General features: G+C 37.7%; 1 protein-coding gene and 1 long non-coding RNA gene across 4 annotated transcripts; both read right to left on the bottom strand.

Annotated features, from left to right (window-relative positions):
• Positions 1-851: 851 nt before the first annotated feature.
• Positions 852-10,341, bottom strand: LOC143850254 (uncharacterized). Its single transcript, XM_077359519.1, has 5 exons — positions 9,972-10,341; positions 2,455-2,519; positions 2,310-2,365; positions 2,136-2,222; positions 852-2,043 (listed from the first exon to the last, which is right to left on the bottom strand). Exons 1-5 carry the CDS (start codon positions 10,129-10,131, stop codon positions 852-854), a joined length of 1,560 nt encoding a protein of 519 aa, XP_077215634.1. The 5' UTR covers positions 10,132-10,341.
• A 24,462-nt stretch (positions 10,342-34,803) lies between these two features.
• On the bottom strand, positions 34,804-44,257 carry LOC143851771 (uncharacterized). 3 transcript variants are annotated; one of them, XR_013236501.1, is made up of 5 exons: positions 42,356-44,257; positions 41,586-42,277; positions 41,185-41,259; positions 40,810-40,854; positions 34,804-35,707 (listed from the first exon to the last, which is right to left on the bottom strand). It is a non-coding gene; the product is annotated as an uncharacterized LOC143851771 (long non-coding RNA). The 3 variants fall into 3 exon arrangements; XR_013236502.1 differs by lacking the exons at positions 41,586-42,277; positions 42,356-44,257 and having other exon boundaries at positions 34,804-34,999; positions 35,149-35,707; positions 41,185-41,466; XR_013236500.1 differs by lacking the exons at positions 41,586-42,277; positions 42,356-44,257 and having other exon boundaries at positions 41,185-41,468.
• Positions 44,258-72,089: the final 27,832 nt, after the last annotated feature.

Here is a 72,089-nt window from a genome sequence, read left to right as displayed (position 1 = left end):
TAATGTATACTTGCATATAAAAGATGTGCAAGAAAGAACATGTGCTGTATGATAAATAACAACTAAATATGTAATATTTGACTAAGCCGCTCTTGAACTGAAACAAGAAATTATCTTAAGATGCAGTGTTCACAAGCTGTTGACTGAGAAATGCATGCAGGTAGAAGTGACGAATGGATCACTTAATATATTAATAAAGGTTGCAAAGATCAGATAACAAAGAAAAGGGATTTAAATAGAACATTTAGAAATAGGATTATGTCAGATAATAACAGAGGAAAGAAGCTCTAAACTCCACCACTTGATTTCTCAAGCTTAAAGCAAGAAGATCTGGTGCTCTAAATTCTAAACACTACCATGTGATTTGTAATGCATCATAATAAATGGTTTTTGTTGCTTAGAGCTAGAAAAACAAATTATTAATATTCAAAAGAGAGAGAGAGAGAGCTACAGATATATTATGTCACATACATTCATACCTAAGGTTTCAATGATCATATGACAAAGAAAAAGGATTTATAAAGAACATTTAGAACGTAGGATCATGTAAGATAATAAGAGAGGAATGACGCTCTAAACACCAACAGTTGATTTCTCAAGCTTAAAGGCAGAAGGATCTGATGCTCTAAACACTATGAATCAATCATTACAACTGCTCTAAAAATTCCTACAATGGTTCAGTGAGACCTATCCAACTAAAGTTCCCTACTTCCGAAGAAAACAGGATAACCTTCACTCCTATAATTAAGCACTTAGACTCGTACAATTAAACATGACAGACTTCACTAGATAGACTCCTATCCAGCTAAAGTTTACCCCACTCTACTTCCAAAGAAAGCAGTCCCCTACTTCTACCAAACGTCCTTCCACTTGGGTTTCTTCACCCCACTAAAAGGCAATGGAGTAGCTAATTTTGGATTATGAAGGCTTTGAATGGGTTTCTTCATCCTAGTGAAAGGCAAACGATCCCGGTCAATTCCCTTTTCAGTTTTCACCACTCCATTCTTTGTCAATGGAGTAGTTACTTTTGGATTCTCAAGGATTTGAATGGGTTTCTTCGTCCCACTGAAAGGCAAACGAACCTGGCCAATTGCCTTTTCAGTTTTCACCACTCTATTTTTTGGCAATGGAGCAGCTACTTTTGGATTATCAAGGCTTTGAAGGGGTCTCTTCATCCCACTGAAAGGCAAACGAACCTGGCCAATTGCCTTTTCAGTTTTCACCACTCCATTGTTTGGCAATGGAGCAGCTACTTTTGGATTCTCACAGATCTGAATGGGTTTCTTCATCCCACTGAAAGGCAAACGAACCTGGCCAATTGCCTTTTCAGTTTTCACTACTCCATTCTTTGGCAATCGAGCAGCTACTTTTGGATTCTCACGGATTTGAATGGGTCTCTTCATCCCACTGAAAGGTAAACGAACATGTCCAATTGCCTTTTCAGTTTTCACCACTCCATTCTTTGGCAATGGAGCAGCTACTTTTTGATTCTCAAGGCTCTGAATGGGTCTCTTCATCCCACTGAAAGGCAAACGAACCTGGCCAATTGCCTTTTCAGTTTTCACCACTCCATTCTTTAGCAATGGAGAAGCTACTATTGGATTCACAAGGCTTTGAATGGGTTTGTTCATCTCACTGAAAGGCAAACGATTCTGGCCAATTGCCTTTCCAGTTTTCACCACTCCATTCCTTGGCAATGGAGCAGCTACTTTTGGATTCACAAGGCTTTGAATGGGTTTCTTCATCCCACTGAAAGGCAAACAATTCTGGACAATTGCCTTTTTACTTTTCACTACTCCATTCTTTGGTAATGGAGTAGCTACTTTTGGATTGGGTTCCAGATTTGGTGACACTATTTTGTACCTTGGAGTTGTCAATGCCTTAGGATCAGTAGATGCTTTCTTTGTCTTCCTGACTTTTGGATTGGGTTCCAGATTTGGTGACACTATTTTGTACCTTGGAGCTGTCAATGCCTTAGGAGCAGTTATAATATCCTTGGCAGATTTCGCAGGTGCAGGAAGTGGACGACATCTCATAGTTGCACTGAAAGTAAAGGAGATTTTGTCATTGAATTGCTTTTGGGAAATTGAAGAAAAACTGGATTGGGTTCCAGATTTGGGGTCATTATTTTGTACCTTGGAGTTTTCAATGCCTTAGGAGCAGTTATACTATCCTTAGCAGATTTCGCAGGTGCAGGAAGTGGACGACATCTCATAGTTGCACTGAAAGTAAAGGAGATTTTGTCATTGAATTGTCTTTGGGAAATTGAAGAAATAATAATAATTCAATGTTTAAAGAACTTAAAATACCGTGATGTTTGTCCCTTTATTGATTTTTGATGTCTTAGGCTCCTTGCTGCCATGACCTGCACGATTTAAGACTCACGAAGTCATGAAGTTAACTGAACAACAATATCATCCATTCAAGTAGGACAAAGAGTGATGCATAACATACCCGAAGTTCAAATTTTCTATGGAGAATATCAGGATCATCTTCTTCATCATGCTTTTGGTTGCATCCTGTAACACAATACCCCAGAAAGCACATCCATAAATTTCATATTTATAATTCAAGAGAAAGCATAAAACTCAAATAAAATCATTCAAACATTTTAAAATCAGAGGGAGAATTTGAATGGTAGTTACAAAGTAATGGGGAAGAGCGTTAGTAAACATATGCAATCAGTTGAATTTAAGATTAAATCAGAAACTAACTGCATATGGCATCAGTGCAACAGAGTCTCAAGATTCTCTCCAAAGAGATGAGAAGGATTGCTCATGCATAAGGAATTACTATGCAGAAAAAGGTAAAAAGGGAAAAGATCCGGGAGAATTCAAAGATTATGTAATAGCTTAGATTATGTAATAGATTATAGAGTTGAGGATTCAAATTTTGTCTGTGAACATGATGCCAAAGAGGATGAGTCTCTTGTGAACTATGATGAGACAAACGTCTGTTGCGAGAAGGCTCAAGAAGCTGAAAGGAAGAGAAACAAGAACCAATCAAGCTGTCAAGGAAGAAGTTGAATGTGAAGATCAAGGAGAAATTTGGATTGATCAAGAAGAAATTAATTGCAAAGATCACGACCAAGTTGAAGAGGTGAAAGTATGTGGTGAATCAGCTCAAAGGGAAAATGAAGATACCAAAACAAAATTTGAATCTGACGAATGTGAAGCAGCTGCCCATATAGAGTCTAACAAAGCCTAAAAACAAGAAAATGAGGAAATGAGCGCAGCTATGTGTGCTTGAAATGTCCAAGTTCAATAAAATGAGGAATTAAGCAATGGCCCAAGTTAAACCAGCAGGGAAGGAATATGTAGATGATAGTACAGTGGCGATTGAAGATAATGCTGAGATTGAAATGTCCTGCACGGAAAGTCTAAGGAAATGGAAGGATTTGGGAGTGGAGAACTTTAACATATGAAGCTCTAGCAGCTGCTGAAAATTCTGCAACAGCTTCTCCTTTTAAGCTTGAGATGGGTCTAGATAACCAAGACTTTGAGGATTGCAGAGAACTTTCCAGGTTGAAAGCAATTGCTAGAAAATTAGTGCGTTGGCATATCAAGTTTCTATCCTAAAATGTATTGCACATCCCCCATACAAGTGGATCGTTTCAGTGGATAAGCATGAAGAAGGAGAAAGTAAGGGAGAAAAGTCTTTTAACATAGAATCTAAGGAGTTCTGCAACTTGGATACTAATTTGTTTTCAGGGCACGATGTAGAAGAGGAAGTGGAAAATTTGGTTTACAAAAATATAGTAGTTGCTGGCTTAACAATCGTAGATGTGTCACTTGTTGAGAGTCATCGCGGACTTTCCACAGTGAAGGAGGGGACGGGTCGGCGCGGACGCGGTCCGAGGTGGGCCCACATGGATCTTTCCTATTCTAAACTAGGACTTGTCAATTTGGTAGTTAGAGTTTATTCTAAATTGGGTTTTGGAAACTGGTAGCTTTAGGATGTTGGATTGTTTTAGGAAACATAATTAGTTACTAATTTTGTTTTGGAAAAAGGTAGTATATAGAAATAGGGAATTGGTTTAATAGGTTAGTTTCTTATTAGTGTCATGTAAAATTTCATGAACGTGAAGAAGATCTTTCATGCAATATCACAACTTGATGAAGAGTCCAAGATTTCAGATAAGCGGATGCGGAGGATTATAATCCGGCGATTGAACCCCGAGTACAGTGGAACGGTAAGATAGCGGAGTATCTTGCTACATTCGAAGGATTGGACTATAATAGGTTTGTGAACTTTAGAAATGAACTTACCACGACTCGCAGAGAGTCACCACTGAAGGGGAGTGATGAAATTCATCGATGACTCTCCATGGCGCTGGAGGGGATGGGTCAGTGCGGACAGGGCGCGGGCGGACGTGGGCCCACATGGATCTTTCATAATCTAAACTAGGATTTGTCAATTTGGTAGTTAGAGTTAGATTCTAATTTGGGTTTTGGAAAGTGGTAGACTTAGGAGGTTGGATTGTTTTAGGAAACATAACTAGTTACTAATTGTGTTTTGGAAAAGGGTAGTATATAGAAATAGGGAAGTGGTTTAATAGGTTAGTTTCTAATTAGTGTTTCAGATAGTGTTTTTTTGGAAAGTAGAGGGGATTGTAGAGCATGGGTAGTTTCTATATATGTTTGAGTGTCTTTGTTTTCTACGGAGCATAAAGAAAGTGGAAATGTTGAGGTTACGGAATGTTTAAAGAACTGGCAATTGCAAATTCAAATATAGACCAGTTCCTCGCATTTGTTGATCCAGCGTAGTATCAAAATGAACACAAAAAGAATTTGATTTCTAATTTAAATAGTTTGAAGACTACTAAAATACTAGAATGATACAAAATAGAAGAAGGTGATGCATGTAGGTTGTTGAGAAGATTTCTCGCAATCAAAGAAGCCCGGGTTGACAAAGTAAAATTCAGAACTCATTGGAAATTGTAATTTGGAAGATACAAGTGGAGGTGATCAGCAGTGGGTTCAATGAAATGTCCATTTCCACAGTAAAAGCTGAGAAAAGGCCAGCAGAATTGAAAACAAGCCACTAAGACCAATCAAGAGTTTGAAACATTTTTTCTCATAGGTTGAGAGCTTGAAATATTGGCCGATAGTGACTTCATAAAATCCACAGTAAAAGCTGAGAAAAGGCTAGCAGAGTTGAAAACAAGCCACTAAGACCAATCGAGAGTTTGAAACATTTTTTCTCATACGTTGAGAGCTTGAAATATTGGCCGATAGTGACTGACATGAAGGAGAACACTACAATTTTGAAGAGGGAGAAGTTGAGCAGTTAATCGGCGACACCCATGTTGAGAAGACAGCCCTAGACAACTTGCATAACAGTAGAAAGAGTGACGAGGTGAGGGTTCACTTATTCAACCATTGGTTGAAGGATTGAAAAGGTTTGGCAGATGGGTGCTGCACTATATTAGAACAAAGGGTTCATTATTTTGATGACATGGTGATTTCAGATGGATTTTTTTTTTCTTAAATCACTGTAAAACTGTTCATCGATATGGACAATCATTTTGTTGAAGATACAAGTGGAAGTGATTCAAGGGTCTAGCATGCATTGTCAACTTCATTTTTAAATATAGGTAACACAAAATGATTGATTTTATATTGTGGGACATGCTCCTACTTTTAATTCCATAAAGAAAAGCATCAAAATTTCTCAAAGATGTGAGGAGAATCAAAATTTCAACTCTGATCCCCCTTCTTCTTCAAGGACATTTTGGCAATCAAGTCCAAGCAAGTCGAGGGTTGATCTTGCCACTCAATTTGATGATGCTTACCAAAGAAAATGTCCAATCAAGTGAAAGCAATGAGAGGTAGAATCAACCAACACATTGCCATGTTGTGCAACAATTTTACTCTGGACAAGTTCAATTTTTGGAAATTCCAAAGAAAACTAGATGGAAATGACTTCTTCAAGCAAGATCAGTTCAAAGCAGCCATCGACGCTTACACCCAGGTGCACAATCACATACATTTTCTCTATCATTTTCCCTCTTTGTTTCTGAAATTCTTGTGTTTTTTTTCTCTCCGCTTTTGTCTTCCTTTAATATGGATTTTAGGCGATTACTCTCTGCCCAAATGTGACAGTATATTGGACAAACCGGGCACTTTTCCACCTTAAACGAAAGTAAGGGATTAAATCCTTTTGTTTTCTTTTTTCCCATTTTACCCTTCATCTGAGTTTTCTTTTTCTTGTTGGGTTTTATAGTAACTGGACTAAAGTGGAGGAGGATTGTAAGAGAGCTCTGAAGCTTGATGAGAATTCTGTCAAGGTATTATTCACTTCTTTCTTCATTTTTCTTGTCTCAACTCCACAACTTTTCCTTAGACCTAATGCAACTTTTTTCATACCCTAGTATGTCTAATGATGTACTAGATTTCCTAACTTTTTTCATACCCTAGTATGTCTGATTACTTGGTGTATGTGCTATCCTGTTTTTAATTCCTGTAAGTATTTTATACCTGATTGGTATCCTAAATAGACATGGTACTGGGCACCCATAAAGCATTTTTTTGCCCATGTTGTGATTTATGAATAATTTCACTTATCGGTGGAAATCCTGTAAAATCGCGGAAACGTAGGCAAACAATTGCAAATGATAGAATTTTAACATGAAACTTCAGGAAATGCTACAATAAACACAAATACAAACTTAGCACATAAGAAATACAGATATACATAATGTTTTAATAACATAAAATACCAAAAGACATGTGTTGTTAAGCAAGTCCGTTCAGTTTTGGTATCATTTCGATGGGGATGGAAATGGAAACATATCAGTCGTTTGTTTCAGTGGAAATTTAAAAACATGTTGCTAAGTCCAACCAAGTAAAACAATGCCAAATATAATCACCAAAGCCAACCTATGTTGTGTAAGGATTCAGCTTTAGATAAGTTTTGTGAGTAACGTGGTTCCAGAACCATCAAAATGAGTCAACTAGAGCCAGCCACGACTATTTTAACTATATAAAAAAAAGATTCAAAGCAAAGAAGCCTTTGAAAACCTTTAGGATTCAATCAATTTAAACAAAGAGAAATGTGCTTTCGGAAGCATGCATGTCAGATTTAAAACAAATGTCTATAGTCAAGAAGATGAAAAGGGCAGAAACAGAGTCGACCCAAGAAAAATTAATTGGAAGAAAAGTTTCAGATCCAAGAAAAATTAATTGGAAGAATCAATAATTGTGTTTCGATAGTGTTTTAATAGAGAGGGAAAAACAGACAAAATGGCAAAAAAACAACAACATGCAAATGAAAACAAAAATACTTACCGAGGGGTGTGGAAAAGGGTCGTATATAGAAATAGGAAAGTGGTTTAATAGGTTAGTTTCTAATTAGTGTTTCGAGAGTGTTTTTTTTTTTGGAAAGTAGAGGGGATTGTCCAGCATGGGTAGTTTCGATATGTGTTTGAGTGTCTTTGCTTATAAATATGCAGAGAGAGAACATGAATGAAATAGAGAAGTGAGGCTTAACATGAAAAGTGGAGAAAAAGAGAAGAGTGAAACGTGAACTCTTAGGTATTAAGAAGTTGTGTATGGTTTGTGCCTTCAATAGTATTCAAGAGAAATTCTCCCTCTCTCTCTCTCTCTCTCTCCCGCTCTTTCTCTTCCCTCTTCTCCTTGTGTTGTGGGTTTTGTGCTTCTGCTTGATCTTTGTTTTTGACAAGTGGTATCAAAGCTTTTGTGCTTCAATCTTGATTTTCTACATCACCAAGCAAAGGTGAAACAGCTAGAGAACTTGCACCAGTGATCATTGAACAGATTTCAGAATAGGAACATATTGGAAAAGAAAGGTTACTATTGTGTGTGGCGTATGTTCCTAAAAGGTAGCGGTCCTAACGGACATAGGTAATGGCAAGTGTCAATGGGTTTTTTAGTCTTCAAAAGTAGTTTTGATTTAGAAAGTGTAGTTTCTAATTAGTTTAAATGGGTTGGGCAAATCGAAAAGAAAACATAGTGAATTTATATTATTTTTATTTAAGGTTAGTTTTAAATGTAACGGTTGAAGGGTCTTATAGTCTTGTACATGTAACCCTAATTTGGGCATATATATATAGAGAGAGAGGAAATGAAGTATGTGCAGCTGCACAGATAAGCTATTTGTGCATGGCTGCACAAACCGTAGTGGGGGCCACATTTTTTGGGGGATCCAGCGATCAAATTCTTGGTGGTGACGATGGACTTATCTCCAATAACAGTATGTATAATATGATCTCTTGTGCACTCTATAGCCTTTCCTTGATTTTCAAAGATAAAGGATGACAAGGGTACCATGTCTCTGTCTTTTACTATACATTTCAGAGGCGGGTCTCATCAGGCTTATCGTGGTTGTATCATTCACAATTAGGACAAAATCATGAAAAAAGAAGAAGACTGAGATGAAGATATTTTGTCCCGGCATTCAAGGAAATGTTACAGATGGAAGAATGAGATGAGTTAGCAAAGATTAAGGACAATACAACAAAGGCAACATGAATTGTTTTTTTTCACAGCTCTTAACATGTCGGAATTTTGAGGATTTTAATATAAGTGACAGACTTTGTTTATGTTCTTGTTTACCCTATACTTCATTAAATGTGAAATTTGATGTACTATGGGTTTGAATATGGAATGCATTCATTTGCATATTTGATTTGTAATTGGCAATGTTGAATGTTAGAATGTTATATTATTTATGGGTTTGAATATGGAAATGGAATGCATTTGAATGTATATTTTGATTTACATTTGGTGATGTAAAATGTTAGAATATATAATCCATTCACATGTATATTTGATTTGAAATGAGCAATGTTAAGTTTTGAAATGTTACACTAAAATATAATGCACACATTTATATTCAATTTGGAATTGGGGCTCTTGAATTGTAAATTATGTATATCATATTTTTAGCTGATTTTATTGCAGTTTATCAGGAATAAATATAGAATAGAAAATCAGTCTAGGTCCAACTAATTGTCAGAAGTCTATTTGTTGGAATTTTATTATGGATTGTCTCATCGGACTTCTAGTGGAGCAAACACATTTTTAAATATAGATAACACAAAATGATTGATTTTATATCGCGGGACATGCTCCTACTTTTAATTCCACAAAGAAAAGCATCAAAATTTCTCAAAGATGTGAGGTAGTGTGCAGTTGGCATGCATAGAGAATCAAAATTTCAACTCCGATCCCCCTTCTTCTTCTAGGACATTTTGGGAATCAAGTCCAAGCAAGCCGAGGGTTGATCTTGCCACTCAATTTGATGATGCTTACCAAAGAAAATGTCCAATCAAGTGAAAGCAATGACGGGTAGAATCAACCAACACATTGCCATGTTGTGCAACAATTTTACTTTATACAAGTTCAATTTTTGGAAATTCTACTAAGCAAGGTTTTAAATTTCAGTTTCAGTTATGGTTTCGGTCATCACGGAAATGGGACCCCCATTCAGTTTCGGTTGGACATTTTGGTGGAAATCCGGTAAAATCACGGAAACGTAGGCAAACAATTGCAAATGATAGGATTTTAACATGAAACTTCAGGAAATGCTACAGTAAACACAAATACAAACTTACCACATAGGAAAACAGATATACATAATGTTTTGATAACATAAAATACAAAAAGACATGTGTTCTCACGCAAGTCCGATAATTCAATCTATACCATGTTGCAACTGTGATTCAATTAATTGAAATTGCAATATTCTATCAAATTCAAACAGAGCAAAAGAAATTTGGGTTCAATAAAGAAAGAGATAAGCATGCATGTCAGATTTAAAACAAATGTCTATAGCAAGAAGTGTCAAGAATATGAAAAGGGTAGAAACAGAGTCGACCCAAGAAAAATTAATTGGAAGAACCATTCAAGAAGTTGAATGTGAAGATGAAAAAGACAGGAAAAAGAGGGGAAAAACAGACAAAAATGGCAAAAAAAAAAAAAACATGCAAATGAAAAACAAATACTTACCGAGGCGTGTGCAAAACCATTCTTTATCGTCCTCAAAGGATCGATCTGGGTTCGTTAAGTCGACGAACATCGGTGCAGAGAAACTTTCGTAAAAGTCATCTACCTCGAATTCGTAAGTTTCATTGGGATTAAAGTGGAAGAACTCTTCATCAAACTCCATTTCTGTCTGAGAGAGACAGATAGCAAGAAAGAGAGATTACAGAGAGAAAGAGAAGAGATCGCAAGAAAGAGGGATTAGAGAGAGAAAGAGCAAGAAAGAGAGATTAGAGAGAGAGCAAGAAAAAGAGGCGCGGAGAGCTGTGAGAGAGAGAGAGAGAGAGAGCGAGAGGCAGACAGAGAGATGAGAAACAGTTTTGATTTTTCTTTTAAGGGATTTATGGCTTGATGTCAGTGGAAGTGAGCCGTTGGGGTGCGCGCTCTTTATTTCTACAGGTAAGGGTCGAATTTACTGATAATTGCACTACTGTGCTCTGATAATTGCACGAACTACGCTTGTCTTTTCTTTTTTAATCAGGTTCCTTTTGGACTGTTATAAGATGTTTCAATAATAAAACAAGATAAGTTAGATAAGTTTCTGCACTTATCAAAACATGGTAGTGCGAAAATCAATAGCCATATTAAAGCAATTAAAGAAAACGAAAGGTCGGCTAACTTTCTTTTGACGATTCACGTTTTCTCTACTACACAAAAATAAACCCTGTGATTTCTTTTTGGTAACTGGAATCAAGATCATTGATCTTGTTGATCATAATGAGCCGACCCACGTGGCACCTAGTCCTATGCAGATCGGACGTTCAATCAATGAGAAAAAAGAAAAAAGAAAAGCCCCAGATGAAATAACATATGTGACCCGGGCGACCGGACCCAATCGAGCGACCAATACCAGTAGACTGAGGAGCACCGACCAGCCGAACTGTGCTTGCTGTTCAAATAAAAAATGGACCAGCCCTTGAGGGGCGGTCGAGTGAGACCCTCCGGTCAACCGGTCTAGTTGAGAAAAACTAGTCGTTGGGCGTAACAAGCAGAGTTTAAAGTGGCTAGAAATTACAGTTTTGCCACTAACAGCTAGATTTGAGGTGTTGGGTCTATATAGACCCCCTAAACATAAACTTTAATGACTTTTGAAAAGATCTACCTGTAAGAGTTTTGTGTGGCCTTTCAACATTTTTATTTAATTTACATTTATCTTATATGAATGCTCATATTTAGCACATGTGATGATTATTATTCACTATTTGAGATATCCTTGTTTTTGCATTTATGCTCATGTTTATGTTGATGCATGTTAATTAAATAGATGGATTTAGTTAATCAATGAGATTGATTAATGATCATCAACAGGTACAGTCTGCTACTCACACGGCATAGACCGGCTCCGACATCTGGGATGTGCGGAATGAGACTAATCGCACTAACATCTGGGATGTCCGAGGAGGTGATTGGTCAACAGGATGAGGATGACTGACCTGTTTTAGAGCCAGGATGAGGCATTCCAGAGATGATTCGAATGGGCCTTACAATCATTGAGGGTTGATCCTACATGGTGTAACCGCATGGCGATATATCTAGTTCTGGATTGCTATGTGCTTTTCAGATTTACACCATGGCTTGTGCACTAGGTGTGACAAAGTGCTAGAGACCACTACCTACATGTGTATGATTAATCCCTTTTACCTAGCACCGTGTGTGAGGAGCCAGTTCCGTAGGTAACCATTGCGCCCTTAGGTACCCTTCGCTTTGCTAAGAAGTTGAAGTCTAATGCTCGCTACTTTGGCATGCTAACCTGCGGTTGTGATCGATTCGACCTACTGGAGCATTGCTGGGAATACAGTTGGACTAATACGGAATAACATATGTGGTTGGGGAAGATCTCATGATATTTACACTATGGCTGGGTTATAGCATGCATTTATTTCTCTTTATCGGTCGCGACATTTTTATTTAATTTTATCGTTCATTTTGCAAATTGTTTTCTAAATCTATTTATATAATTAGATATGTTTATTTTGGAAAATAATTTTGCAAAGCATCGGTTTACTCGAGAAATGAACAAGTGCATGATGAGGTGAATGGGGGCTCTTTGGGATTAGAGCAATTCATCTCGGTGTATATTGTGTGGGTCTAGGGCAGGCTAGATGGGATTGTCATGTTGCCGTTCTAGTCAGATGGAGATTTGGTACGGTGCTCTCATTGAGGAGACGATGGTCCCTGAGGTCTCATCTATTAGGTTTCAGTATTTGAGATCAAGTGTCGATGGTTAGAATTACTAAAGGGTTAGTTTTGTGATGTTGATTTGACTGCCTTTTGGGTTAGGCAGGTTGGTAATTATCATTATGCCTTGAGGGTATTTTGGTATTTTAGATCACTAATGGCACGTCTATAATAAATTCGAAGAGGGAGGGCTGTTTGTTTGCCCTTGAGTGTACAGATTTGGGAGGTAATTTGGGAATTACCAAGTTTCCTCTCTCTATATAAGTGAGCTTATGGCTCATTCTCTACACACACGTAACATTCTCTCCTCCCTCTTCTTCTCCCTCTAGTATCTTTTCTATCCAGCCTCGATCTTTCTTGTCCATCTTCTTCGGACTGAGATCTAACGAGTGTACAGTTACAGACTCCTTCGTGATGTACGTACAAACCCCCTCAAGGTTTCCGGTCATCTTCCATTTCATCAGATTGTGGTTTCGATTGCGTTTTTGGCGTGATTACGTGTCCGGTTAAACGATTCAAAGAGTGAAATTTTTTGAAATCTGAGCTTCCGCAGCGATCACTATCAACCCTCATCAAGCCCAACAACTACTTTGCAATCAATTTGGCTTACATTTAACTCTCCCCAAGATTTCACCTTGATTTGTCTTCATAAAGTGCTTGATTAGGCGTTGCTTGTATTCAAGAGAGAGAAAGATTTGTTGAACATTCATTGTGCATTCAAGCCCCAAGGGAGGCCAACTAATCTTTATACTTCAAGCATTCAATACCTGTAATGTGGAGAGGGCACTGTAATTAAATCCCTCAGAGGAAAACTTGTAAGGAGCCTTGAAGTCAGGTGTCGTGTGGTATTCGGATAGTGGATACCCTCAAGTACTACCTTGACAAGAGTGGAGTAGGCCTTGGGTTTGAAGGCTGAACCACTTAAAAATTGGCATGTCCCTTTCTCTTGTCTCTTCTATTTCTATTGTCTTTTGTGGTTTGTAGTTTCTTTCTTTATTTTTGAGCTAACCACTTAAGAAAGAGAAACTTAAGTGAATTTGGTCTAAACTGCTGCTATAATTGGAGCTAAGGACCTAAGTAGACTAAGTGTTAAAGAATAATAGGTTCCTTAACCACCCATGAGATGATGTTCAAAATTAAAGAACCCCAAATTGAAAATAAAATGGAAAAAGGAAAGGGTGTTGCTTTTGTATCAAATGCAGGTAAAGATGATGATGGGGAGGGAGATGGTCTTGAGGATGAAATAGCCCTAATGACAAGGAACTTATCCAAGTTTCTAAGAAGAAACATGGGAAGCACGAGCAATAGAAGAGCGGTTCCTCAAGCCAGGAAGAAAGAAGAAATTAAAACCAACAGAGGTGCTTTAGATTCAAGAAGGTGGGCCACAATAGATCTGATTGCCCACTCAACAACTCCACCTCAAATGATTGGTTCGAAAGAAGAGAAGGAAAGAAGGGAATGACCGCAACATCGGATGAAGACAACGCGGGTGAAGTTGCCCAGGAAGATGAAGATTGCATGTTTGCAAGGAATACATGCTTTATGACTTCAACTAAGCAAGACTAGGAAGTAAGTACTTAACGTTGGTTTTACATTTAATGAATTTTATGAGGCTCTTAGAACATAACTCTTAGAAAATTAACTAAGAATTGCATGCTCAACTAGAAAATTAATTAAGGAAGTACTTTAAAAAATTGCATGCTCAAGTAGAAGATCAACTAGCAAAGAACATAACTCTTAAAAATTCATTAGCTAGTGTAACTAAAGAATTTGGATGGTTCAGAAAATATCATGAATACTTAATCGAAGAAAATGAGAAGTTCAATGTTGAATTAATGAGTTGTATGATAGTATTGATAGATTGAATGTTACTAGACATGACTTATCTAATGAGAATACTAAGTTGAAATATGAAATTGGTGAACTCCAACTCAAATATGATGATTAAAAGAAATTATTTGATAGATTTGAAGATGGTTCACTTAAGTTAGATAAGTTAGTCAATATAAATCATTTAAATCATTGGTCACATGATAAAGGTTGTCTTGCCTATAAATGGGAAACTAATATAACCAACTTTAAAAGTAAGTTTGTAAAAGGATCCTCTAGTGACACCAAAAGATATTATTGTGGGCTAGAAGGGCAGTACAAGTTTGCTTGCATGTACACTAAACAAGTTAACTTAAATATGAAAATGAAAGATAAATCTAACATAATTAGGCATAGCAAATTTAGAAAGATTTGGGTATGTAAGAGGTCTAACCTATTTATTCACATGTAGGCATGCCTTAGAAGCCTAAAAAGGGACACATGGTACCTTAACAATGAATGCTTTAGACGCATGACTGGTGATCTCACACAATTTGCATCCCTCTCTCAAGAATGTGTAGACACCCAATTTTGTCAAGGTGGAAATAATGATAGGTTGTCGCGGGAAAGAGTCTCATGACGAATCCCAGAGCCATATTCCTCTCTCTCTCTCTCTCTCTCTCTCTCTCTCTCTCTCTCTCTCTCTCTCTCTCTCTCTCTCTCTCTGGTTCACGAAATAGGAAAGAGTTCTCAAAAATGAGTTTATCCCAGAGATTACAACAAAATTCCGTCTTTACACGGCACCCTCTTTTACGTCCCAATCAAAAAGCCCGTTTTCACCCGGCATTTCAACAAGAAGTTAACTTTGAGTCGAAAACGTACCTTTTTTTTATCAAAAACACTTCACACCCAAACACTAGCAAGATTAGACTCGTTGAATTCTCCTTTCAACAAGAGAAGGTTTTGATTTCTAGTTTTTACTACTTCTAGAGTTAGTTTTTCAGATAAAAAACCTCTGACTCTTTGCTTTCAAACCCCTTTTCAAAGAAAACTCTGTCCAAAAATCCTAGTTTCTATACTTGAGAGAGAGAAAGTAGAGAAATCCTTAGGTAGCTCACACTGGGCGTCAACATTCTGCTGAATTTTCGAATACTCAGAGCGACATCCTCAATCTAGGGCCATTGTTCTGCCGAATTTCCAGGGAACTCAGAGCTCCATTGTCCGAATAGCGTCGTTGTTCTGCCGAATTTCTCGGAGAACGCAAGCCTTGCCATCCAACTAGTGTCGTTACGCCGCCGATTATTTGGAAGGCGTTCTCGTTCCCTTGGTAGAATTACATTTATTTCCCCGCTTTCTGCATTTCCTTTCCAAAACCCAGTATAGGGTAGTTACGAGATGAGGTATTTAAACCTGACAGATGCATTGTTAAAAATATGAGGTAGATGGTAAAGTTCAATTCATAGGTTATAGAAATGGAAACATTTACACAGTATGGTTAGATGATCTGAGAAAAAAAATGTAACATGCCTAATTGCACTTAGTGAGGACTCCTGGCTATGGCACAGGAGGTTAGGCCATGCTGGAATGGAACTCATTTCAAACTTTTTCTCAAAAGATGTTGTTAGAAGTTTGCCTAAGTTGAAATTTAACAAAGATCGAACTTGTAGAGCCTGTTAGTTAGGTAAGAAACTAAAAAGTTCATTAGCCCCTAAGAACATGATCTCTACCTCATTCCCCTTGTAACTGATTCACATGGATCTATTTGGACCTCTGAGGACTAGTAGCTTAGGTGGTAGAAGGTATGTTATAGTTGTAGTTGAAGACTACTCTAGATTCACATAGGTCATGTTCTTAGCTTCTAAAGATGAAACATTTGAAAACTTCGTAAATTTGTGTAATCAAATCCAAAATTAAAAAGAATCTGCCATTTCAAACATTAAAAGTGACCATGGAACAGAATTTGAAAACATTCAATTTGATAAATACTGTGCTGAACATGGAATAAAACATAACTTCTCTGCACGTAGGACACCCTAACACTTGATAGTATGTCACATGATGAGGATGAGCCCATTGTACATAGGGGTGGCAAAATTGGCCGAACCGAACCGGAACCGAGCCGAAACCGAACCGAAAATTCGGTTTCGGTTTGGTTAAACCAAACCGATTCAAATTTTGGTTTGGTTTGGTTTGGGTATCAAACCGAACCGAAACCGAATATTTGCAATTATTATGAGTAAAGGGTGGCAATATTGGAGGAACCGAACCAAAACCGAACCGAAAATTCGGTTTTGGTTCGGTTTTGGTTTGGTAAAACCAAACCGATTCAAATTTCGGTTTGGTTCGGTTTGGGGGTCAAACCGAACCGAAACCGAACCATTGCCACCCCTAATTGTACATCATATGCCTAGTGTTGTAGAACTTCCCAAGGAACCAAAAAATATTGAAGAATCAAATGAGGACGTTGTAGATGTAGTTGATCCACCTAGAGATAGAAGAATACTTGTTGATCATCCAAAATCCCAAATCCTAGGTGATGCCATATTGCCAGTTAGAACTAGGTCATATGATGGAAGTGTTAGTGCTAACATGACATTCCTATCTAAACTGGAACCAAAGTCCATCAAAGAAGCTGAAAAGGATGAATTTTGGTTGATGGCTATGTAAGGAGAGTTAAGCCAGTTCGAAAGGAATAAGGTATGGAAGTTAGTGTCTAGACCTAGTGATCACTCAGTCATTGGTACAAGATGGGTGTATAGAAACAAAATGGATGAAAATGAAATTATCACTAGGAATAAGGCTAGGTTAGTAGCCCAAGGGTACCTCAGGAGGAAGGCATAGACTATGATGAGACATTTTCTCCTGTGGCCCGATTGGAAGCAATTATGTAGCTCTAGGCATTTGCATGTCATGACGGTTTCAAACTATTCCAAATGGATGTCTAGAGTGTTGTCCTCAATGGCTACATTCAAGAGGAGGTGTATGTCGAGCAGCCTCCAGGATTTGAAGACTACAAACATCCTAATCAAGTCTTCAAACTTGACAAAGCTTTATATGGATTGAAACATACTCCTAGAGCTTGGTACAAGAGGCTCCGCACCTTCCTTGTAGAGAAGGGCTTCGAGATGGGCAAGGTGGATAAGACATTATTTATTAAGAAAAATGGTGAATATATCCTAATTGTCCAGGTCTATGTAGATGACATCATCTTTGGCTCAACCAATGAAGATATGTGCAATGAATTTGCAAATCTCATGAAAACTGAATTTGAAATGAGCATGATGGGAGAGCTGAACTACTTGTTAGGGTTCCAAATCAAACAACTTGAAAAATGCATATTTGTTAATCAAGAAAAATATACTAAGGAGCTGTAGACACCCCATTTTGACCGTGCCCTAAGCCATCCAATTTTGTGCAAAATCCCATCAAACCATTGAGATAGGACCTCAAATTTCACCTTAAGCTAGGTTAAGGTCTCACCAAGGTTCCTGCTAAATTTCAGCCCAAACCGAGCAAAATTACCAAATAAGATGAGCGAAATAAGAAGCAGTCTTATCTAAGCTTCACCCTAAAATTCCATGTATTTGAGGGAAATCCAAGTTAACCTAAGTCTCTAAGTGCTCATGACCACATTTTTGAAAACCTTAGAATCTCAGGAATCTCCCTGCAAAATTTCAGAAATTTTCGCCAAGAAATTGCACTAAAAGACAGAGCAAGTTGGTGCAGTTATCAAGCAATAGGGGGGTGAAATAGCCTGTCAGAATCGCACATTTGTGCAAATATCAATCAGGAGTGCCAATATCCACATCATCCTTTACTTATAAATAGAGTTTAATCCTCATTTTTTTTTAAAAAGGGAAAAAAAAGTAGAAAATTCGCAGAGAGAGGTTTTCCCCAAATCACAAAACCCAATCCCTTCTTCCTCTCCGATCTCCTCTTCTCCGGCAAATCCATCTCCTCCGGTGAGCTTGGATTCCGGCCAACCTTTCTTCACTTCACCACCGGCTAGCCACCGCACTTTTCCATTCCCTATTTTCATCACTATCGTCATTTTCCGAGAGAATCCACGGCCAAAACCCATTTTTCCGGCTAGCCTCCGGCAAAACTCCGATCAACTCCGATTAGGGAAGAAATTCAGAAAAAAAGATCTGTGGAAAGCAAGCTCAGATCCAAGCAGGAGGATCCATTTTTTTGTTCCAATATATCAGAGAGAGAGAAACAGAGCTTATATTGGAACCCTAACCTTATGTTCACTTTCTTCTCCGACGGATCCGGCAAGGTTCCGGTCATATTCCGGCTACACATCCTAGCAGAGAGACAGAGAGAGGAGATGAGGGAGTTGAAACCCTAACTTCTTAGCTTAATCTATCTGGTCCAAAAATCCAAGAGAAGGAGACAGATAGCAAGAGAGGCAAAAAGAGAGTGATGTTAGGGTTTCATCTTTTTGTCTTCTCCGATCAACTTCGCCAGAGCTCCGGCCAAGCTCCGGCTGGACCTTCTTTCCATTCTTATATTTTTTTTCTTTTCACTTTTATCTTCATATTTCTTTCAAATTCTCAGCTATCATCTTCCTTCATGCTCAGATCTGAGTTATCAAATATCAGATCCAAGCTTTCAAACCCTAATCTTTGTTGCTCATCTCTGCTCTTCATCTCCTCCAGCTACACATCCTCGATTGATTTCCATTCCATTTGCCATTAGATCTGGGCCATTAGATATGGTGATTTCTTCACAGATCTTCCTCTTCCTCATTTTCTCCGGTGGATCGAATCCAGCAGATCTCCATGAACTCTGGCCGGTGCTTCACATCTTCAGCTACCTCAAGCAAATCTCACCATTCAATAGCTTGAATTCAATCATCTTTAAGCAATTTCGAGTTGAGGCTTGGAGATTCTTCTTTTGCTCTGAAATTTTGACAAAGGCTTAAGGAGGACATAAGGAGGGATATATAAGGTAATTCATCGAGAGGTAAGCATTTTTTTTTTACAAGATCTGTTTTTATGATCCTTTATCATATGATTTTGTTTATCCTTTAAAAATTAGAAGATATGCTCTTTTAAAAAGCTAATTATGTGCCTTATATTGCCAATATCCTAAAAAAATGATAATGAAGAATGCTTGTGAAAGTTTATGCACTGGTTGTATGCTCTATAAATTTTGAATGATCTTGTGCTTTAATATTTTGTGGCATATTTAATTTTTAAGTTGTAATAAGAGACTTATCTGTTCGAATCATTATGATCTTTTTAAGGCATTCAATATCTAATTTTCTATGTTTTGGACAACTCATTGTCTTCGCTTATCCAACCAATGTCTGATTAGGCTCAAGCTTGGGAATGGAACATACATACAATGAGTGTTGTATTTTTTTCTGATCTCCTGTAGTTCAGTCCCCTGTACATGTAATGAGTATTTTATTTTATGTAGTTCAGTTCTATGCATGATTAGATTAGAGTTTGCCCTGCTATGTATTTAGAGGCTATTGGGTCTCACATTCTCGGAGTTTTGCTTATACAGGAATGCTTGTGGTCATTATATGTCACCCGCATGTCGATCGTTTAATATGTATATATATATATATATATATATATATATATATATATATATATATATATATATGCTAAGTTCTGCTAATGATATGGGTCCATGGACGGTTGTAACAAACTTGAACTAGCAGGTTTATAGTAAGAAGGTATGGTAGGGGGTTAAGTTGATTTTAAGGTGTGTCAATACTCAGAATGTTTAACATATCAAGTGCTGCTAGGCTACCTATTAGGGACATTGAATAATGAAAATCTATTGGGTTACTTCCCCATGTCTTTGATGATTCAGCCCCCATGTCTTTGATGACAGCAGCCCCCATGTCGTTGATGATAGCAACTCCCATACCTTTGATAATGGTCCAACTTCCCCCTGCATTTCCCTTGAGTTCTTACAAGTCTTGTTTTAGATATTGAGAAGAAAACATAAGCTTTTTACTTCTTTTGAGGCCCAATAATAAAAATGGGTAAGCATGCTTGATCATCCAATCTAGAGTTGTAAGATTTCACAGTTGATGTTCAGTCATGTATACTTTCTTTGTGTCTGTATCAGCCCATTCTTTTAGAGGGACTTACCTAGCTATGGTAGCACTCTTTTCATTCTCTTTCTTTATATAGAGAGTTTCTGGTCTTTTAGATATCCTTCTTAGTCATTTGTCTTTCCTTACATATCATTGCAAGGGCGATGAAGGCGCTAGCCCAAGCCCATCCTTTAGGGGACGTGCACAGTCAGCATTCCCCTTTTTATTTGGTAGACTTTCTTAGTCTTTTAGATAGACTTTCTTAGTCTTTTAGACATCATTAGACATAGGAGCCTTTTCATTGCAAGGGCAATGCAAGAGATATCTGGAGCCCCTATCTTTTGGAGACTTGCTTAGTCTCATTGACACCCCTCTTTGTCTACCCTCTTATTTTTTTTAGACTTACTCAGTGTTTAGAAACCCTTATAATTTGTCCTCTCATTGCAAGGGCAATGAAGGAGTTATGCAGAGCTTACCCTTTTAGAGAGACATGCTTTGTCTCGTAGGAAAGCTTACTTTCAGGGAGACAGGCTATATCTCATGCAGAGAATGTTCTATCCTTTAGAGACAGACTTTGTCTCATTAGTGAGTCTATCCCTAGGAGACATGCCATGTCTCATTAACACCTCTCTTAGACTCACCAGTTTGAGAATCAATCCTTTAGCATAGGAGTCTGTCCTTAGCTAGAGAGTCAATCTTTCAGGAGTCAGTCTTATCATCATAGGGGTTAGGATTCTATCCAACCTCTCATCAAATCATGTGTTTTTTTATCCGCTCCTGCAAGGTATAGGATGTTGTCCAACCTTTGCGGGATATCGGGAGTCTGTCCTCCCTTTATGATGATAGGATTCTGTCCTCTTGTGTCAAAACTCAAAAAACACTATAAAGCAACCAAAATACCAAAAATATCTCAAAAATCAAAAATCTCAAAAATCTTAAGTCATTAGAAGCGTACTAGGAAATCTTTTCCGAACTACGTTGGCTTGATCCCTTTCTATAGGGTACGTAGTGCAACTCGGGATCCACATCCCAAGTCCAGCCAAACTTTTAAAAATAAACATTTCAAACCTTCAAAAAAATACAAAATTTCTTTAAAAATCTTTTTCAAAAAGATCTTCCCCTAGAGTTAGGAGTCTGTCTTAGCTGTTTGGGGTGTTTTAGAGTTAGGAGTCTATCTTGATTTGTTGATATGGTGTGTCCTGTCGTGTGAGTGTCCCTAGAGTTAGGAGGCCTCAAGTCGATCGGTTAGACATTTAGTCGAACCGATGGCTAGACTAGGAAGCATATAGTCAGCCCATGATTTTGCTTAGGTTGCACAGCCTAGTTACACATAGGATGTAGGGCCCACCTGCATTAGCTTAAGGCTAATCAACTTGCATTAGTTAGGGCATATAGAGAGTCCTAAAAATTACAATTCACATGAACTTAAGCAATTGTACAAAAAAGCTTTAAAAATCAGTCGAGTCTAGTGGATCGAGTCTAGGATAGCGGTTCTAGATGGTTAGGCATAGTAGTTTAGAATAGGGCATCGAACTACGTTGACTCCGATTCTTCCCGAGGCCGGGATACGTAGAGCAGCTGGGATGGACGGCCATCTTGGTCCGAGTCAAGTCGCATTAGAGTTAGGATTTGTCTTGTCCTGTCATATATAGGATTGATTTATGTTTTATGTTTTGATGTGTTTTCTTACTTTCTTGTACTGATACTATACCTTTAGCTGTAGCTTGCATGTGTATGTCTACCAGAACTTAGACACCAATTAGGTATGACACTCACAACCTAGCTATTATTAGGCGACACTTCTTTCACTTCTTTATGTTTGCTTATTATTCATCTCCGAGACATGCATGATTAGATAGACGTCTTCTCGAAGATATTCGTTCCCATTTCATATGACTTTCGCCCAAAACTCTTCAAAATCAATAAATAAATGGCATAAGAGACCAGGTGCTTGCACTTGGGCGGACGAGGTGCTCTTCAGACCTTCCAAATTCGTAACCAGGCACGAACCTTCTTTTATATCTCTGGTTATCCGTTGCAACAGAGCATAGTATGGGATCCTTGGCCCACTTCCTTGGATGGCCACTCTTCTTTGTTTAAGGTACGCCTCGAATCTGGGCTAGTCCCTGAATCGAGAGGTATCTCACCTTTGTATCGCCACTCATGCTCTGAGGGGCACTTCTTTCGAGAGTTCCTTGGTAGAGCTCTCCATTCACGTGGATGATCCTATGAGACTTAGTGTGGGGACACGTCCCCCGCCTCTTTCTCGGATCGGGGTCCACAGGAGCTGATGAAGAAGTTTGGAATGGATTGCAACAAGATAGTAAAAATCCTAATAACTGTAGGTACTAAGCTAGAAATGGATTAATTTGGGAAGTCAGTTGATCAAAAGATATATTGGGGTATGATTGGGAGTCTCCTTTACCTTACTGCCAGTAGGCCAAATATTATGTTCAGTGTATGCCACTGTGCCAGATTTCAATCTGCTAAGGAGTCTCACCCGTTTGCAGTAAAGAGAATTTTTAAAATATTTGAGAGGCACCCAAAGTCAAGGGCTATGATATGACAGAACTAGCGACTTCCCACTCACTGGTTACTCTGATGGAGACTTTATAGGGTGTAGAGTAGACAAGAAAAGCACTAGTGGAACTTGTCAGTTTTTGGGCTAGTCACTGGTATCATTGTTTAGCAAGAAACAGAACTCAGTAGCCTTATCCACAACTAAAACTGAATATGTGGCAGCTGAGGTATGCTGTGCACAAGTCCTATAGATGAGGAACACTCTGATGGACTATGGAATCAAACTATAAAATATTCCCATCCTGTGTGACAACACTAATGCAATCAACTTAACTAAGAGCCCTACACAGTACTCTAGAACCAAACATATTGAATTATGCACCATTTTATAAGGGACCACTCACAAAAGGGAGATGTAAGATTAGAATATATTAATACTAATAAGACATCTGTACAAAACCCCTTAGTGATGACAGATTATCTGATATTAGATGTGCGTTAAACATTTGGAGTGCAGAACAAGTAAGAGAGCTTGCCAAGTGATAGATTAAAATATCTAGCTTAGCATTGCATTTCATCTTGCATGTACTATAACTTGTATATAATGTATTTGCTATCTACTTATTATACTACCTTATCACCACTGTTTGGAGGTATTTGCATGAATGAGATGTCAAACGATTAAGTTAAAAGTTACACAATTGGTGCTCATGCCCTCTTTGAGGGAACAATATCATCATCTTAATTAAAACATTTAACCATTTCGCCTTAAGCCATCATCTCAATCATGTACAGGCATATTGTGCTAAATAGTCGATTCATCAAAAAAAAAAATTCGATTCAGGAGCAGCTTTCACGATCACATCTTTACTATTTCACTCTTACCATACTATGATTATGATGGTCATATCTTATTCCATGATAAGGTTACACTTAAGCTTAATTGGTATGCTATATCTCTTAAACATAGGATTGCTTTGGACTTGCCTCACTCTTTCCCTATATTCACTTTACACTATCACACTTGTCCTCACATGATCACTTACTCCTTATGATAAGTTGAGAGGGAGAGTGCACACTGAATATCTTTTATCTTTATTTAGTGCTTTAATCTGCCGATCTACCCCTTTTGCTAATGCCAAAAGGAGGAGAACTTTAGAAAATTGATTCATAGTCCTTGTGCATATGCATCACATGTTTATCTTGCTTTCTTATATCTATGCATAAGTTGAGGGGGAGTAGTAGCATTTAACTTGTTTTATGCCTAATAAGGTTCCTCCCACCCCGGAATCAATTTGCTTTGTCATCATAAGAAAGGCGAAGATTGTTAGCCCAAGAGTTCAATCATTCCTTCTTTTGATGATTCACAAACTCAAATTGATTCATTATTAATAACTAGTAGGTTTTCCTTTAGTGTTGTGCCATAGATAGGGTTAGTCGAGAGGATTCAATCTAGCACAATCACAGTACATGGCCAAAGCTTAAGGATGAACCAAACACATGTTTAAGGAGCGGGAACACAACTGGATTCATCATAACTAGGAGGTCCAACCAAGGGAGAGCTCAACCACAATCATCTCAAGCAAGAAGTAGACCCAAAGGAAGATCTTTTGAAAGCCAAGAGCAAAGAGGAGAGAGAGAGAGAGAGAGAGAGAGAGAGAGAGAGCGAGAGCGAGAGATCTTAGAATGTATGGACATCCTTCACTTTGTGTAGTCCAAATCAAGCCTCACCCAAATTATTCCCAGAGTTTTTAAATGAAATCCAAAACCAAGTTTCAAAACCCAGAAAATATCAAAATGGTTCTAAAAAGGAAACAAGAAAAACACTCAGATGGTCGATCGGACCCCTCCGGGTCAACCAGTCAGAAAAAGAGAAAAAGCCCCATGTGAAACAACATTAGTGGCTCGGGCAACCGGTACCGGTCGCCCGAGGAGCACCGGCCAGTCGAGCGATGCTTGCTGTTCAAATAAAAAATGGAACAATCCTTGAGGGGAGGTCGACCGAGACCCTCCGATCGACCAATCCAGTCGAGAAAAACTAGTTGTTGGGGCGTAACGGGCAGATTTTTAAGTGGCTAGAAATTACAGTTTTGCCACTAACAGCTATATTTGAGGTGTGGGGTATATATATAACCCATAAACATAATTTTAATGACTTTCGAAAAGATCTACTAACCCTCATTAAGCACTACATCTGCTTTGCAATCAATTTGGCTTAGATATAACTCTCACCAAGCTTGTGCCTTGATTTGTCTTCATAAAGTGCTCAATTTAGACGTTACTTGTATTCTAGAGAGAGGGATTTGTTGAGCATTCATTGTGCGTTCAAGCCCCAAGGGACGCCAAGCAATCTTTATACTTCAAGCATTTAATACTTGTAATGTGAAGAGGGCACTGTAATTAAATCCCTCAAAGGAAAACTTGTAAGTAGCCTTGAAGCCAGGCGTGGTGTGGTCTTCGGATAGCTTATACCCTCAAGTACTACCTTGAGAGGAGTGGAGTAGGCCTTTTGTTTGAAGACCGAACCACTTAAAAATTGGTGTGTCCCTTTCTCTTGTCTCCTCTATTTCTATTGTCTTTTGTGGTTTGTAGTTTCGTTCTTTATTTTTGAGCTACCCACTTAAGAAAGAAAAAACTAAGTGACTTTAGTTCCATTAACCTTAAAAGCTTAAATTTGTAATTGCCAACAAATTCACCCCCCTCTTGGTTGCCCTAGACCTAGGAATTCAACGGCCAATCTAACCATCTACCCAACCCTGCATCTACTGTTTCTTTTTTCCTATTACATTCTTTAATGATACCTTAGTAGTCACATTCAATGTTGACCCAGCCATCCTTATCATCTTGAAAAAGCAATGGATTCGTCATCATCGTTTCTCTTGGCAAAGATTACATCCCTTCAGTCTCCAAGCTGCCTGACTCTCATGGATTGATCACAACCCACATCACCCATTTTAGCTAAGAACCTAAATCTCCATCGGCAACTTAGTTAAGGCCTCTTGCAATAATAACTTGATCGACCATCATGTACCCGGTATGAGATCTCTCCATTCTCCCCTCAACAAAACTCTCCTCCAAATCTAAACATGGTGACGAGGAAACCCAAAGTAAGGTCAATTCAACAACCTCCTTCCACCAATGCAAGGCCATGCCACATTAACACTTTTGACCCTCGCTATACCTGTCACAACTCTAGTCTGTCAAGAAATCTGATTAGTAAAAATGAATTCGATAAGGTGCAAAGAAATAAAAATGAACAAATCAAAAGATGCACACGCCATGATTTTACATGGTTCGGCCAAGATGCCAATATCGACGGGTGAGATTACTATCTTCCACTATGAGAAAGCAAAAATACAAGGCTTGCAACAGATTAATCCAAAACTCACAAATTGTAACTCTTTCTTTTCTTCTTTTCAACTAGCACCATACACAAAACAAAGATAATAGACCTCTTGTAGACACCCCCATTTTGCTAGGTTTTAGCGAATATAGTTTTTTGTTAAGTTTCCAAAGTCTAAAGTCAAGTTCCTGTGAAGTAAAGTGTCTTTTCCCCTCTTTTAGTTTAGTTTTCCATCTCGTTGAGTATTTTCCGACTGTCTTTTGCTCCCGGGATGTTCCAGGGCATTCCAACAGACTTCATGAGATGTCATTTAAGTGTTCCAAGTATTTTCATATACTTTCTATATTCGAATTTCTCAGGGTTTTCTCCAATTTCAAGATTTTGCACTTTAGCAGTAGTTTTGTCATTTCTAAGGTATCCCAAAAGGTTCCCTTAGATGTCATCAAGCGTTTCAAGTGTACTTTCCCACTTTCTATTTTTAGAAATTTTAAGGTATTTCTTCCAATTTTTTATATTTTTCAGGGTTTTTCCATTTTGGGGGTATTTTAGTCATTTCAATCAAATTGTTGTAAAACATTGAGAAAAATTGTTGGTAAATAATTGAAAACAGAGGGTTGGGCTAATTTGGTGGGTTCATTTTTATCACTATCGATTGTATTGGGTTCAAGCAAGTGGGCCCACACATTACCTTTTGTAGAAACACCCATACTTAGTCTCAAATTATCCATTTTGGTCTCATTTGGACCCACCAAATGAAATCAATTTCCATAGGGGGTCACCATTGAAGCTCGGCCATATGATGGGGACCCACCATGTACCCAACATGCTGTGGGCCCACCCACATTATCTAACCCATTTTCACATAGGCCTAGTTGAAAGAATTAAAAGCGCACAAAAGCCCATTGGATTTCATCCATGTATGGAGGAGGCCCACAAAGGGATCACCCATGAGGGAACCACACGTGTGGTTAGGCCACTTTAGTGGGCGCCCCACATGGGGAGCGCATATTTCGAGAGGGAAAGAGATTTTTTAGGATTTTTGAAAATTCAATAAAAAGGTAACATGCAATATTCATTCAATGTTATTTAAAGCATGTTTTGGTTCAAAAGAAAGTCAAAGATCTAAAAAGGGGAAAAAGAAATATAGAAAGTATCTGTAGAGGGAAAGCTTACAATGTAGAAACTTCTATATTTCCTTTCCATCCTAGCTTTTTCTATAAAAGGATACCCATACCTCTCTCTTCCCTCTTGAATGATTCGGACAGCCCTCTTTCTACTCATCTTACATCTTTCAACACTCTCATCAAAGTGGGTTTCATCTCTAATTTTCAACACTTTGCATCTTTTCATCACTTGGAATCACTCTTGGAGCTTTATATTGGGAATTTCTTCATCAACATCTCATCTTGGCAAAGGTATTCTTAAGGATTTACAGCAGTTTTTGGATCATCAATTAAACATTGGTATCTTTTGTTCGTGGTTTCCAAATAGTTTTACTTACATATTGTATGCCTAGAAGTAGAATTTTGTCTTTTATGAACTTTTTTTAGAGATTTGATCTAAAATTTTAACCAAAGACTTGATTTAAGATGGTTAATAAGAATATTAACTAATTTAGGAGTAAGATTAAGGGAAGTAGGAGTTTTAACAAGGCTTGGATAAAATAAACCTTAAAAACTATGCCTAATTTACAAAGTGACTATTTCAAATCCCTAATTTTTCAATGAGTTTAGATATTCCGAGTAAATTTCATTATCAAACTAAACTAGTGGAAACTATATTTTCAAGTCGTAATTTTTATAAAAAATTGGTTTAAAAATTGCTAGAAACCTTAATGAAACCCACTTTGCGGTGAAAAATGGGCAAGGCAAAAAAATATTGAAATTGTTATTCAATTAATTTTTTTGAATTGTAAGGACCTCGAAAAATAACCACACTAGACTTAATTGAGTTTTGGTATTTTTTATTGATTTTCTACCTAAACTAATATGTTTTGTCGCAAAATTAAGAAAAATAGTAAATTTAGGAAAATCAGGTTTCTTTTGGTCAAATAACTTACTTCAATTATTTCCATAATAACCATGGGAGGAAATTTTGAATTTATATGAAAATTCTTTTTTTCTTTGTAAATTTTCCCCCAAAAATCAATAAAACTGTGATAAATAAATACAAATTACAAAATACAATTTCACAATATGATTTGAAATGATCTTATGTGTTTTTTTAAAAATTTTCATAAAAATTCAATCAGATTTGATAATTCTTATCAATTATCTCAAGAAAAATGTTTTTGGGTTAAAAATAGAAAGTCTTGTTTCAATAGGAGTAAAAATTGTAAGAAAATCACTAAAATTATATAAATAATAGGAGAATATTATTTACAGAAGAAACGAACCAATTTTTTCAATTTTCTATTAATAAACTAATTATTGTGAATAAGTCATTAATAAAAAACTAATTAATATTCACTTTAAAAAGGGCTAAACATTGAAATAATGGTGAAAATTAGTAAAAATTTGGATTCATGTATGAAATTATAATCTATATTTTATTCTGATATCAATGGTATGTTTTCATTTTTTTTGTGAATAACTCCTATTTTGCTTATTTATTTGTAAGAAAAATACGATAAAATAGGTAATTTCCATTGTTTGATTTGTTTCACTATCCAAATCATGTTTTCTGTTGTTTTTTTTTTTCTAGAATATAAAAATTTTATTTAAAAATTAATTACTGTGATTTTTCTGGAATTTTATTGAATGAAACATGTTATTTTTAGTAATTTTTGTTCAGAAAAGCACATTTCTTTAAGTAATTCTTAAAAATAGAAATTTCAAGCGAAAATCCGTGAAATTTAACCCACTGATATATCATGCTTAAACAAGACTACTCTCTCGAATCATAAGTTATTTGGACTATTTTTCATGAATAAGACGATGAAAGTTAGTTAACTGCCAAGAATTCTAAAAATCACTAAAAATACATAAAAATCCAGAAAAATTCAAAAAACTCCAGAGAACTAAAACACATTAGAACCTTTATAGTACTTAAAGTGGAAATGAATCCAAAGCACCCTAAAAATCTCTCAAACCTTAAAAGAGGCAACAATTACAAGTTTTGTTAAGAACTCCTAAACCCTTGGATCCGTAGATACCTTTTAGGCATTAGGAACCCTTAGACATTAGGAACCATTTAAAACTCCATCCGGGTTAATTGTACCTGATTCAACTAAATCCTAGCATAGGTTTCACTAGATAGCCCATTCATTCCCCCTTTTAGGTCAAGCCTAGTTGAACCTAAGGATATGGCACACTTGCACTAGTTTAGGATCATATAGCTATAACATCTTAGATGGAATCCTAAAATTTACATCCAACTCAAACATAAGTCAATCAACTCATAATCTTTAATCATTAGTGAAGTCAATAGTCCGGTCTAGATAGGTGTCCTACGCACAATAGGCATATAACTTAGCATAGGAACACTGAACTACGTTGATCTTGATCCCAAGTGGCTTGGGTACGTAGGCAGCTTGAGCGGCCCCTCAAGTTCAGTTCCAATCCACACACACATTTTGAGGTTTTATTTTCTAGCATTCACTTCTTACAATTCTTTTGCGTCCTTTTAATTCAAATAATTTATAAAGAATATCATGTTGCCAAAATTAGATCTTTAGGTTGCACGTCACTTAGGTCACATCATCCCGAATCAAATAAGTCAAAACATTCACATAAGTCACATAAAAACCACATAGGAACTAGATTGTTAGGTTGCATGTCACTTAAATAGCACTTTGTAGAGTTTAATAAGCCTTTTTGGACAAATTTTAGAGAGTTAATCTTTGAAATTGAAGATCAGTTTACCGGGTGAGAATGGTGCCTAACACCTTCCATTATCTTAATCAGGTTACAAACCTAGACTTATGGGATCGTAGACTAGTTTAGCAGTGTCACTTATGGGTCTTAGGTCCTTACTAGCTAGCGACTCTGGCCATTCCTTTTGTGTGGAATTCGGATTGCTTTGGTAATCCCAAAGTCAAAGAAAAGGTAATCTTATCGATTATCAATAAACCAGTAAAGAGCAATTCGAATTTAAGTCACTCTTGTGGGTCGTGAAGGGATCTCCTCCCGGATCCAGTACCACACCTCTTAATTTCCCACAACAAGAGAAATCACAAAGTAGAGAACTCTCTCGTTTTATTTCCCCACCCACACACTTGGTCATGTGTTTCTTCTCAACTCCCACTCCTAAGGTATTTAATACCTTATATGATCTAGGTCTCTCTCCCTCCCTCCCTCTCTATCTCTCTCTCCCCTTCTCAAATTAGGAAGCACCTGGGACACTTATGCTAGACCTAGGCCTAGACTAACTTAGAAACTTAACTCTCTATATTTTTCTGTCCTAGTCATAATAGGATGCTAAGAAGGCAACAAGGGAGAGTCCCACTTCCTCCCTGCAGAGGAAATATTACAGCTAAACCCAAATATCTCTTTCTTAGCTTGTTTTTCAGCCACCTAAAGATTTTTCAAGTGCATCGCCCACCAGTTCGTTGTTCAACATGACTAATGCACGTGTAGTTGCACTGAGTCAACTCACTTAATCATCTCTAGAGGCGTACCTCGATCCATCCTCCCCACAAGATGGAACTAACCTCGCACCACTGAAATCTAAAAGCTCATCTATGCACCAACTGCGAAAGAGACCTTATGTTTGTGCACACTACTCCATTTTCAGCTAACCATCCGGATCATAAGAATGCATTTAAAAACTTTATTCCCTATGAGATGATATAATTTTTCCTTTCGTCAAAACCATATAGCTGCATGTGATTTTCATTGACCCACCTGCAGTTAAATCTCTAACACCCTTGGAGTCCAACTAGCTAAGAGATACTAGATTCTTCATATCTATGGTACATACGCCACACCACCCAAAGTATGAACTACTCCATCAGACATCTTGATCTTTGCCATCCCAATTCTCGTTACATTTCAAGTGGACATGTCACCAAAGTACACTACACTTGCCTTATATCTTCGAATTTATCAAAGTAACCTCTTCTAGGTCATACAAGAATTGAGCACCCTGAATCTAAAATCCATTCATTATGAAGAGAAGTGTGATTACATGTGTAGATTGTGTGAACATCTCCAACTATTTTGCTCTGCTCATCTGTTACTGTCAACATCATATTTATAGCACCATAGTCTAACTTGTTAGCTTGCTTCGAATGATCTCGCTTGATGTGCCCGTATTCCTTACAATGATAAAGTTGCATGCCTTTACCATTGAGTCTAAATCTTGGGCCTGCCTTTTTAAGATCCTCTAACAGATATCCTTCCTTTTTTATTCTTTCCACAAACAATCAACCCAAGTTCTTGACCAACAACAATTGAGTTTCCCTTCTAAGCTTCCTTCCGAGAGAGATATATGCTTGCAAGAGATATATATATGATATGTGCGTGTTTAATATTGTAGCATATCGTCATCATTTTCTGATAGTTTAAATCGTGTTTTAGCCAAGAGCGGAGCCAAGAATTTGGTCCCACAGGAGGGGGGAAGAAGCGAATGACTTTTACACTTCATATTTTCATAACGTGGGGCCCACCATCTCCTCCTAACCCATGCATTAGGTGGAGCCCATAATTTGCACCTCATATTTTGATGCGGCGGGGCCCACTATTTACATCTCATCATGTTATGGGTGGGACCCATTATTCTACACTCATGCAGGGCCAAATAATGCTAGTGATTTAATAAATTCCAAGCCCCCCCCCAAAAAATGGATTGCTTTCTACTTTGAAAATCCCAATAATTCCCGGGATTTTATATATTGTGTGCATGTAAAGTCCAATATTTTCCAAAAAAGTACTACGGGGCCCACATGATAGGAAGATCCAAATTGTTCATTTGTTGGGCCACAAAGTAAATAGGCTACACCGTATAAATAATCTCGATAGGATGATCCTAAAACTCCGATCTATTGATGTTTTGATAATGGGCAATCCCACTGTAGATCGAAGGGTTAGGATCAGCCTACGGAGATGATTTACAAGATGAAACCTATTTACATTGTGGCTTAACAAATGAACAATTTGGATCATCATATGAAGTGGGCTCCCATTACTTTTGGAAAAATGCTATATTTCACAATGGGATAAAATATTTTCCTAAGGGGCATTATGAAGTGGCTCCCCTCTGTCACTCCCTTAGCCAGAAAATTTAGTAGGAGAGAGGGGCACATTAATTTAGATTACTTGAGAGAGAGAGAGAGAGAGAGAGAGAGAGAGAGAGAGAGAGAGAGAGAGAGAGGCACAACAAGTAGAATGGGTTTCATAGGCTTCGTTTCTTTCGACATAGAATTTGTTTTATGTTGTAAAAATGAACATAAAACTAATTTTAAGTCAACGAAGCCAAAATGAAAAGTTCCTGAATTTTAGGGAAGAATTGCCCCACCTCTCCCCTTAGCTTTGCCCCTGATTTTAGCCTAGGAAAAAAGGAATTTGAAAGACCCACATGTTAGTTGTTTAATGGCGGTGTATGTCTTATGACATTTGTAATTTTATGATAAGTGTAGGGAGATCTTTGTTGCATGGACGAACACACAGAAGGATAAAAGGATTGGTGCTTGTGCTTCTTAGCTGGATTCTAGGATTATACTTTGATTAGATATCTGCTCTTACAAATATGTTTAGCAATTTGGGGTGGCATTATAAAAAGTAGGGGTGTAAGTTTCATCTGATCAATGTGATTGAAAGGTGAGACTCTTTGTATTAGATGGTCCATATTCATGATCAGACCACTGTTGAAGTGTAGTAAGATGGAAGGGATTGTACTGGATTTCCTGACATGCCTGTTATAAATTTTGTAATAAAAAAGGTAGAAAAGTTACTTTTGAACCAAAATTTTGGAGGGAAGATTCAAAATAAGAATCCCCTTCTCGTTTTCAAAAGCTCTTATCTTTGGTGATGATTTGAGACCTGAACTTAGACCTAGAAGTATGTGAAGTGGGTTTCAACTCCAATGCAAAATATTTAGTCCCACAATGGAACTTTAAAGAAACTTTCATCTCCTTTCAGGAGGTGGAGAGGAGGAAAGGCTTTGGTCTTTTAAGGAGCATTAGAAATTGTTGAGTGAGCCGGTTTTACATGAAACAAAGTTCATATAAACACACACGCGTTGGGCCGCGGTCGTGGTATGTTGTCCGAGGTCCTGTCTTGGTTTGGTTTCGGATAAATAAAAAATAACTTTTTGGACAAAATAGTGTTTGTTTTTTCTATTAACTCCTAAGCGGATTTTATTTCTAAAACGGTTCTATAATTACCATCTTTAATTCATATTATCATTTTTGAACTGTTTCAGATTCACTAACAACCACAAAAAGTGACTGTTGGAGAAGGAGATGTTTTGCTCTCTTTAATGGGCGGTTCTCCTCTCAAGGGCGATTTTCTTCTCTATAAGAGAGAGAGAGAGAGAGAGAGAGAGAGAGAGAGAGAGAGCATCACTCTTATTTGCAGATTTCTATACAGATGGAAACATACTGGTTTTACATTGAAAATTTAGATTTCTCTCATTCTTTGATCCTCCGCTCCATTCCTTATATGAGCACAGTTTTAAGGTGATTCGAAGTGGACCAGTCAGCGATTGCACGTGGACTAGAGCCTAGGGTTGCAACTTGGGTTGGACAGTTCGGGTTTTCAAGAACCCTACCCAATAAACTATCTCGGGCCGGGTCTAATTTTTATGGGAAAACCCGATATTCACAAACCCAACCCTAAGTGAGATAGTTTCTCGGGTTGGGTTTTTATTTTTTTAGCGTAGGTTAGTGATGAATTTCTAAGATTGTAGAAAACAACAAATCTCACACCAAAAATCCCTAAATTTAAGTAATCAAGTGTATAAATTTAAGAAGGAAACTATTTTTCCATATCACAAACATGACCACATCAGTGTTTACAATTAGATCAAAATATTGGAAAATAATTTGTCATGTTATTCATTAGATATTTAAGTGATTCATAGTACAACTGTATAAGTAAGGTCGGCTTTTGGGTTTTCTATTTCTTTAAACCCAACGACCACAGATTGGGTTGGGTGTTTCAATCTAAAAACCGACCCAACCTAAGACCCATGATTTCTAACTTGACCCGTGTTATTTTCGGGTTGAGTTGATGCGGATCGGGTAAACCCTACCCAAGTTGCAACGTAGGGGGAGGATGCATGCAGTGGCCCACAAACCACGTTCATCAGGGTAAGTCCGGGTGGGATTCGAACACTCGTCTCAGGGGAGCAAACCCTTGACTTATGCCGAAGAGCCAACACCTGTTTGGGCTACTCTTCTTCCTTCAACAATCTGATTTCTACAAAGGGCTTTCGTCAAATCGATAACTACAATCTATTTTTTACAATTTTATTCTCATTCTGCAAGTTTTAACAATACATACCATTTGGGTTCGAGAGTTACTCTATCTGGTTCGACTAACCAAAATTTGGGTTCGAGTAGCACTAATTTGAGTTTGACCAAATATGGGTTCAAGTAGCACCATTTTGGCTTCGAGTAAGCCCTAGATCAGTCCCATTTCTATTATCAACTTCCAACAATCTTGAAACAGTCTTTGAAACAGTTGATCTTGTAGACAATCTTGATGTTACCTACATGATTCATGCTGCATGCCATACTTCAACAATCAGTTGTGAAAAAAAAAAAAAGAGTGTTCGTGTACCATCATTTCAAAAGGGACTATGATAATCTTATAGTAATGTTAAATGACCAAAATACCCTTCAACACATAATAATTTGGTTATTTTAGCATGTATTCATTAAAGGATGAATGTTTTCATAAACCAGGCAATATACAGAAAATAGGCAATCTTCTTTGGGGATCATAAATCCACCAATCAACAAAGAAATTTGAATACCAGGTGATAAAAATGTTGAACTCAAGTTCACCTAACAAGCAACCCTGAAAATATAATAAAATCTAATCAAACAAACACTGAAACTCACATAATCATCTGACTCTCCGCAGGTTTTCTTTCTTCTCTTCCTCCTTGGAGTGGTAACAAAAGCAAACTTCCTTGGATCTTGCCAAACAATAGATCCATGAGCTAATGCAAATAAAACCTCTAATCAAATAATTAGGACAGATAGTAAACAGTCCCAACTGAAATTCAGTAGTCTTTCACTTTTTCGGTGGTTTCATAACCAGACGGTCCAGACCAACGAAATATACCTGCAAGAAACTTCAGCCAATATCACATTCTAATATTTGATTTTCCTCTTTAATATAGCCTGACTTCCTGTGCAAAAAAAAAAAAAAAATTTTTAAACATAAGGGTTCATTTTTTTTAATATTTACAAGAAAGCAAGGAAACATACATAAGTAAATGCATGGAGGCATGTCTACAAAGCAAACATCACTCTGGCCAGCTTTCACTAAATTTGAAATAAAAAACTTATAATCATACAAGAAAGATAAATAACTAGAATGAAATACAAAAAGTTCCAGACTCATTGTTTATTGTCCATATGCCCACCCCTGTAGCCGTCCTAGCTTCCCAATGTGCATGTCCCCCATTTTGCCGATTGTTAATGCTGCTCTAATATATCCCCAACAGCTTTGGAAAAAGACGTTTGGTCTTCCATCCTAATAACCGGATCTGTAAAAAGCAAACTCCAGTTGTGTACTTACATTAGAAGATATGTCTGAACTGTTGTTTTCCAGTTATGAAGAAAAAGAGTTCGTAAATTGTTCCGAAGAGCAGAATTCTTGCGTGTCAATTGAATTTAACCTGCTACGATTTTCACAAATGCATCAGTTCCATGTCTCACCCCTGTAATCTATATTTTCAACAACCAAGTAAAAATTAGAAAGAACCCACTGAACCTTAGGCATAGCTGCATGAAATCCAAATTCAATGTCAATTACATTCTAAAAATTCATTAAGAATACAGCATATCAAGGCACAATTAAGCGAGGACTTACACTTAATCTTGTACAAAATTTCCTCTGAGACATATCAAGACACATAGAGCATCCAAAAGCAGAGAATGGGTATCGATCAAGTGCGTAAGAGACCATGAATCAAACTAGCATGAAATGGGTATTATTAAAGCTTTTAATTGAATGGAATCACCAAAACATTGACAATGAAGAAAATAAATGACAACCATCTAAACAAAAGGTTACCAATCAAGAGTTTTTATATACTGTGTGCGTTTGGCATCCAGTATTTTTCAAAAAGTACAGTGGGACCCCCTTCATAGTTGCCATACATGGCCTGTGTGTGTTTTCCAAAATCAGTATTCATCAGTATTCACTTTTTTGTGAAGGGCTGAGATTAAAAAACCTTATTTTTCAGTCAGGCTAATAATCTCAACCATTCATCGAAAAGTGAATGGGCTGATTTCCAGGAATCCACTCTGATTCTTTGTAAAATTCGTTTCAGTTTGTGGAAGCCAATTTTGAACCCCCAACCAATTATTAGACTCAAAATGAAACATAATTTTGGGTACAATAATCTGCTTGGTGCTGACAATCGGTTTTCACAATCTGAAACGAACAGGGTCTTATGATTATAACAATTGATTGTGGGTGCTAAACTGATTATCGGACTCAAAATTACATTTGAACAAGGATACTGCTTAGGACAACATTCACCCGACGAAGCAGGTAGTCCTCCAGGGTTTTAATTTTGGTTTGGCAACCAAACAGGGTATTCGGCTGACATGGCACCCCAAAACTAACTAAAATATATGGATTAACCCGGCTTTTGGGCAACCAAACTGATGCAAATATTAGGCCTAAATAAGTGGCATATTTGCAATTAGTATTTTATTAGGGGTATTTTAGTCATTTGGTTATTTAGAGTTCTTATTTTAGTAGGCTTCTTTAAGAGTTCATGTTTTAGTAGGTTACTATTTCTTAGGTTGTTTATTTGCCTATATATAGGCCTCTTTACAATTTATTTTGTAACTTTGATTGATATTTAATAAAGATTCTTCTCCCTCTAATTCTGGTTTTCTTCTTCCCTCTTCTGATTTCTTCTCCTCTCCCTAAATTCGTCTATTCTTCTCTTCTTATTATTCTTCTATTCTTCTCCTTCTATTCTCTTCTTCTTCTTCTACCCCCTTTCGTCTATTTCTCTCCCCTTTCTTCTATTTCCCTTCACGGTGCTGCATCAAATTGGTATCAGAGCAGAAGGTCATGGATTCTTGTGTTTTGCCGAAAAATCTGCAAAGAAAATCAGCGAAGAAGGTGTTTATCTTGGTGCTGGGTTGACTCACCCAGTCAACTCGGTTGTCTTCAACCTTTTGAAACCCTAACCGTCATCTCTTTAACCCAATCATCCTTCAAGAACCCTAACTTTCAGCCATAACCCAGCCCCCACTTGCATATGTGTATTGCAGATTGAAGGAAAAAAATATCAGTTTTGAAAACCTGCAACCTATCCCCTTTTTTTTTATCAGCCATTGAAAACCACTTCGTAGCTGCTCCAATAATCCGAACCCTAAAGAATCAGTTCACCAACCGAACCAGTTTTTGGCAACCCATCTTCGGCCCAACTTGAGATCATCCACCTCTCAACACCACAAACCCAGTCTTTCCTTGCCTGTTACCCTCTCTGTTTCAGCCCCACTTCCATAGTAAACCAGTCCCAGTTTTCTTAGTTTATGTGATCCCAAAAAAACCTGCAGATAATCACCCTCAAGATCCAACAAGGAGAATTATCAGTTGCTGTTTCATGGAAAGAGAAAAAACCCAGAAGGCAATTTCTACTTTTGTGATTAGAAAATTAGAAAAGCGGTGACGCTGCCTTCTCTCAATAGTGACTTGGAAAGGGTGACTTGTCAGACAAGTAACCATAAAGGAACAAATAAACAGGGTATCGTAATTCGTGCCTTCTACACCAAACTCTCTGCCAAAAAAAAGTAAGTATAACTTTTTGAGAAGGAAAGAGGGCATCGTAACATTATGTAATTTCTTGCCTAAAGTTTATGTGGGTCCAAAGTAGAATTTTTTATAGGTTATTATTAAAAGGTAAGCTGCTCTTTATTTTCTATTTGGTAAGTGACACAAGTACCTGGTAACTTGTAGTTCAAGGCAACGAAAGAAAACCAAGACTACTTTTACTAGCCCCCTCTTTCTTCCTTCGGGCACCCCTCCTCATATTAGTACTACTTAGATTTGACACCCCCTCCTTTTAGCTTTAGACACCTAAAAAAAATAAAATTCAGAAAGGAAAAAAAAAATTCGAAAAAAAGAAAAGAAAAAAAAAATAGAAATAGAGTTTCTTTTTCTCTCTCCTCTCCATCTAGCTTCTCTTGTTTTCGGGTTATTTCCGCTCGAAATTGGCCCGCGACTTCAACACGAAAGTTGAAGTACTTGATTAGTAGAGCACACCCATATCAGTTTCAGCAGCAGAAAGTGACTTTCAGCACAATTTCAGGAGCAATCTCAGCCGTCGATTACGTGCCATCATCCGGTCAACACCTTTTCGTCATTCGATTTGAGATCCGAGGCAGGCGTTGTATTCCATTCGACATGACAAACAAATCAGACGGTTGATTTCAGTTCTCGACGCCGAACCCAATGGCTCCGCCCTATGTTCCATATTTTGATGGGTACGACGAAAGCTATTGGAATGGCCGCACTCACTTTCGCTATTATGAGGATGCATGTTTACATTGGATTGATGCCCTAGACGCATATCATGAGTACAATGGTCGTGATCACTGCCAGACTATCTATTGGGCTAAAGAAACTGTGCGACGACAAGCCCGATGCTCATGGAGCCACATTGAAACGAACCGTCGTAGAAGACGTGAGCAACCAATCTGTCGTTGGGAGGATGTTCATGATGCGTTTATGAATATTTATGCGATCGACTATTTGAATCAACAGAGATTGAATCATGAGCGAGAATATAGAGTGATGTGTAGTGTTGAAAGTAAAGTCGAAGCCCTCCTTGAACAACTTAAAAGAAGACCGTCATTATATATGCGAAGCTAAAATTATAGCTGAAAATTCAGTGCGTCGTATACGTGAGCAGAGACAGCTTCACACTTCTAAGGCAAATATTGTGGTGGATCCATGTGAGGTTTTTCCCTTGATTCATCCTGAGTCAGAGTCGAGTGACATGACTGTTGAGCCATTACCTGAGACAGATGATCGCGAGCATATTACAGAGGATTGCCCTATATTTACGCCGATTGATCAGATTGCCGAGACTTGTGCCGACACAGATCATCTTGTTCCGCAGATTGATCATGAGGTCCATCAGCCTGACATCACTGCCCCAGCTTCAGTCCTAGATGCTGATTTTATCATTGATTCTATTGAGCCTGATGAGATACCAGCGGATGACTTTCATGTTGATTCTCCTGCGCCTACTGAGCTACCAGTTGATGTTGATTATGTGGAGGATGTTCACCGATCGGTACCACCCATAGCTGTTTTGCCGATCACGCCGATCCATGACGAGTACATTGCCATCTTCCCTGATTCTCACGAAAGACTTGTATTTTGATGATTTTGCATGGATGTTTTCTTCCATATTCCGCCGCCAGCCTTTCAAACCAATTTCATTGCTGTCTTGAGCATTAGCCATCAGGATTGCTTCAGACAGATTGCGCCTTGTTCTGCTTCATTGGATTATTTTAATATTTGACCAGGCGGACTAGAACTCGAGGGCGAGTTCTTTTCAACTGGGGGAGAATGATGCAAATATTAGGCCTAAGTAAGTGCCATATTTGCCAATTAGTATTTTATTAGGGGTATTTTAGTCATTTGGTTATTTAGAGTTCTTATTTTAGTAGGCTTCTTTAAGAGTTCATGTTTTAGTAGGTTACTATTTCCTAGGTTGTTTATTTGCCTATATATAGGCCTCTTTACAATTTATTTTGTAACTTTGATTGATATTGAATAAAGATTCTTCTCCCTCTAATTCTGATTTTCTTCTTCACTCTTCTGATTTCTTCTCCTCTCCCTAAATTCGTCTATTCTTCTCTTCTTCTTCTACTTCTCCCTAAATTCGTCTCTTCTTCAGGTTATTTTTGTCTCTTCTTCCCCTATTCTTCTAATTCTATCCCCTTTCCTCAATTTCTCTTCGCGGTCCTGCATCACAAACAGAGCAAAGGAACTTTTGCTGGCGGTTCTAACAGTGTAAAATACAACTCAACTCAACTCAACCAAGCCTTTGACCCAAACTAGTTGGGGTCGGCTAATGGATCCTTTAGAAAATTTTCATGAAGTTTGATAAAAGTGTGAAATAATTTTAAAAAAAATATATATATATATATATATATTTTTTTTAAATACTTTAAATTAAGAAAAATCCCGAAAATTAGGTACAAAAAATCTGTGTATTCTATGTAAATCATAACATCCACTAGAAGAGCTTTTCTCGGTTCTAAAAATTCCGTAAGCTAAATGTACACATCATAACATCTAAGGAACTGTTGGAACCATGTTGAAACAGCTCTTATTTAATGAAACCAAGCAAACTAAAATATACCACCGTACTACAAAACATTATCTAATTTTAGAGGTTAGGTTCAATGCAAACTACAGTAAGGATCCACATTAAGATCTATGCAAGGAAGACAAGAACACTGCAGAGGATTTAAAGTTTGTTGCATGAGTACACCCTACTTTTCACTTTGCTCCCCAGTTTTTGCTTCCTGAGATGCAACAAAGTATAAAATCATTCTTCACTTTTCTGACAAAGAGTAGTTATTCAAATTGATAGAAAATCTATATATCCTACCAAGTGTTGGTAAAAATACACTGGAATTTCAGATTATAATAATACTAAACAACACAAATAATCCACACGTAACCGAACCAAAAATAATACAAAGAATCAAATAGTAAAGAGAGAGAATGACTTACGGTTGAGTCGAGGCATTGATCTAAACCTTAAGGAAAATAACGCCCCTGCATTTGACGAATCAACGGTGAAAATGGATTCTCTAGCATATGCCTCCATGATACAACTTGTCCGCTCTAAGGGGACATGCACTTAAACAGCCCAAAACCCTTGAGAACATGCCTCATGTTTGCGGAATAAATTGGGAAAAAGAAAAAACTTAAAAGCATGAGTGTATGTACAAATATTTATAGGAATTGAAGATATTTAAGATACACTTCTCTTTAATTGTAACTTTTAAAATATATATACGACTTTTCGCATAAAGTAAATAAATAAATTTTGAATTTTTAAATTAAAGAAAAAGGTCAACACTAAGTAAAATAAAGATAGATCACCAAATTTTGGACTTGACGATGAACCTCTTCAACATCGATGCCAAACCCTCTCAGATCTCCTTGGAGTTGAACCACCTATCAAAAAAGAGAAATGTTATCAGCACTACTGTATTTTGATTAGGGCACTCCTCACTTTATTAAAAGTATGGTATGGTGTCCGATCTAACCTATGGAAATGACTTTTGGGCCACAACCTATTTTGGCTGTGGCCCATCTAATGGACGGTTGGGATCATCCTATGGTGCGGACCATACCGTACCTTTAATAAAGTGAGGAGTGCCCTCATCAAAATACAGTAGTGCTGATAACATTTCCCTAAAAAAATCGTTACTTGAATTTCTAGAAATGTTGATGGTCTGCCCAAAACAGAAAAAAAAAATCAAATATATTCAGCTACTAACCAATCACACTTCATCTCTTGTAGCAGCATTAAGCACATCACACCCAATTATGTTATTATCCACACGAACAATTGTTGAAGATAAATTTCTCTTGGTAGCCTGAAAAACCATAAGACCTTTGATCTAAGAAAAGATATAATGCATGAGTGATGCAGGGAAAGTGGGACGGGGTGTTGCTCAAGTGTATAGAGACATGCTCTAATGTGTTTTGATGTAGATGTAACAAAGAAATCATAATCTGACGGGAGATTCCTTAAGTTCTCAAGTGGATGTGCATAAAAAGGAATTTGACCTTGAAATCTTACTGTGATCAACACAACTCAGCAACCAATTCTGGATGTAATCTGGTCAGTCATAAACTGTTTTAAATTGGCATGTATAAACTACCTTTTGCTATGATAAAATCCATCTGTCTGCCAGTGAGTGAGGCTTTAGAGCGGGCTTCGGCCCCTCTAAGATTCACCATGCAAACTATTTGTCTGTACCTCACTAATAGAGAATAGGATAACAATTTGCTTCATGTCAAAATTCATTTATATGAAACAAAAAACACCTATTCGGTTCACCTTCTTTCCAAGAAGCGCTTCCCAACAAAACACGTAGTTCGTAAATGGAAGGAAAGAAAAGTTTAATGCTACCTAAATTTTGAAGGTTTCAAGTGTCGTTAAAACCTTGGAAGTAATTATCTTCACCTGTAAAACAGCAACAGCCACAAAAATTATAATGTAATAAGAAAAATAAGGAAAATATATGAAAATGTTGAAAGTTACCTTCTTATGTTCCCGTTTGAAGGGAACAAATCTTCTCTATGGTTCTGGCATATCTGAAAATGGGTGCTTTTTGTAGAGTGGAGAGAGAGGGACAACCACTTCTTTCAACAAGAACCATTTCATTCATAAACCCAATTTTCAAAATGAATACTAAAATTAGTAATGATATTGATAAATAAATTAGTATTTGTCGAGGCTATTGGATACCTCATGACATCATCTGATTCCCATTAATTTGTAAATATATAATGACAAAAACATTTCTGTTATTCTAAAATATATTAATGATTGATAACGACAGGAGATGATGAGAATGAAATTGCAAGAATTGAGGCTAATCTTGGAGTTCGCTTTCAAATGAGATTGGCGTTTTTCTGTTTTTCTCAGGAGTAATTGTAAGTAGTGAAAAGAGTTTTAGGTAGTGCTATGTCTAGTTGAGGAGAGAGTGACATCAGGTTGGTGTTTTTCTGTTTTTTTTCAAAAGTATTTGTAAGTAGACAGTGTAGGAAACTGTTGTAGTTGGTATTATATGATCGAGAATCATGAAAAGTCAGTGACGTTAATGAAGATGTTAATCTTAAGATCTTAAATTAATGTGCAAATAGATCCGTGCAAATAAACTAGAATACAAAAGAAAGATTCTGAGACTTACCTCGATCGGCCATGGCGGTGATCGACCGGGCTAGGTCTTCTACTGCCTCTCTGGTCCGCCTGGTGGGAGAAATCTCATTTTGGTCAGTTTAGATGGCAGTAGCGACGAACCCCTCTCAACTCAACTCAACTCAACAAAGCCTTTGCCCCAAGCTAGTTGGGGTCGGCTAAATGAATCCTTTAGAAAGAAAATTCATGAAGAAGGTAAAAGGGATCTACCCGGCTCTAATACTGGTTCTAGTTGGGCTCTTCTAAGTGGATCATTTTCTTCCATTCTATCCTATCCAAGGTTATGTTCTCTGTTATGTTCCTAGCTATCAAGTTTTTCCTCACTGTTTCTACCCATGTTGTTTTCGGTCTACCCCCTACCTCTTTTTACTCCCTCAATTTGGCACGAGTCACCTCTTCTCACCGGAGCATCCAAAGGCCTACGTTGGATATGTCCAAACCATCTTAAGCAGTGCTCTCTTATCTTCTCCTCGATTGGAGCCACTCCCACCTTTTTACGAATGTTTTCATTTGTAATTCTATCTAACCTTGCGTGGCCGCACATCCATCTAAGCATTCGCATCTCCGCTACACTCATCTTATGCACATGCTGCTTTTTGGTGGCCCAACATTTTGAGCCGTACAGCATGGCTGGCCTCACAGCTGTCTTATAAAACTTTCCCTTCAACTTGGTAGGGATTTTACGGTCGCACAAAATTCCTGAGGCAAGCTTCCACTTCAACCAACCTGCTCTTATTCTATCATTAACATCCTCTTCAGTCTCTCCTTCCTTATGTAGAATTGAACCAAGATATCGATATATATCCCTCTTAGGTACCTCCTACCCACTCATATTTACTATGTCCTCGTCCCGCCTCCTTACATTACTAAAGTTGCATTCCATATATTCTGTCTTAGTCCTACTCAGTCTAAAACCTTTAGATTCCAAAGTAGTTCTCCATAACTCTAATTTAGCATTTAACCCTGCTTTGGTTTCGTCGATTAATACTATATCATCTGCAAATAACATATACCACGGCACCTCATCCTGGATACCCTCCGTAAGCTCATCCATAACTAGCATAAAAAGATAAGGGCTTAGAGCTGATCCTTGGTGCAATCCTATTGTAATTGGAAACTCACTAGACATGCCATCCGTGGTTCTAACACTAGTTATTGCTCCATCGTACATATCCTTAATGACATCAACATATATAGTAAGCACTTTTTTCCTTTCAAGGACCCACCACATAACACTCCTGGGAACCCTATCATACGCTTTTTCCAAATCAATGATGATAAGGATGATGTTTCTCGAAAAGGAAGAAAAAGATATCTTTTGAATCTCCTCCTAGAGACTTAGGAGGGAGATGACCTTTGTCCTCTGAGAGAAAGATGACGGTTCACCAAAAGGAAGATAAAGAAGATCCCTTTAGAATCTCTTTCGAGATCCTCAAAAGGAAGAACTTTTCTCGTTCATGAGAAAAATGATAAAGATGATGGTTCCCCAAAAGAGCGGAAAAGAAGAACCCTTTAGAATCTCTTCTTGGAGACTCAAAAGGTAGAAGACCTTTCGCCTCCTTAAGAAAGACGTTAAAGATGATTGCAGAAGACATTTCGTCTCCTTTAAAAAGATGTTAAAGATAATGGTTCCTCAAAAGGAAAGAAAAGAAAATCCCTTCAGAATCTCTTCTCGGAGCCTCAAAAGGGAAAAGACCTTTCTCCTCCTGGAGTAAGATGATAAAGATGACTGTTCCTGAAAAGGAAGGAAAACAAGACCCCTTCAGAATCTCTTCCTACAGACTCAAGAGGGAGAAGACCTTTATCCTCCGTGAGAAAGAGGTTAAAGATGATTGTTCCTCAAAAGGAAGGAAAAGAAGATCCCTTAAAAATATCTTCTTAAAGGCTTGAAGGGAGAAGGCCATTCTCCTCCAGGAGAAAGATGATACGGTTCTACAAAAGGAAGCAAAAGAGGATCCCTTTAGAATCTCTTCCTAGAGCCTCAAAAGGGAGAAGACCTTTCTCCTCTATAAGAAAAATGATAAAGATGACGGTTCCCCAAAAGGATGGAAAAAAAGATCCCTTTAGAATCTCTTCCTAAAGACTCGAAAGGGATGTCTTTCTCCTCGGGGAGAAAGATGATAAAGATGACGGTTACCGCAAAGGAATGAAAATATCCCTTTAAACTCTCTTATTTGAAACTTAAGAGGGAGAAGTCATTTCTCCTCTAGGAGAAAGATGAAAACGATGATGGTTCCTTAAAAGAAAGAATAAGAAGATCCCTTAGAATATCTTTCTTGAGACTCAAAAGGGAGAAGACCTTTCTCCTTAAGGAGAAAGGTAATAAAAATGACGGTTCCCCAAAAGAAAGGAAACGAAGATCCCTTTTGAATCAGTGAAGACCTTTCTCCTCTGAGCGAAAGATAATAAAGATGACGGCTCCCAAAAGGAAGGAAAAAAAGATCAATTTAGAATCTCTTCCTTGAATAATGATGATGGTTCCCCAAAAGGCATGAAAAGAAGATCCATTTAGAATCTCTTATCAAGAGGGAGAAGACCTTTCTCCTCTGGGAGAAAGATGATACATATGACGGTTCCCTAAAAGAAACGAAAAGAAGATCCCTAGGGAATCTTTTCCTGGAGACTTAGAAAATGTTTCTCCTCCGGGAGAACGATGATAAAGATGACGGTTTTTTCAAAAGGAAGGAAAAAAATCCCTTTAGAATCTCATCGTAGAGACATAAAAGGGAGAAGACCATCCTCCTACGGGAGAAAGATCATAAAGATGCATGTTCCCCAAAAGGAATGAAATGAAGATCTCTTTAGAATCTCTTCCTAAAGACTGAAAAGAAAGAAGACCTTTCTCCTGTATGAGAAAGATGATAAAGATGACGGTTCTACAAAAGGAACAAAATGAATGAAATGAAGATCCCCTTAGAATCTCTTCCTTGAGCTTTGAAAGGGAGAAGACCTTTCTCCTTCGAGAGAACGGTGATAAAGACAGTTTCTCAAAAGGAAGGAAAAGAACCCTTTGGAATCTTTTCATGGAGACTTAAAAGGGAGGCCTTTCTTCTCCTAGAGATAGATGATAAAGATGACGGTTACCTAAAAGAAATGAAAAGAATATCCCTTCATAATCTCTTCATGGAGATTCAAGAGGGAGTACCTTTCTCTTTAGGGAGAAAGATGATAAGCATGACGGTTTTCCAAAAGGGAAAGAAGATCCCTTTAGAATCTCTTATATGAAACTCAAAACGGAGAAGACCTTTCTCCTAACAGAGAAAGTTGATAAAGATGACGGTTTCCTAAAAGGAAATAAAAGAAGTTCCCTTTAGAGTCTCTTCCTGCAGAAGACCTTTCTCCTCAAGGAGATGATAAAGATTATGGTTCACTAAGAGGAAAGAAAAGAGGATCCCTTTTGAATATCTTCTTACAGACTTAAAAGGGAAAAGACCTTTCCCTTTCAGGAGAAAGATGATACGGTTCTCCAAAAGGAAGGAAAAGAGGATCCCCTTAGAATATCTTCCTTGAGCCTCAAGACCTTTCTCCTTTGGGAGAAAGGTGATAAATATGACGGTTCCCTAAAAGGAAGGAAAAGAAGATCCCTTTAGAATCTCTTCATAGAGACTTAAAACAGATAAGACCATTCTCCTTCGGGAGAACGATGATAACCTTTAGAGTCTCTTCCTACAGAAGACCTTTCTCCTCAAGGAGAATATAAAGAGGATAGTTCACGAAGAGGAAGGAAAAGAAGATTCCTTTAGAAATCTCCTCATAGAGACTTAAAAGGGAAAAGACCATTCTCCAACTGGAGAAAGAACATTAAGATCCCGGTTCCCCAAAAAGACCGAAAAGATGATCCCTATAGAATCTCTTCCCCGATCCAGAAAAGGTAAAGGACCTTTATGCCTCAGTGAAAAAATGACAAAAATGAAGATTCCCCAAAATGAAAGAAAAGAAGTTCCGTTTCGAATCATTTCTTGTAGTCTCAAAAGGGAGAAGACCTTTCTCCTCCGGGAGAGTATTGAAAAAGATGACGGTTCTGCAAATGGAAGGAAAAGATCCCTTTAGAATCTCTTCCTAGAGACTCAAGATGGAGAACCTTTCTCTACCAGGAGAAAGATGATAAAGAAAATGGTGCCCTAAAAGAAAGGAAAAGAAGATCCCTTCAGAATCTCTTAATGGAGACTCAAGAGGGAGAAGGCCTTTCACCTTAGGGAGAAAGATGATAAGCATGACGGTTTCCCAAAAGGAAGGGAAAGAAGATCCCTTTAGAATCTCTTATTTGAGACTTAAAAAGGAGAAGACCTTTCTCCTAACGGAGAAAGATGATAAAGATGACGGTTCCCCAAAAGGAAGTAAAAGAAGTTCCCTTTAGAGTATCTTTCAACAGACGACCTTTCTTCTCAAGGAGAAGATAAAGATGATGGTTCACTAAGAGGAAGGAAAAGAAGATCCTTTTATAATCTCTGCAGAGAGACCTAAAAGGGAGAAGACCATTCTCCTACCGGAGAAAGATCATAAAGATGATGGTTCCCCAAAAAGAAGTAAAAGAGCATCCTTATAGAATCTCTTACCCAAGCCTCAAAAGGTAAAAGACATTTCTCCTTCAGTAGAAAAATGATAAAAATGATGGTTCCCCAAAAGGAAGGAAAAGTAGATCCCTTTAGAATCATTTCTTGTAGTCTCAAAAGGGAGAAGACCTTTGTCCTCCGGAAGAGTAATGATAAAGATGTCGGGTTCTGCAAATGGAAGGAAAAGAAGATTCCTTTAGAATCTCTTCCTGGAGATTCAAGATGGAGAGAAGACCTTTCTCCTCCAAGAGAAAGATAATAAAGAAGACTATTCCCTAAAAGAAAGGAAAAGAAGATGCCTTCAGAATCTCTCAATGGAGACTCAAGAAAGACAAGGCCTTTCTCATCAGGGAGAAATATGATAAGCATGACGGTTTCACAAAAGGAAGGCAAAGAAGATTGACTCAAAAAAGAGAAGACTTTTCTCCTAACGGAAAAAGTGGATAAAGATGACGGTTCCTTAAAAGGAAGTAAAAGAAGTTCCCGTTAGAGTCTGTTCCTAAGGAGAAGATAAAGATGATGGTTCACCAAGAGGAAGAAAAGAAGATCTCTTTAGAATCTCTTCATGGAGACTTAAAAGGGAGAAGACCATTCCCCTACGGGAGAAAGATCATAAAGATGATGGTTCCCCAAAACGAAGGAAAAGAGGATCCCTATAGAATCTCTTCCCCGAGCCACAAAAGGTAAAATACCTTTCTCCCTCAGTAAAAAAATGATAAAAATGATGGTTCCCCAAAAGGAAGGAAAAGAAGATCCCTTTAGAATCTCTTATTTTAGACTAAAACGGAGAAGACCACTCTCCAAACAGAGAAAGTTGATAAAGATGACAGTTCCCTAAAAGGAATAAAAAGTTCCTTTAAAGTCTCTTCCTACAGGAGACCTTTCTCCTCAAGGAGAAGATAAAGATGATGGTTCACTAAGAGGGAGGAAAAGAAGATCCCTTTAGAATCTCTTCGTAGACATAAAAGGGAGAAGACCATTCTCCTGCGGAAGAGATCATAAAGATGATGGTTCCTCAAAAAGAAGGAAAAGAGGATCCCTATAGAATCTCTTCCCCGAGCCTAAAAAGGTAAAAGACCTTTCTGCCATAGTAAAAAAAATGATGGTTCCCCAAAACGAAGGAAAAGAAGATCCCTTTGGAATCATTTCTCGTAGTCACAAAAGGGAGAAGACCTTTCTTCTCTAGGAGACTAATGGTAAGACGACGGTTCTCCAAATGGAAGGAAAAGAAGATCCTTTTAGAATCTCCTCCGGGAGACTCAAGATAGAGAAGACCTTTCTCCTCCGGGAGAAGATGATAAAGAAGACGGTTCCCTAGAAGAAAGGAAAAGAAGATTCCTTTAGAATCTTTTAATTGAGACTCAAGAGGAAGAAGGCCTTTCTCCTCAGGGAGAAAGATGATAGGCAAGACGGTTTCCCAAAATGATGGGAAAGAAGATCGTTTAGAATCTCTTATTTGAGACTTAAAAAGGAGAAGACATTTTCTTCATACAAGGAAGTAAAAGAAGTTCCCTTTAGAGTCTCTTCCAGCAAAAGACCTCTTTCAAGGAGAAGATAAAGATGATGGTTCACTACGAGGAAGGAAAAGAAGATCCCTTTAGAATCTCTACATAGACACTTAAAAGGGAGAAGACCATTCTCCTACAGGAGAAAGATCATAAAGATGACGGTTCCCCAAAAAGAAAGAAAAGAGCATCTCTATAGATTCTCTTACCCGAGCCTCAAAAGGTAAAAGACATTTCTCCTTCAGTAGAAAAATGATAAAAATGATGGTTCCTCAAAAGGAAGGAAAAGTAGATCCCTTTAGAATCATTTCCTGTGATCTCAAAAGGGAGAAGACCTTTCTCCTCCGGGAGAGTAATGATAAAGATGACGGTTCTGCAAATACAAGGAAAAGAAGATCCCTTTAGAATCTCTTCCTAGAGATTCAAGATGGAGAAGACCTTTCTCCTTCAGGAGAAAGATGATAAAGAAGACGGTTCCCTAAAAGAGAGGAAAAAAAGATCCCTTCAGACTCTCTTAATGGAGACTCAAGAGGCAGAAGGCCTTTCTCATCAAGGCGAAGGATGATCAGCATGACAGTTTCACAAAAGGAAGGCAAAGAAGATCCCTTTACAATCACTTAATTGAGACTCAAAAAGGAGAAGACCTTTCTTCTAATTGAGAAAGCTGATAAAGATGACGGTTTCTTAAAAAAATAAAGTAAAAGAAATTCCCTTTAAAGTCTCTTCCTATAGAAGACCTTTCTCCTCGAGGAGAAGATAAAGATGATGGTTCACCAAGGGGAAGAAAAGAATATCCCTTTAGAATCTCTTCATGGAGACTTAGAAGGGAGAAAACCATTCTCCTACGGGAGAAAGATGGCTCCCCAAAAGGAAGGAAAAGAAAATCCCTTTAGAATCTCTTATTTTAGACTAAAAAAGGAGAAGACCAATCTCCTAACGGAGAAAGGTGATAAAGGTGAAGGTTTCCTAAAAGGAAGTAAAAGAAGCTCCATTTAGAGTCTTCCTACAGAAGGCCTTTCTCCTCATGAAGAAGATATAGATGATGGTTCACTTATAGGAAGGAAAAGAAGATCCCTTTAGAATCTCTTCATAAAGACTTAAAAGGGAGAAGACCCTTCTCCTACGAGAGAGATCATAAAGATGACGGCTCCCAAAAAAGAAGGAAAAGAGGATCCCTATAGAATTTTTTCCCCGAGCCTCAAAAGGTAAAAGACATATCTCCCATAGTAAAGAAATGATAAAAATGATGGTTCCCCGAAAGGAAGGAAAAGAAGATCCCTTTAGAATCATTTATTGTAGTCACAAAAGGGAGAAGACCTTTCTCCTCATGGAGAGCAATGATAAAGATGACGGTTCCGCAAATGTAAGGAAAAGAAGATGCCTTTAGAATCTACTCTGAAAGACTCAAGATGGAGAAGACCTTTCTCCTCCGGCGGAAAGATGATAAAGAAGACGGCTCCCTAAAAGAAAGGAAAAGAAGACTCCTTCAGAATCTCTTAATTGAGACTCAAGAGGAAGAAGGCCTTTCTCCTAAGGGAGAAAGATGATAAGCATGACAGTTTCTTAAAAGGAGAAGACCTTTCTCCTAACGGATAAAGCTGATAAAGATGACGGTTTCTTAAAAGGAAGGAAAAGGTCCCTTTAAAGTCTCTTCCTACAGAAGACCTTTCTCCTCAAGGAGAAGATAAAGATCCCTTTAGAATCTCTTCATAAAGACTTAAAAGGGAGAAGACCATTCTCCTACGGGAGAAAGATCATAAAGATGACGATTCCCCAAAAACAAGGAAAAGAGGATCCATATAGAATCTCTTCCCCGAGCCTCAAAGCTAAAAGACGTTTCTCCTTCAGTAAAAAAATTGATAAAAATGATGGTTCCCCAATAGGAAGGAAAAGAAGATCCCTTTAGAATCTCTAATTTGAGACTCAAAAAGTAGAAGACCTTTCTCCTAACAGAGAAAGCTGATAAAGATGACAGCTCCCTAAAAGGAAGTAAAAGAAGTTTCCTTTAGAGTGTCTTCCTATAGAAGACCTTTCTCCTCAAGGAGAAGATAAAGATGATGGTTACCTAAGAGGAAGGAAAAGAAGATCCCTTTAGAATCTATTCATAGAGACTTAAAATAGAGAAGACTATTCTCCAACGGGAGAAAGATCATAAAGATGATGGTTCCTCAAAAAAAAGGAAAAGAGGATCCCTATAGAATCTATTCCCCGAGCCTCAAAAGGTAAAAGATGTTTCTCTTTCAGAAAAAAAATGATAAAAATGATGGTTCTCCAAAAGGAAGGAAAAGAAGATCCTTTTAGAATCTCTTATTTGAGATTCAAAAAGGAGAAGATAAAGATGATGGTTCACTAAGAGGAAGAAAAAAGATCCCTTTAGAATCTCTTCATGGAGACTTAGAAGGGAGAAGACCATTCTCCTATGGGAGAAAGATCATAAAGATGACGGTTCCCCAAATAGAAGGAAAAGAGGATCCCTATAGAATCTTTTCCTCGAACCTCAAAAGGTAAAAGACATTTCTCCCACAGTAAAAAAATGATAAAAATGATAGTTTCCCAAAAGGAAGGAAAAGAAGATCCCTTTAGAATCTCTTATTTTAGACTAAACAAGAAGAAGACATTTCTCCTAATAGAGAAAGCTGCTAAAGATGACGGTTCCGTAAAAAGAATTAAAAGAAGTTCCTTATAGAGTATCTTCCTGCAGAAGACCTTTCTCCTTAAGGAGAAGATAAAGATGATGGTTCGCTAAAAGGAAGGGAAAGAAGATCCCTTTAGAATCTCTTCATAGAGAGTTAAAAGGGAGAAGACCATTCTCCTACGGGAGAAAGATCATAAAATGAACGTTCCCCAAAAAGAAGGAAAAGAGAATCCCTATAGAACTCTTCCCCAAGCCTCAAAAGGTAAAAGACGTTTCCCCTTCACTTAAAAATGATGAAAAAGATGGTTCCCCAAAAGGACGGAAACGAATATCCCTTTAGAATCTCTTACTTGAAACTAAAATAGGAGAAGACCTTTCTCCTAACGGAGAAAACTGATAAAGATGACTGTTCCCTAAAAGGAAGTAAAAGAAGTTCCCTTTAGAGTGTCTTTCTACAAAAGACCTTTCTCCTCAAGGAGAAGCTAAAAATGATGGTTCGCTAGGAGGAAGGAAAAGAAGATTCCTTTAGAATCTCTTCATAGAGACTTAAAAGGGAGAAGACTATTCTCCTACGGGAGAATGATCATAAGATGACGGTTCTCCAAAAAGAAGAAAAAGAGCATCCTTATAGAATCTCTTCCCCGAGCCTCAAAAGGTAAAAGACGTTTCTCCTTCACTAAAAAAATGATAAAAATGATGATTCCCCAAAAGGAAGGAAAATAAGATCCCTTTAGAATCTCTTATTTGAGACTTAAAAAGGAGAAGACCTTTCTCCTAACGGAGAAATCTGATAAAGATGACGGTTTCCTAAAAGGAAGTAAAAGAAGTTCCCTTTAGAGTGTCTTCCTACAGAAGACCTTTCTCCTCAAGAAGATGATAAAGATGATGGTTCACTAAGAGGAAGGAAAAGAAGATCCCTTTAGAATCTCTTCATAGAGACTTAAAAGGGAGAAGACCATTCTCCTATGGGAGAAAGATCATAAAGATGACGGTTTCCCAAAAAAGAAGGAAAAGAGGATCCCTATAGAATCTCTTCCCTGAGCCTCAAAAGGTAAAAGACCTTTCTCCTTCAGTAGAAAAATGATAAAAATGATGGTTCCCCAAAAGGAAAGAAAAGATCTCTTTAGAATCTCTTATTTGAGACTCAAAAAGGAGAAAATCTTTCTCCTAACGGAGAAAGTTGATAAAGATGACGGTTCCCTAAAAAGAAGTAAAAGAAGTTACCCTTAAAGTGTCTTCCTACTTTCTCCTTAGGGAGAAAGATGATAAGCATGACGGTTTCCCAAAAGGAAGGCAAAGAAGAACCCTTTAGAATCTCTTATTTGAGACTAAAAAAGGAGAAGACCTTTCTCCTAACGGAGAAAACTAATAAAGATGAAGGTTTCCTAAAATGAAGTAAAAGAAGTTCCCTTTAGAGTCTCTTCAGAGAAAACTAATAAAGATGAAGGTTTCCTAAAAGGAAGTAAAAGAAGTTCCCTTTAGAGTCTCTTCCTACAGAAGACCTTTCTCCTCGTGGAGAAGATAAAGATGATTGTTCACTAAGAGGAAGAAAAGAAGATCCATTTAAAATCTCTTCATGGAGGCTTAAAAGGGAGAAGACCATTCTCCTACGGGAGAAAGATCATAAAGATGACGGTTCTAAAAAAGAAGGAAAAGAGGATCCCTATAGAATCTCTTCCCCGAGCCTCAAAAGGGAAAAGACCTCTCTCCTTCAGTAGAAAAATGACAAAAATGGTGGTTCCCCAAAAGGAAGGAAAAGAAGATCCCTTTGGAATCATTTCTTGTAGTCTCAAAAGGGTGAAGTCCTTTCTCCTCTGGGAGAATAATGATAAAGATGACCGTTCTGCAAATGGAAGGAAAGGAAGATCCCTTTAGAATCTCTTCCTAAAGGCTCAAGATGGGGAAGACCTTTCTCCTCCAGGAGAAAGATAATAAAGAAGACGGTTCCCTAAACGGTAGCAAAAGAAGATCTGTTCAAAATCTCTTGCTAGGGACTTAAAAGGAAGAGGACCCTTCTTTTCAGGGAGAAATATGATAACGATGATGGTTCCCCAAAAGGAAGAAAAAGATCTCCTTTTAATGTCGTTTTAGAGACTTAAAAGGGAGTAGACCTTTGTCCTCTGGGAGAAAGATGACAGCTCCCCAAAAGGAACGTAAAGAAGATCCCTTTAGAATCTCTTTCTAGAGCCTCAAAAGGGAGAAGACATTTCTCCTCGCTGAGAAAAATGATAAAGATGACGGTTCCCCAAAAGGACGGAACGAAGATCTATTTAGAATCTCTTCCTGAAAACTTAAGACAGAACAAAGATCCCTTAAAGATCTCTTCGCAGAGACTTCAAAGGGAAAACACCATTCTCCTCCAGGAGAAAGAACATAAAGATGATGGTTTCCTAAAAGGAAGGAAAAGAAGGTCCCTCTAGAATCTCTTCCTAGAGATTCAAAAGGAAGAAGACCTTTCTGCTCTGGGAGAAATATGATAAAGATGAAGGCTCTCCAAAAAGAAGGAAAAGAAGATCCCTTTTAGAATCTCTTATTGAAACCGAAGAGGGAGAAAACCTTTCTCCACAAGGAGAAAGATGATAGATATAAAGGTTCCCCAAAAGGAACGAAAAAGAATATCCCATTAAACTCACTTCTTGGATATTAAAGAGGGTGAAGACCTTTCTCCTCCGGGAGAAAGATGATAAAGATGATGGTTCCCCAAAAGGAAAGAAAGAAGATCCCTTTAGAATCTCTTCCTCCATACTCAAGTGGGTGAATACCTTTCTCCTCTGGGAGAAAGATGATAAAGACGACGGTTCCCAAAATGGAAGGAAAAAAAATCCCTATAGAATCTCTTCCTAGAGTCTAAAGAGGGAGAAAAAATTTCTCCTTTGAGAGAGATGATAAAGATGGAAATTCCCCAGAAGGAAAAGAAGATCCCTGTAGAATCACTTCCTGGAGACTCAATAGAGAGAAGTCCTTTATCCTCTAGCAGAACAATGATAAAGACGAGTCCCCAAAAAGATGGAAAGGAACCTTTCAGAATATCTTCAAAAGGGACAAGGCCTTTCTTCTCCGGGAGAAAGTGGAGATCGTGAAATTGAAGATAAGCGATGCGTTAACATTAGCCAATGACACCAAGAAGCTCTATAAATAGAGGAAAGATACTTTTGAGAGGGACTAGATCATTTGGAGAGAAAAGGATGCAAAGGAAGAGAAGAACCAACAAAAAAGAAGAAGAGAAAGACAAAAAGGTAAACAAAAAAGACTTCTCAAACTAGCATTTTTCTTTTCCCTATTTACCGACTTCCTCCGAGAAGCAGATAAGTACTTTTGAGTCTCTCCTGGGAGATTTAAAAGGAAGAAGACTTTTCTTATGGGAGAAATATGATGAAGATGTTAATCTTAAGATCTAAAATTAATGTGCAAATAGATCCGTGCAAATAAACTAGAATCCAAAAGAAAGATTGTTAGACTTACCTCAATCGGCCATGGCGGTGATCGATCGGGCTAGGTCTTCTACTGCCTCTCTGGTCTGCCTGGTGGGAGAAATCTCCCTTTGGTCAGTTTAGATGGCAGCAGAGACGAGCCCCTCTATTTATAGAAAAAGACCTATGGTTCCACCCATAATAAATCCTAATTGGCTTAATCTATTTAACCAACGGATGTAGTTGAATCTAGGAATACATTAATCATCCATGTCTCAATAAGGATAAGATGCACTGATTACCTTATAATACCCTTCACTGATCACTATGGAAACAGCTAACTCCAGTAATTTCATATTTAATCTCATTCTTCAATCTAGACCGTCGATCTTAGATCAATGATTGCCAACATAAGATCCTACATTCTCCCACTTGGCAAGCATTGAACATAAGACTAACCTTGATACAAATCTAGACTGGAAGACTTCTTGGCCAAATAAGATTAATGTGATGACATCTCAAAAACAAGATCACATGTCACAAGAGTCTAACAACGAACCATAGAGGTCAATACTGCATCAAACGGTATACGACCAAGTATGATCACAATTACTAGAAATCTCGTTCACAAATAATCGCCGACAAGCATGGAACGTGTAGTATGGAAATACCGTACTTTTATGTGATCATTTTAGGCTAAATCCAATATTGGTCAACCTTTGTGCATTTCTCCTGAAGCTCTCATGTGAGTAATAATCGTCATGCTTAACTGTAAAACTTAAGGCACTTTTGCTTCTTAACTGAAGCCCTTATGTGACTATTACCGTCATGCTCAAGAATTAATGCTTCTTACATGGAGTCGACTACTACCGTCATGCTTAAGTATGAAACTTAAGGCTTTCATTCTAGGAATACTTCCACAATTACCCAAATGATAACACATTCCTTGACCGACATCAGAATTTTTTATTAAATCAAACCGGCTGCGCTCTAAGTAACTTTAAGAGCTGCCTACGTACCCGGAATTGGGATCAAGCCTACACGTAGTTCTTGTTATTCTTTACAATATGTCAAAATTAAGATGTGCTCTCACTAACCAAGGACATTAAAGGATTAATCAACTGAAAATGGTCTCTGTACTTCGATAAATTATTTTCGACCAATTTTTATTAGCTCTAAGAAAACTTTCTCCATTTACTACTTGGAAAGTGACTTCATCTTTAATTTGAAGCCTCGGGCTTCTGAACATCCACTGCTTTTTTCTTCTTTTCTAGCCAAGCTGGATATTGGCGACACTCTATCATCTTATGTCCCTTCTTCCTGTTAATGGAAGCATTTAATAACATGGCCATTCTCAGTCTTGGGATCTTGTGGCAGCTTCTACATCTTTAGCTAGAAAGGTTCCTTAAACTTTGGCTTCTAACTTTGAAAAGTGAACTCTTTAGCTTTCTCATGTTGTATCACGTAAGCACTTTTAGTTCTTTCTTTCTTCAAACGATCCTCGTCTTGAACACATATGGAGATCATCTCACTCAGCTCCCACTTTTCCCTTAATGCATTATAAGTGGTCTTTAGTTGTCCAAATTTTAACGGAAGTACATTCAAGGCCAAGGTACTAAAAATGAATCTGATATGTCTACTCCCAGAGACCTAAGTTTAGATCCCACGTCTATCATTCGTAAGATGTGCTCGCGCACACTTTCGTTTCCATCACATTTCATGTTAATCATGGTATTCCTTAAAATTCCAGTCTATGCTTTCTCATATTCAACAAATTTTTGCACCACGACATCCAAGAAATCCTTGGGCCAACCACTACCTACTATAATTCAAAATGCAATTTCCTAAAATGATTTGGAAAGTCATTTAGTTTCCGTGAATGGAACACTTTGGTGGTTAACCACTCACTTCAACTCTTTCCAGATCATGTGAATAGGATAATTATATCAATGCTTCCACTTTTTTTAATGATAATTCATCATATAGAGTTTAATTATTGTTATTCACATGCTATAATTCATAGAAGATTTATTTTAGCAATAGTAAACCTAATAAAGCAATATTCCATGAATATCCTTGATACTCAACTCAACTAAGCCTTTGCCCCAAACTAGTTGGGGTCGGCTGATGAATCCTTTAAAAAAATTTCATGAAGAAGGTGAAGGGATCTACCCGGCTCAAATTGACTAAGTCTAATCCTGACATTAGTTGGGTTCATCTACATGGATCATTTTCTTCCATTCTATCATATCCAAGGTCATGTTATCTGTTATGTCTAGCCCTCGAGTCTTTCCTCACTGTTTCTACCCAAGTTGTTTTCTATCTGCCCCTACCTCTTTTAACTCCATCAACTTGGCATGAGTCACTTCTTCTCACTGGAGCATCCAAATGCCCACGTTGGATATGTCCAAACCATCTTAAACGGTACTCATCCTTGATGATTCTTCAAAATTATCTATCTATCTTTGATAAATAATCATGGGACAATTTATTGTACTATCTTTAAACAAAATAATTACAACATCCCACCTGAATTTTTTTGATAATTACTAAAATGCTCATGGACTAATCATCATGATTAATGAATCACCTTGGGGCAATTATAATAATAACTAAACTTATCTAGAGCACTTTATCATAATTATTAAAATTAGATAAATTTATAATACCAAATTATTTTCAATCTACTTAAATAATTTCTCAAAATCAATCAAAGCATAAAATCAATGGTATTATTTCCAAAAAAACACCTTAATTATCAAAACCGAACCTTACACATATTATAAAACATGTAAGAGTGACGATCTCAATATATGTGTCTGTGTGTGTTCATGTCAAAACTTCCAGGTGCCATTAGCCATACTGAAAAAGACTTATACCATACACAAAGATCCCTTTAGAATCTCTTCCTAGAGACTCAAAAGTCAGAAGACCTTTCTCCTCAAGGAGAAATATGATAAAGATGACGGATTCCCAAAATGAAGGAATTCTCCTCTGGGACAAAGATGATACGGTTCCCCAAAAGGAAGGAAAAAAGGATTCCTTTAGAATCACTTTTTCGAGCCCCGAAAGGGAGAAGACCTTTCTCCTCTGGGAGAATAATGATAAAGATGATGGTTCATCAGAAGGAAGGAAAAGAAAATCCCTTCAGAATCTCTTCGTAGTAACTCAAGAGGGAAAAGATATTTCTTCTCTGGGAGAAAGATGATAAAGATGACGGTTCCCTAAAATGAAAGAAAAGACGATCACTTTAGCATCTCTTCCTAGAGACTCAAAAGGGAGAAGACCTTTCTCCTCAAGGAGAAATATGAAGGTCCTTTTAGAATTTCTTTCCGAAGACTTAAAATGGAGAAGACCTTTCTCCTCCCGGGAAAGATGATAAAAGATCACTGTTCCCGAAAACAAATGAAAAGAAGATCCCTTCACAATCTCTTCCTAGACCCTAAAAAGGGAGAAGACCTTTCCCCTCCATGAGAAATAATAAAGATGACGGTTCCCCAAAAGGAAGGAAAAGAAGATCTCTTTTAAATCTATTCCTGGATCATCAAAAGGAAGACCATTTTCCTCCGGGAGAAAGATGATAAAGATCACGGTTCCCCAGAAGCAAGGAAAAGAAGATACCTTTAGAATCTATTCCTGGATCCCGAGAAGGAAAAGACCTATATCCTTAGGGAGAAAGATGATAAAGGTCATGGTTCCTCAAAAGGAAGGAAAAGAAGATCCCATTCGAGTCACTTCTTAGAGCCTCAAAAGAGGGAAGACATTTTGCGTCTGAAAGAATAATGATAAAGATGACGGTTCCACAAAGGAAGGAAAAGAAGATCCCTTTAGAATCTCTTCCTGAAGACTCAAGAGGGAGACGATCTTTCTGCTCTAGGAGAAAGAACATAAAGAGGACGGTTTCCTAAATGGAAGGAAAAGAAGGTCCTCTAGAATCTCTTCCTAGAGATTCAAAAGGAAGAAAACCTTTCTGCTCTGGGAGAAATATGATAAAGATAAAGACTCCAAAAAGAAGGAAAAGAAGATCCCTTTAGAATCTCTTATTGAAACCGAAGAGGGAGAAAACCTTTCTCCACAAGGAGAAAGATGATAAATATAAAGCTTCCCCAAAAGGAACGAAAAGAATATCCCATTAAACTCACTTGCATATTATAGAGGGAGACGACCTTTCTCCTCCGGGAGAACAATGGTAAAGATGATTGTTTCTTCAAAAAGAAGGAAAAGAAGATCCCTTTAGAATCTCTTCTTAGAGACTCAAAAGAGAGAAAATCTTTCTCCTCTAGGAGAGTGATGATAAAGATGACGGTTCGCCAACGGAAGGAAACGAAGATCCCTTTAAAATCTCTTATTAGAGGTTCAAATGGAAGAATCGCTTTCTCCTAGAGGAGAAAGATGATAAAGATGACAGTTGTTCAATGGAAATGAAAAGAAAATCCCTTTAGAATCTCTTCCTAGAGACTCAAGAGAGTAAAGACCTTTCTCCTTCTGGAGAAAGATGATAAAGAATATGATTCTCTAGATGGAAGGAAAAGAAGATACCTTTAGAATCTCTTATTAAAGACTCAAGAGGGAGAAAGATGATAAAGATAACGGTTCCCCAAAAGGGAGAAAAATAAGATCCCTTCATAATCTCTTTCTAGGTCTTCAAAAGGGAGAAGAACTTACTCCATCAGAAGAAAAGGGATAAAGGTGACGGTTCCCCAAAAGGAAGGAAAAGAATATCCTTTAGAATCTCCACTTGGAGACTCAAGAGTAGGTGTGCAACTCAGGTCGGGTTGAGGCCAACCCGAACCCGACCCGACTTCCAACCCAATGAGGTTCAACCTGACCCAACCTAAGGAACCCTTTTTTCCAACCCGAACTCGAACCGACTTCAACCCGACCCAACCCGAGATTTTAAGCTTAGAAAATAAAAAATTATTAAAAATGTCGGGTTGCCCATGCCCTCAACCTGAACCTGACCCGAACTCAACCCGGGTTGAGAAAACTAAACCCGAACACGAAACCCAAACCGGACCCGAACTCAACCTAACCAGGCTTTTTTTCGGGTTGAACCCGACGGATTCGGGATGAACCCGACCCGAGTTGCAGCCCTACTCAAGAGGAATAAGATGTTTATTCTCCGGGAGAATCAGGATAAAGATAATGCTTCCCCAAAAGGAAAGGAAAGAAGATCCCTTAAGAGTCTCTTCTTAGACACTTAAATGGGAGAAGACTTTCTCGTCCCAGAGATAGATGATAAAGATTACGGTTCCCCAAGAGGAAGGAAAAGAAGATCCCTTAAAAATCTCTTTCTAGAGACTTAAAAGGGAGAACATAAAGATGATGGTTTCCTAAAAGGAAGGAAAAGAAGGTCCCTCTACAATCTCTTCCTAGAGATTCAAAAGGAAGAACACCTTTCTGCTCTGAGAGAAATATGATAAAGATGAAGGCTCTCTAAAAAGAAGGAAAAGAATATCCCTTTAGAATTTCTTATTGAAACCCAAGAGGGAGAAAAGAATATCCCATTAAACTCACTTCTTGGATACTAAAGAGAGAGAAGACCTTTCTCCTTCGGGTGAAAGACGATAAAGATGATGGTTCCCCAAAAGGAAAGAAAAGAAAATCCCATTAGAATCTCTTCCTCTATACTCAAGAGAGTGAATACCTTTCTCCTCTGGGAGAAAGATGATAGAGATGATGGTTCTCAAAATGGAAGGAAAAGAAAATCCCTTTAGAATCTCTTCCTAGAGACGAAGGAGAGTGAAAAAATTTCTCCTCTGAGAGAAAGATGATAAAGATTGAAATTTTCCTAGAGACGAAGTAGAATCTCTTCCTGGAGACTCAATAGAGAGAAGACATTTATCCTCTGTGAGAACAATGATAAAGAAGATTCCCCAAAAAGAAGGAAAAGAACCCTTCATAATATCTTCAAAAGGGACAAGGCCTTTCTTCTCCGGGAGATAGATGATAAAGATGACGATTCCTCAAAAGGAAGGAAAAGATCCATTTAGAATCCTTTCCTAATGACTCAAAAGGGAGAATACCTTTCTCCTTCAGGAAAAAGATGATAAAAATGACGGTTCCCAAAAAGGAAGGAAAACATCCCTTTAAAATCTCTTATTAAAGACTTAAGAGGGTGAAGGCCTTTGTCCTTGAGGAGAAAGGTGATAAACACTACGATTCCCCAAATGGAAGGCAAAGAAGATCCCTTTAGATCTCTTATTGGAGACTCAAGAAGCAAAAGACCTTTCTCCTTGAGGAGAAAGATGATAAATATGATGGTTCCCCAAGAGGGAGGAAGAGAAGATTCCTTTTGAATCTCTTCTTAGAGACATATAAGGTAGAAGACCTTTCTCATGTGGGAGAAAGATGATAGGGTTCCCAAAAAGGAAGGATAGGGGATCCCTTTAGAATCTCTTCTTAAAGCTTCAAAAGGGAGAAGTACTTTCTCCTCCGGGAGAAAGATGATAAGTTGATGGTTACCCAAAAGGAAGGAAAAGAAGATCCCTTTAAAATCTCTTCCTCGAGGCTTAAAAGGGAGAAGGCATTTCTCCTATAGGAGAAAGATGATAACGGTGACGGTTCCGAAAAGGAACAAAAAGGAGAAAGATAATAAAGATGAAGATTCCCAAAAGGAACGAAAAGATCCCTTTAGAATCTCTTATTGGAGACTCACAAGGAAGAAGATGATAAAGATGATGGTTCCCCAAACGAAAGGAAAAGAAGATCCCTTTGAATCTTTTCTTAAAGACTTAAAAGGGAGAAGATCTTTCTCCTCCGGGAGAAAGATGACTAAGATGATAGTTTCCCAAAAGGAAGGAAAAGAAGATCCCTTTAGAATCACTTCCTGGAGCCTCCTCAAAAGGGAGAAGACCTTTGTTCACTAGGAGAAAGATGACGGTTCTCCAAAAGGAAGGAAAGAAGATCCCTTTAGAATCTCTTCTTGGAGCTTCACAAGGGGAAGACCTTTCTCCTTCACGATAAAATGATAAAGATGGCGGTTATCCAAAAGGAAGGAAAAGAAGATCCCTTTTCAATCTCTTCCTTAAGACTCAAGAGGGAGAGGACCTTTATCCTCCGGGAGAAAGAGGATAAAGATGACGGTTCCCCAAAAGGAATGAAAAGAAGATTCCCTATAGAATCTCTTCTTAGAAACTCAGAAAACCTTTCTCGTCCGGAAGAAAGATGATAAAGATGACAGTTTCTTCAAAATGAAGGAAAAGAAGATCCCTTCAGAATCTCTTAGTAGAGACATCAAAGGGAGAATACCATTCTCCTCCGGAAGAAGGATCATAAAGTTGACGGTTCCCCAAAAGGAATGAAAAGAAAATCCCTTTAGAATCTCTTCCTAGAGACTCAAAAGGGAGGGAGACCTTTCTCCTCCGGGAGAGATGATGAAGATGACTGTTTTCCAAAAAGAAGGAAAAGATCCCCTTTAGAATCTCTTATCGGAGATTCAACAGATAGAAACCCTTTCTTCTCCAGGAGAAAGATGATAAAGATGATAATTCCCAAAAAAGGACGGGAAATAATAGCCCTTTGGAATCTCTTCTTGGATATTCAAGTGGGAGAAGACCTTTCTTCTCCGGGAGAAAGATGACAAAGCTGACGGTTCCCCAAAAGAAACCATAAAGATGATGGCTTTCTCCAAAAGGAAGGTGTTAAATATAGAAGATCAAATAATACCATCTCCATCAGCTCAAGCTTTTGGAGTAACTGCTTGTTTCGCATGGTATCAGAGCCAATGGTCCTGAGTTCAGACCTCCTAGATAGCAAAAATCCACATGCAATTGCCAAACCCAACCGAAAAGTGGGGCCACATGTGCCACGTGTAGGTCAACCCGTGAAAGAGGGGCTACACGTGAGGAGTGTTAAAGTATAAAAGATTAAATAACACCATCTCCATCAGCTTAAGCTTTTGGAGTAACTGGTCGTTTCACATAAGGAAGAGAAGATCCCTTTATAATCTCTTCCTAGAGACTCAACAGGGAGGGAGAAGACCTTTCTCCTTCGGGAGAAATATGATAAAGATGACGGTTCCCCAAAAGAAAGGGGGTGGATTTTCTCAATGCAAACAAGAAAAAATGAATAAATATCTTACATTTGAGATTCTCAAATAGAACAAGAAAAAATGAAAAAAATATCTTACATTTTCTGAAATGTAAGATATTTTCAATTAACTAATCATTCAACTGCGAGCACAGCAATTTCCAACACCAACCAATGTAGATATCAACATGCCAAGCTAGCTCCCACACATGTGCCAACTAGCAATAAGTAGAGATGCAATCATAAAATAGATATAAAAGGAAACATGGGGGGAAATAATCTAGCTATAAGTGATTGAAATCTGAAATTAGGTAGAAATACATAGGGAAAAATGAGCTTGGGAAGCTTCTGTTGTCAAAAAAGACTGCATAAACATTTGGAATGGTGCCCAAAAATGAGACTCGTGGAAGATTGTACAAGCACATTAAAAGAGAGGACTCCCAACATATTCACAAAAACATATGGTAATATTCGTTAGCAAATGGTCATGACCTCCCAATTGTAAAAATTAAGAGCTAGCATGTAAATGAGTAACTGCAAGTCAAACTTGAAAACATAAAGAAAAAAATTCAACAACAAATTTGAAAAACTTTTTTACTTTAAGCGGGTCAAGAATCAGGTTTAGAGCCACAGATTCTCTCATTTACACTCTTATCCTAGTAAGGAACGGTTTGTTTTGGATTTTAAGAATTGATTTTGCATCCAGAACTGACATTTTGGGTCCAATAATCAGTTTTGGACTCAAAATCGATTCTCAAAAACCCAAAACAAATAGGGCCACTGGATTTTGAAAAAGGATTTCTAAAACTGATTATTGAACTCAAGAGTTCATTTAATTTCAAGTCTACTAATCAGTTGTGGACTCTCAATCAGTTCTCAAAATCAGAAACAAATAGGGCCGCAATGGCACAAAATTAATTGATTAGTTCAAAGTGCATAGTAATGCACTGCAGAATAATGTATACTTGCATATAAAAGATGTGCAAGAAAGAACATGTGCTGTATGATAAATAACAACTAAATATGTAATATTTGACTAAGCCGCTCTTGAACTGAAACAAGAAATTATCTTAAGATGCAGTGTTCACAAGCTGTTGACTGAGAAATGCATGCAGGTAGAAGTGAAGAATGGATCACTTTTGCAAGATCAGATAACAAAGAAAAGGGATTTACATAGAACGTTATCATGTCAGATAATAAGAGAGGAAAGAAGCTCTAAACACCACCACTTAATTTCTCAAGCTTAAAGCAAGAAGGATCTGGTGCTCTAAATTTTAAACACTACCATGTGATTTGTAATGCATCATAATAAATGGTTTTTGTTGCTTAGAGCTATAAAAACAAATTATTAATATTCAAAAGAGAGAGAGAAAGAGAGCTACAGAAATATTATGTCACATACATTCATACCTAAGGTTTCAATGATCATATGACAAAGAAAAAGGATTTATAAAGAACATTTAGAACGTAGGATCATGTAAGATAATAAGAGAGGAATGACGCTCTAAACACCACCAGAGTGGCACCAGTTGATTTCTCAAGCTTAAAGGCAGAAGGATCTGATGCTCTATACACTATGAATCAATCATTACAACTGCTCTAAAAATTCCTACAATGGTTCAGTGAGACCTATACAACTAAAGTTCCCTACTTCCGAAGAAAACAGGATAACCTTCACTCCAATAATTAAGCACTTAGACTCCTACAATTAAACATGACAGACTTCACTAGATAGACTCCTATCCAGCTAAAGTTTACCCCACCCTACTTCCAAAGAAAGCAGTCCCCTACTTCTACCATACGTCTTTCCACTTGGGTTTCTTCACCCCACTAAAAGGCAATGGAGTAGCTACTTTTGGATTCTGAAAGCTTTGAATGGGTTTCTTCATCCCACTGAAAGGCAAATGATTCCCAAGGATTTGAATGGGTTTCTTCATCCCACTGAAAGGCAAACGATCCTGGTCAATTCCCTTTTCAGTTTTCACCACTCCATTCTTTGTCAATGGAGCAGTTACTTTTGGATTCTCAAGGATTTGAATGGGTTTCTTCATCCCACTGAAAGGCAAACGAACCTGGCCAATTGCCTTTTCAATTTTCACTTGAATGGGTCTCTTCATCCCACTGAAAGGCAAATGAACCTGGCCAATTGCCTTTTCAGTTTTCACCACTCCATTTTTTGGCAATGGAGCAACTACTTTTGGATTATCAAGGCTTTGAATGGGTCTCTTCATCCCACTGAAAGGCAAACGAACCTGGCGAATTGCCTTTTCAGTTTTCACCACTCCATTGTTTGGCAATGGAGCAGCTACTTTTGGATTCTCACAGATCTGAATGGGTTTCTTCATCTCACTGAAAGGCAAACGAACCTGGCCAATTGCTTTTTCAGTTTTCTCCACTCCATTCTTTGGCAATCGAGCAGCTACTTTTGGATTCTCACGGATTTGAATGGGCCTCTTCATCCCACTGAAAGGCAAACGAACATGTCCAATTGCCTTTTCAGTTTTCACCACTCCATTCTTTGGCAATGGAGAAGCTACTGTCGGATTCACAAGGCTTTGAATGGGTTTGTTCTTCTCACTGAAAGGCAAACGATTCTGCCCAATTGCCTGTCCAGTTTTCACCACTTCATTCTTTGGCAATGGAGCAGCTACTTTTGGATTCAAAAGGCTTTGAATGGGTTTCTTCATCCCACTGAAAGGCAAACGATTCTGGACAATTGCCTTTTTACTTTTCACCACTCCATTCTTTGGTAATGGAGTAGCTACTTTCGGATTGGGTTCCAGATTTGGTGACACTATTTCGTACCTTGGAGTTGTCAATGCCTTAGGATCAGTAGATGCTTTCTTTGTCTTCCTGACTTTTGGATTGGGTTCCAGATTTGGTGACACTATTTTGTACCTTGGAGTTGTCAATGCCTTAGGATCAGTAGATGCTTTCTTTGTCTTCCTGATCTTGTTCAATATTGTTATACTATCCTTGGCAGATTTCGCAGGTGCAGGAAGTGGACGACATTTCACTATTGCACTGAAAGTTAAAAGAGATTTTGTCATTGAATTGTTTTGGGAAATTGAAAAAATATTGGATTGGGTTCCAGATTTGGTGTCACTATTTTGTACCTTGGAGTTGTCAATGCCTTAGGAGCAGTTATAGTATCCTTGGCAGATTTCGCAGGTGCAGGAAGTGGACGACATCTCATAGTTGCACTAAAAGTAAAGGAGATTTTGTCATTGAATTGCTTTTGGGAAATTGAAGAAATACTGGATTGGGTTCCAGATTTGGTGTCATTATTTTGTACCTTGGATTTTTCAATGCCTTAGGAGCAGTTATACTATCCTTGGCAGATTTCGCAGGTGCAGGAAGTGGACGACATCTCATAGTTGCACTGAAAGTAAAGGAGATTTTGTCATTGAATTGTCTTTGGGAAATTGAAGAAATAATAATAATTCAATGTTTAAAGAACTTAAAATACCGTGATGTTTGTCCCTTTAGTGATTCTTGATGTCTTAGGCTCCTTGCTGCCATGACCTGCACGATTTAAGACTCAAGAAGTCATGAAGTTAAATGAACAACAATATTATCCATTCAAGTAGGACAAAGAGTGATACATAACATACCCGAAGTTCAAATTTTCTATGGAGAATATCAGGATCATCTTCTTCATCATGCTTCTGGTTGCATCCTGTAACACAATACCCCAGAAAGCACATCCATAAATTTCATATTTACAATTCAAGAGAAAGCATAAACCTCGAATAAAATCATTCAAACATTTTAAAATCAGAGGGAGAATTTGAATGGTAGTTACAAAGTAATGGGGAAGAGCGTTAGTAAACATATGCAATCAGTTGAATTTAAGATAAAATCAGAAACTAACTGCATATGGCATCAATGCAACAGAGTCTCAAGATTCTCTCCAAAGAGATGAGAAGGATTGCTCATGCATAAGGAACTACTATGCAGAAAAAGGTAAAAAGGGAAAAGATCCGGGAGAATTCAAAGATTATGTAATAGCTTACAAAGTTGAGGATTCAAATTTTGTCTGTGAACATGATGCCAAAGAGGATGAGTCTCTTGTGAACTATGATGAGACAAACGTCGGTTGAGAGAAGACTCAAGAAGCTGAAAGGAAGAGAAACAAGAACCAATCAAGCTGTCAAGGAAGAAGTTGAATGTGAAGATCAAGGAGAAATTTGGATTGATCAAGATGAAATTAATTGCAAAGATCACGACCAAGTTGAAGAGGTGAAAGTATGTGGTGAATCAGCTCAAAGGGAAAATGAAGATTCCAGAACAAAATTTGAATCTGACGAATGTGAAGCAGCTGCCCATATAGAGTCTAACAAAGCCTCAGAACAAGAAAATGAGGAAATGTCCAAGTTCAAGAAAATGAGGAATTGAGCAATGGCCCAAGTTGAACCAGCAGGGAGGGAATCTGTAGATGATAGTACAGTGGGGATTGAAGATAATGCTGAGATTGAAATGTCCTGCATGGAAAGTCTAAGGAAATGGAAGGATTTGGGAGTGGAGAACTTTAACATATGAATCTCTAGCAGCTGCTGAAAATTCAGCAACAGTTTCTCCTTTTAATCTTGAGATGGGTCTAGATAACCAAGACTTTGAGGATTGCAGAGAACTTTCCAGGTTGAAAGCAATTGCTAGAAAATTAGTGCGTTGGCATATCAAGTTTCTATCCTAAAATGTATTGCACATCCCCCATACAAGTGGATCGTTTCAGTGGATAAGCATGAAGAAGGAGAAAGTAAGGGAGAAAAGTCTTTTAACATAGAATCTAAGGAGTTCTGCAACTTGGATACTAATTTGTTTTCAGGGCACGATGTAGAAGAGGAAGTGGAAAATTTGGTTTACAAAAATATAGTAGTTGCTGGCTTAACAATCGTAGATGTGTCACCTGTTGAGAGTCATCGCGGACTTTCCACAGTGTAGGAGGGGACGGGTCGGCGCGGATGCGGTCCGAGGCGGGCCCACATGGATCTTTCCTATTCTAAACTAGGACTTGTCAATTTGGGTTAGAGTTTATTCTAAATTGGGTTTTGGAAACTAGTAGCTTTAGGATGTTGGATTGTTTTAGGAAACATAATTAGTTACTAATTTTGTTTTGGAAAAGGGTAGTATATAGAAATAGGGAATTGGTTTAATAGGTTAGTTTCTTATTAGTGTCATGAAATATTTCATGAAGGTGAAGAAGATCTTTCATGCAATATCACAACTTGATGAAGAGTCCAAGATTTCAGATAAGCGAATGCAGAGGATTATAATCTGGCGATTGAACCCCGAGTACAGTGGAACGGTAAGATAGCGGAGTATCTTGCTACATTCAAAGGGTTGGACTACAATAGGTTTGTGAACTTTAGAAATGAACTTACCATGACTCGCAGAGAGTCACCACTGAAGGGGAGTGACGAAATTCATCGATGACTCTCCATGGCGCTGGAGGGGATGGGTCGGTGCGAATAGGGCGCGGGCGGACGCGGGCCCACATGGATCGTTCATAGTCTAAACTAGGATTTGTCAATTGGGTAGTTAGAGTTAGATTCTAATTTGGGTTTTGGAAAGTGGTAGATTTAGGAGGTTGGATTGTTTTAGGAAACATAACTAGTAACTAATTGTGTTTTGGAAAAGGGTAGTATATAGAAATAGGAAAGTGGTTTAATAGGTTAGTTTCTAATTAGTGTTTCAGATAGTGTTTTTTTGGAAAGTAGAGGGGATTGTATAGCATGGGTAGTTTCTATATGTGTTTGAGTGTCTTTGTTTTCTACGGAGCATAAAGAAAGTGGAAATGTTGAGGTTACGGAATGTTTTAAAGAAGTGGCATTTGCAAATTCAAATATAGACCAGTTCCTCTCAGCTGGATCAATGTTTCAAAGAAGTGGCAATTGCAAATTCAAATATAGACCAGTTCCTCGCATTTGTTGATCCAGCATAGTATCAAAATGAACACAAAAAGAATTTGATTTCTAATTTAAATAGTCTGAAGACTACTAAAATACTAGAACGATACAAAATAGAAGAAGGTGATGCATATAGGTTGTTGAGAAGATTTCTCGCAATCAAAGAAGCCCGGGTTGACAAAGTAAAATTCAGAACTCATTGGAAATTGTAATTGGAAGATACAAGTGGAGCTGATCAAGAGTGGGTTCAACGAAATGTCCATTTCCACAGTAAAAGCTAAGAAAAGGCTAGCAGAATTGAAAACAAGCCACTAAGACCAATCGAGAGTTTGAAACATTTTTTCTCATAGGTTGAGAGCTTGAAATATTGGCCGATAGTGGCATCATAAAATCCACAGTAAAAGCTGAGAAAAGGCCAGCAGAGTTGAAAACAAGCCACTAAGACCAATCGAGTGTTTGAAACATTTTTTCTCATAGGTTGAGAGCTTGAAATATTGGACGATAGTGACTGACATGAAGGAGAACACTCCAATTTTGAGGAGGGAGAAGTTGAGCAACCATAAGGTCGGTTAATCGGTGACACACATGCTGAGAAGACAACCCCAGACAACTTGCATAACAATAGAAAGAGTGACGAGGTGAGGGTTCACTTATTCAACCATTGGTTGAAGGATTGAAAAGGTTTGGCAGATGGGTGCTGCACTATATTAGAACAAAGGGTTCATTATTTTGATGACATGGTGATTTCAGATGGATTTTGTTTTTCTTAAATCACTGCAAAACTGTTCATCGATATGGACAATCATTTTGTTGAAGATACAAGTGGAAGTGATTCAAGGGTCTAGCATGCATTGTCAACTTTTAATTCCACAAAGAAAAGCATCAAAATTTCTCAAACATGTGAGGAGAATCAAAATTTCAACTCTGATCCCCCTTCTTCTTCTAGGACATTTTGGCAATCAAGTCCAAGCAAGTCAAGGGTTGATCTTGCCACTCGATTTGATGATGCTTACCAAAGAAAATGTCCAATCAAGTGAAAGCAATGAGAGGTAGAATCAACCAACACATTGCCATGTTGTGCAACAATTTTACTCTGGACAAGTTCAATTTTTGGAAATTCCAAAGAAAACTAGATGAAAACGACTTCTTCAAGCAAGATCAGTTTGGAGCAGCCATCGACGCTTACACCCAGGTGCACAATCACATACATTTTCTCTATCATTTTCCCTCTTTGTTTCTGAAATTCTTGTGTTTTTTTTCTCTCCCTTTTTGTCTTCCTTTAATATGGATTTTAGGCTATTACTCTCTGCCCAAATGTGACAGAATATTGGACAAACCGGGCACTTTGCCACCTTAAACGAAAGTAATGGATTAAATCCTTTTGTTTTCTTTTTTCCCATTTTACCCTTCATCTGAATTTTCTTTTTCTCGTTGAGTTTTATAGTAACTGGACTAAAGTGGAGGAGGATTGTAAGAGAGCTCTGAAGCGTGATGAGAATTCTGTCAAGGTATTATTCACTTCTTTCTTCTTTTTTCTTGTCTCAACTCCATTCCTTTTCCTTAGACCTAATGCAACTTTTTCATACCCTAGTATGTCTAATGATGTACTAGATTTCCTAACTTTTTTCATGCCCTAGTAGGCCTGATTACTAGATGTATGTGCTATCCTGTTTTTAATTCCTGTAAGCATTTTATACCTGATTGGTATCCTAAATAGACATGGTACTGGCCATAAAGCATTTTTCTGCCCATGTTGTGATTTATGAATAATATCAGTTATCGGTGGAAATCCTGTAAAATCGCGGAAACGTAGGCAAACAATTGCAAATGATAGAATTTTAACATGAAACTTCAGGAAATGCTACAATAAACACAAATACAAACTTCGCACATAAGAAATACAGATATACATAATGTTTTAATAACATAAAATACCAAAAGACATGTGTTGTTAAGCAAGTCCGTTCAGTTTTGGTATCGTTTCAATGGGGATGGAAATGGAAACATATCAGTCGTTTGTTTCAGTGGAAATTTAAAAACATGTTGCTAAGTCCAACCAAGTAAAACAATGCCAAATATAATCACCAAAGCCAACCTATGTTGTGTAAGGATTCAGCTTTAGATAAGTTTTGTGAGTAACATGGTTCCAGAACCATCAAAATGAGTCAACTAGAGCCCGCCACGACTATTTTAACTATATAAAAAAAAGATTCAAAAGCAAAGAAGCCTTTGAAAACCTTTAGGATTCAATCAATTTAAACAAAGAGATATGTGTTTTCGGAAGCATGCATGTCAGATTTAAAACAAATGTCTATAGTCAAGAAGATGAAAAGGGCAGAAACAGAGTCGACCCAAGAAAAATTAATTGGAAGAAAAGTTTCAGATCCAAGAAAAATTAATTGGAAGAATCAATCATTGTGTTTCGATAGTGTTTTAATAGAGAGGGAAAAACAGACAAAAATGGCAAAAAAACAACAACATGCAATGAAAAAAAAAATACGTACCGAGGCGTGTGGAAAAGGGTAGTATATAGAAATAGGAAAGTGGTTTAATAGGTTAGTTTCTAATTAGTGTTTCGATAGTGTTGTTTTTTTTTGGAAAGTAGAGGGGATTGAACAGCATGGGTAGTTTCTATATGTGTTTGAGTGTCTTTGCTTATAAATATGCAGAGAGAGAACATGAATGAAATAGAGAAGTGAGACTAAACATGAAAAAGTGGAGGAAAAGAGGAGAGTGTGAAACGTGAACTCTTTGGTATTAAGAAGTTGTGTATGGTTTGTGCCTTCAATAGTATTCAAGAGAAATTCTCCCTCTCTCTCTCTCTCCCGCTCTTTCTCTTCCCTCTTCTCCTTGTGTTGTGATCTTTTGTGTTGTGGGTTTTGTGCTTCTGCTTGATCTTTGTTTTTAACTAGTGGTATCAAAGCTTTTGTGCTTGGATCTTGATTTTCTACATCACCAAGCAAAGGTGAAACAGCTAGAAAAGTTGCATCAGTGACCATTGAACAGATTTCAGAATAGGAACATATTGGAA

This window comes from Tasmannia lanceolata, unplaced genomic scaffold (assembly GCF_043159265.1).
Source record: "Tasmannia lanceolata isolate RefF3 unplaced genomic scaffold, GAP_Taslan_0.1 ptg000018l, whole genome shotgun sequence".
Classification (NCBI taxonomy): Eukaryota; Viridiplantae; Streptophyta; class Magnoliopsida; order Canellales; family Winteraceae; genus Tasmannia; species Tasmannia lanceolata.
This window is presented reverse-complemented; position numbering and strand designations above follow the sequence as displayed.

Coding starts and splice junctions, on each gene's coding strand:
- LOC143850254 (XM_077359519.1), bottom strand. CDS start 10,131: ATGGAGTTTGATGAAGAGTTCTTCCACTTTAATCCCAATGAAACTTAC. Junction 2,366..2,454: donor ATAGAAAATTTGAACTTCGG/GTATGTTATGCA, acceptor TAAATCGTGCAG/GTCATGGCAGCAAGGAGCCT. Junction 2,223..2,309: donor ATAAAGGGACAAACATCACG/GTATTTTAAGTT, acceptor CTTTACTTTCAG/TGCAACTATGAGATGTCGTC.